The 72,089-nt window shown below is 34.7% G+C and overlaps 2 protein-coding genes and 1 non-coding gene across 3 annotated transcripts in view; 2 read left to right on the top strand and 1 right to left on the bottom strand.

Moving 5' to 3' along the window:
- Positions 1–40,484: 40,484 nt before the first annotated feature.
- Positions 40,485–40,591, top strand: LOC139903396 (small nucleolar RNA R71). The gene has a single exon (XR_011778217.1). It is a non-coding gene; the product is annotated as a small nucleolar RNA R71 (small nucleolar RNA).
- A 17,354-nt stretch (positions 40,592–57,945) lies between these two features.
- On the bottom strand, positions 57,946–59,487 carry LOC139900411 (uncharacterized). The gene is made up of 4 exons (XM_071883183.1): positions 59,087–59,487; positions 58,644–58,861; positions 58,135–58,406; positions 57,946–58,044 (listed from the first exon to the last, which is right to left on the bottom strand). The coding sequence occupies exons 1-4, from the start codon at positions 59,485–59,487 to the stop codon at positions 57,946–57,948; spliced, it is 990 nt and encodes a 329-aa protein (XP_071739284.1).
- Positions 59,488–70,989: 11,502 nt separating this feature from the next.
- The window catches only part of LOC139896843 (4-coumarate--CoA ligase 2-like), a 3,407-nt gene continuing 2,307 nt past the window's right edge, over positions 70,990–72,089 (top strand). The window contains exon 1 of the mRNA XM_071879487.1: positions 70,990–72,084. Coding sequence (XP_071735588.1) covers positions 70,990–72,084 — 1,095 coding nt within the window. The remainder of the gene's footprint in view (positions 72,085–72,089) is intronic.

Here is a 72,089-nt window from a genome sequence, read left to right on the forward strand (position 1 = left end):
CTTGTCTATGAGGTTTAGTTGATAATTTGATAACATAAAGACTTGTTGAACTAGTGCATGCATAATTGAGATTGTAAAGGAATAAAGGCTTTAATCCAATTGTTTACAACCTCTTCATTTAGCTTATTGTTTATGCTCTTAATCTTTAATCATTTAAAGTTTGCATTTTGCTTAGTAATGGTTAAACTAGTAGTTACTTTAGTTAATCACTATAAACTAATCCCTGAAAATTGCTTGCTTTTAACCACTATTTCCCGAGGAACGAATCCTATTTACCTTAGCTAAGTTAGAGTAATTAGATCATTTTTGGTTGGCCCTCCGACACTGATCAAATTTTGGCGCCACTGCCGGGGAAGTGTGCGCTTGATTGCAAGTTCTTATTTTTAATTGCTTTTTTTTTTAAATTAGAAAAAACCTAAAAATTATAAAACTATAAAAATCCAAAAATATTGTTTTCTTTTTATTTTGTTTTTGTCTGTTTTATGCTTGGTGTTCTTGTTTTTGTGAAGTGCAGGTTAGTGTATGCAAACTCGAAAGTCGGGAAATCAGACTCATGAGCCTTATAACCCGAAATCAAGAAATCTGCAAACGCTAATTGGAAAGCTACAAGGATTTTGAAAAGTTCGACAGTGGCTTCAACATCAACACAACCACCACCAGAGTCTCATCCAATAGTTCCACCAAATTCTACTAAATCAGACTCCGAAGTCGAGGAGGGAACTTTTGTCCAACCAACTGTAATGGCTGAAGGTGAAAGTGGAGTAGATTTATACTACCAACCGGGTGAATATGAGGATCATTCACTTATTGTTTTTCCCGCTCAAGCAGGGGGAAATAACCAGAGATTTGAGGTCCGACCTCAACTCATTGCTATTTTTCCTACCTACCGAGGTACGGCTAACCAAGATCCATATGAGCATATAACGGAGTTCAATAAAATGTGTGCTACAAATCAGGTAAACGGCTTCACTGAGGAAGAGGTATGTCTTCGTCTTTTTCCTTATTCATTAAAAGATAAAGCTAAGGGATGTCCTTGCCCGCCCGAAGTATTACTACTTGGGCGGTGATGAAAAAGAAGTTCCTTGAGGAATTCTACCCGATAAGTAAAACTTCGGATATGCGTATGCAAATTAAATCTTTTAGGCAATTCTCAGGTGAACTTTTTCATGAAGCATATGAACGTCTGAAGAAATTACTTAGATCTTGTCCTCACCATGAAATACAGAAATGGGAACTTATCAAAGTTTTTTGATGGCCTTGACTCACAAAATAGACAATTCCTATTAGCGGCTAGTGGTGGTGTGTTTATGACTCGAAGTAGTGAGGATGAGTGGGCATTTTTCGAGCAATTAAGCAAGGGTTCAAAAATCCAAGCTTCGATTGAACGAAAAACTCACAATTCTTCCTAAGTTAACCAAGTGTCCACTTCAGGAGGGTCAACTAGGAATTTAGAAAAGGAACTAGATGAGATAAAGATGTTTCTTCCCATGTTTAACTACCCGAACCAGGGTGGTAGTGTTAATTTTGTGCAGATTCAAGACATGTGCTTAAATTGTGGAGATCCATCCCATTATGTAAATGGTTGCAAAAGGGGGATATCATCAGGATGGAAGAGCAAGTGAACGAGGTTCAAGGGCAGAAGTATGATCCATATTCTAAAGCCTACAACCCAGGGTGGAGGAATCATCCAAACTTCAGTTGGAATAACAACAACACATTAAATGCGCCAAATCAATACCAAAATCAATACCCAAGCAATAGCCAATACCAAAATCAAAACCACAATCAAAACTAGCAAATCCAAAACACTACTCAAAGTAACCCACCTCCGAATCAACCTTCAAGTTCGAAAATTAAGATCGATGCATTCATTACATAAATGAGAAAGGTGGTTGAGTAGCAAAATAAATCCATTGGGACATTGGCAAAAGAGATTGGTAATGTCGCAGAAGACAAAGCAACACGTGCACCGGGCACCATTCCAAGTTACATGGTTTTAAAATCCAAATCACAAAGAAAATGGTAAAGGTCATGGTGTAAACATGGTCGGAACTTTGCAAAGTGGAAAGACTTATAACAACCAAGTCGAGGCAACTGGGAAATTAGAGACTAAGCGCGGTTCATGAAACAACCCAACCCGTACTCCGTACGATAAATTTTTTTTTTTTTGATACACATTTACGCGCCAATTAAATATGTAGACCAAATCACAAGTTCCATTAAACCATACAACCATTACCAATGTTTACAAAAGGGCACAAAGGCCATTAGTTAAGTAAATATAAGTTTGACCGAATACAATGATAGTTTATAAACCAAATAACCCAACGAGCAGTGTTTGGGACTAAACTACCCAAAAGGTGGTCAACTTCCAGAAGCTCCTACAAGCACATCATCAAGGACATCTAGTGTCCGACAATCCCCTTCCCTTTATCCTCGCCTGCAACTAAAAAGATAAACAACGAGAGGGGTAAGCTAACGCTTAGTGAATGCAATAATTATACATGATCATATATAACCTACTTACTTGCATACACTTACACAATACCACATACGAGCTAGCAATTCAACAAACATGCAATCCATCATGCATAGACTACTATCCACGTTCCACATTACGCTAGCAACAATAATAGCATATAGTTCACAATATAATATGCTAAGTACAAATCGCACAACCATGGTTAACCAAGTATACAAGAGAACGGTACATGTAAGTCCGTTGGAGTTCATAACATCCACTAGTGTTACTTATACACCGCATAATCACTAGTCCCCCGGGTGATGTCTTAAACACCGCGACTAACTCACCCTTACAAAAATGTGGCGTCTTAAACACCGCGACGAATCCACACTTCATTCAATACAATGAGTGGTGTCTTGAACACCGCGACACTTCCACTCTCACGACATTGTGGTGTCTTAAACACCGCGACAATCCCACAAGTCAATTACACAAGGAGTAGTGTATTAAGCACCGCGACAATACTACTCGTTACCTAGAATGTGGTGTCTTGAACACCGCGACACTTCCACATTCATACCACACAAATAAATACATTATATACGTTCACGCATAATTATTCCACTCACCTTGACACAAGGATGATTGATTCGCACTTCCAACTTCAAGCCAAGTACCTAATACATTAAGTACCAATTCAATACATAACTAGTGGAATTAACCACATTACACTTACTTGGGCATTTAATAATTCAACTCGCATTAAATGACCCAACCACACCACAACCGCCCTCTTAATGGCCAAGACTCGATTTTAATCACCAACATTAGTGCATTAAAGTCTACTAGCCTCAATTAACATCCACTTAGGGTAATTTACACCCATTTTACCCAAACTAGGTCAACTAGCACATTCTTGACCCAAATGACATCTCTTTCAATTCTAACAAGTGTTTAATGCTTACAATACCATTAACACTTTCAAACTCACAATTACAAGACCAAAACCCTAGGTTATGGCCATTAGGGTTTCATTACAACAACCTAACCCAAATTCACCCATTTTACTCCCAAATGGGTCATACAAGCTTCTATTAACCAAAACCCTAGCCATAATCAATTAAAACTCGAAACTTAGAGTTAGAACTTACCGAGACTATCACCACGTAGCTAGAGTCACAAGGAACAACTTTAACACTTGCTCCAAAGATCAACCCTCAATCCTTCCTCTCCCAATCTCACTTTGAATCCAAATGGGTTTTAGAGTTTTGGGAGAGAAATTGAAAGATAATGAAAAAGGAAAATGAAATAAATGAACTAGTGGACCAGATTTAATGCACCCATCTGATCTATACGTCCATTTACTATTTTGCCCCTCAAAATCCTTTAATTTAAATAAAATCCGGAACCTGACCTGCAGGTCTGCCGCGGCGCGGCACTACTCGTCGCGGCGCGACGATGCACTAGGAAAATCATCCTGTTTAAGTCGATTTCTGATCTGGAGTTGCTTTGTGGGCCGCGGCGCGGACCCACTTGTCGCTGCGCGACATTGGGCTGCAACAGGCCCCTTCGACTAGTTAACACAATTCCGAGGTTTCCACAACTATACAACCCAAACGCTCACTCTAATACACGCCTAAACTCCAACCTTAAGTCTCGCACGACCCTATGCCATCGTGACACGTAAGTAAACACGTTCACGCATGCATTCAACATTTATAAATATACACATTCACACGTAACTAACATATTAGCTAACTTAGCCACATAACGAGCAAGTTATTGACGTACAATTGATTAGGTGCGTACCTTTAAGCGTGTACGGAAAAGCGGGGTGTTACAACTCTCCCCCACTTAGATCGGAGCGCGTCCTCGCGATCCAAGCCGCATGACAAGCCGGAAGATAAGCCAAAACAAACTCTTCGGATTCCCATGTAAACTCGGAACCCTTTCGATGTCGCCATTGCACTTTGAAGGTTCTAACTTCCTTGTTCCGCAACATCTTAACCTTTTCATCAAGGATTACAACCGGTTCTTCCGCATACTCTAACTTGTTATTCAAAGTAATCTCATCCAATGGCACCCAAGTCGAGTCATCCACAAGACACTTGCGAAGATGGGAAACATGGAACGTATTATGGATTCCCGCAAGTTCTTCGGGTAACTCTAATCGATAAGCAACCTCACCAACACGTGCCAATACCTTGAAAGGACCAATAAACCGAGGAGCTAACTTTCCTCGATTTCTAAACCGAATCACACCCTTCCATGGAGAAACCTTAAGCATCACCATATCACCTTCTTGAAACTCAATCGTTCTTCTACCTTTATCGGCATAAGACTTTTGTCTATCTTGTGCCGCTTTAAGTTGAGCCCGAATCATTTCAATTTTACTATTCGTCTCCAAAACCAAATCGGAACTTTCGATTTCTCGTTGACCAACTTCTCCCCAACAAATGGGAGTTCGACATCTACGCCCATAGAGCATCTCGTATGGTGGCATCCCAATACTAGCGTGGTAACTATTATTGTATGAGAATTCCACCAAGGGTAAGTGCTCGTCCCAACTTCCACCAAAATCAATAATACACGCCCTTAACATATCCTCTAGCGTTTGGTTAGTACGCTCGGTTTGACCGTCCGTTTGAGGATGATACGCCGTGCTCATTTTCAATTGAGTACCCATATCTTCATGAAACTTGTTCCAAAACCGAGATGTAAAGCGAGTATCTCGATCCGAAACAATAGATACCGGAACCCCATGTCTTGATATCACCTCCTTTATAAACAACTTAGCTAAAGTCTCCGATTATATCGTTTCCCGAATGGGAAGAAACAAGGCACTCTTCGTCAATCTATCAACAATCACCCAAATCGTATCGTATTGGGTTCGCGCCGTCTTCGGTAACTTGGTAATAAAGTCCATGGTAATGTGCTCCCATTTCCATTTCGGGACTTCCAATGGTTGTAACTTACCGTAAGGCTTTTGGTGTTCGGCTTTGACTTGCAAGCACGTGACGCATTGTTCAACATACTTAACCACATCACGTTTCATGCCGGGCCACCAATAATCTTTCTTCAAATCATAGTACATTTTCGTTGCACCCGGATGGATGGAATACTTGGACTTATGTGCTTCATCAAGTAGCATTCGCCGGTAATCCCCCATCTTGGGTACCCACACCCTTCCTTGAAAGGACAATAAGCCACGCGAGCCCATTGTAATGGACTCCGATTGGCCAACAATTCGTTCCGCATGCTTATTGTGAACATAAGCCTCTATTTGATCTTCACCCATCTTTTCAAGAAAGTCATTAGTGATAATCAAACGTAACGATCCCACCTTTATCGCCGGATGTGTACTCTTTCGACTCAAGGCGTCCGCAACAACGTTCGCCTTACCCGGATGATAAAGTATCACGCAATCATAATCTTTCACTACATCCATCCACCTACGTTGACGATAATTCAAATCTCGTTGAGTAAAGAGATGTTTCAAATTCTTGTGATCCGAATATATCGTACACTTGACACCATACAAGTAATGGCGCCAAATTTTCAACGCATGCACAACCGTCGCCATCTCTAAATCATGAGTCGGGTACCTCGTCTCGTGTTCTTTTAATTGTCGAGAGGCATAAGCGATGACTTTACCTCTTTGCATCAGAACACACCCGAGTCCATTCAACGAAGCATCACAATAAACCACCATGTCTTCAATCCCTTCCTGTAACACCAACACCGGAGCTTGACATAACTTCTCTTTCAACAATTGAAAGGCGACTTCTTGTTCATTTTCCCAATTAAATTTAACATTCTTCCTTGTCAACTTCGTCAAAGGAGAAGCAATCTTGGAAAAGTCTTGAATAAACCGACGATAATAACCGGCCAATCCGAGAAAACTTCGGATTTCCGTAGGCGTAGTCGGTCGACTCCAACTTTTCACCGTTTCGATCTTCCCCGGGTCTACCATAATACCTTCTTGATTCACAATATGACCAAGGAATTGAACTTCCCTTAGCCAAAATTCACATTTGGAGAACTTAGCATACAATTTCTCCCTTCGCAACGTCTTCAACACTTCACGTAAATGGTGTTCATGTTCCTTCATACTCTTGGAATAAACGAGTATGTCATCAATGAACATGATTACCGACTTGTCCAACATAGGTTGGCACACTCGGTTCATTAAATCCATGAATGCCGCCGGTGCATTCGTGAGACCAAAAGGCATAACCACAAACTCATAATGCCCGTAACGCATCCGAAAGGCCGTTTTCTCGATGTCTTCCTCACGTACCCGCACTTGATGATAGCCGGACCGTAAATCGATCTTAGAAAAATACGTAGCACCTTGGAGTTGATTAAATAAATGGTCAATCCGAGGTAATGGATAACGATTCTTGATCGTCACTTTATTCAACTCCCTATAGTCGATGCACATTCGCATGCTTCCATCTTTCTTTTTCACAAACAAAACCGGAGCACCCCACGGCGAGGAGCTCGGTCGAATGAAACCCTTCTCAAGCAACTCTTGGGTTTGATTAAGCAATTCTTGCATCTCCGTCGGCGCTAAACGATAAGGGGTTTTAGCAATGGGAGTAACTCCCGGAACCAACTCGATGCGAAATTCGACTTGTCTTTCCTCCAGAACACCCGGTAATTCATCCGGAAAGACATCTTCAAATTCATTAACCACCGGAATCTTACGAATAGGTGGTGGCTCATCACGAGTATCAACTACGTGAGCAAGATAAAACAAGGCACCGCTCTTGAGAAAACGTCGTGCCCTTGCATACGTGCACAATGGTACGAGTCTCCTCCGTCTATCGCCATGAATAATCAACTCTCCCCCACTTGGGGTCCTAACACGAATGAACTTATCAAGGCATGCAATATCGGCTCTATAACGATCGAGCCAATCCATACCAACAACAATATCGAACTCACCCAAGGTCATCAGAATGAGGTCAATTTTAAAGGTTTCAGTGCCAAACACAACATCACAATTCTTACAAACATCAACCACTAGCGCCGTCTTGCCATCCGCTATTTCGACTTCAACCGGACGACTCAACTTAACTAGCGATTTATTTAACTTAGATACAAATCGAGGCGACACAAAAGACAAATTAGCACCGCTATCAAATAATATCTTGGCCGGTTTAGAGTTAACCAAGAAAGTACCTGAGACAACCTCGTTCGATTGCTTAGCTTCATCATTAGTCATCAAATAATTTCGACCCCGGCCCGTACCCGCCGCCTTCTCTAACCGCTTGACATGATCATTAACCAACTCGGGATACTCGGTCTTCTTGTGTCCTTCTTTCCCACAATTGTAACAAGTGAATTTTGTAGTAGAGGATGGTTTGGTGCAATTACGGGCCATATGCCCCCTTCGCCCACAATTATTACAAGAATAGGGGAAATCCCCCGAAGCACCTTTCTTCACACTCCCCACACTCTCGGAGCCTTTCTTAAACTTCTTGCTAGAAAAATTAGATTGACTAGTAGCTTCAAACTTTTTCTTACCCAAGGTAAGGCTATTCCTCCTCATCACAAGCGCCTCGAAACCCTTGGCCATGTTAAACAATTCGTCAAAGCTTTTCACCACATTCACACTTATCTTCTCTTGATAACTATCATTCAAGATCCGATAAAAATCTTCCTTTAACATCTTATCATTCCCGACATACTCCGGGCAAAATTGAGTCTTAGACAAAAACACGGATTTGAGAGTGTTCAAGTCCATCGTCCCTTACCTCAAGGAACGTAACTCGTCCTTTAGCCTAGTGAGATCAGCCGAAGTTCGGTATTCTTCGAAAAATTCCACCTTAAACTCATCCCAAGAAAAGTCCATGCATTGTTCTTCGCCATAGACTTGAATCTTTGCATCCCACCATAGCTTGGCATCACCTCTTAGCATGCTACAACCATACCTTGTCTTTTTATCGTTAGGGCACTCACATGTACGAAAAGCCCCCTCCATATCGGAGATAAACCGGGCACTCTTAAGTGGGTCCCGTTCACCATCAAAGGTAGGAGGTTGAGCATCCTTGAAGTTCTTAAAGAAAAAGTCTCGCCTCCCCACATTCTCTTCTTGAAGAACAATTTTAATTTGTTCCTTAACCATATCAACGACTTGTTCTTCAATAGTGTCTAGAAACATCTTCTTAATATCAACAAGAAAATCTGCCCTTTGGCGTTGAAAGATGGCCTCAACCTTGGCCGTGAACTCGGGGTCCTCGCTCGTGCCCCCAGTATCGGTGTCGTGTCCATTTCTCATCTTCATTCTATAAAACGAGAAAGATTAAACAACGAAACCAAAGACATGACACATATATACCATACCACCCCATCTCGCTCAACAATCATCATACATCGCTCGTTTGACACGATTTGCACCCGTAGCAAGGGTAGCTAGTCATTGCTACACGAGCAAGTCGCATTAACTTGCTAGTACAACGTCTGTCTCGCTCGATGATTCCATCTACAACACAAATCAATTAGTGCATGGTTAGTTCATATAAACCTACGCACTACAATTCCCGATTCGACCCGAAGTCGTACAAGTCCCGCCTAAAAGCGCATACACATAAAAGTCTAAGTCTAGGCACCTATCTCAAGTCGCCTAAATCCCTTAGACCATGCTCTGATACCACTTGAAACAACCCAACCCGTACTCCGTACGATAAATTTTTTTTTTTTTTTTTATACACATTTACGCGCCAATTAAATATGTAGACCAAATCACAAGTTCCATTAAACCATACAACCATTACCAATGTTTACAAAAGGGCACAAAGGCCATTAGTTAAGTAAATATAAGTTTGACCGAATACAATGATAGTTTATAAACCAAACGACCCAACGAGCATGGTTTGGGACTAAACTACCCAAAAGGTGGTCAACTTCCAGAAGCTCCTACAAGCACATCATCAAGGACATCTAGTGTCCGACAATCCCCTTCCCTTTATCCTCGCCTGCAACTAAAAAGATAAACAACGAGAGGGGTAAGCTAACGCTTAGTGAATGCAATAATTATACATGATCATATATAACCTACTTACTTGCATACACTTACACAATACCACATACGAGCTAGCAATTCAACAAACATGCAATCCATCATGCATAGACTACTATCCACGTTCCACATTACGCTAGCAACAATAATAGCATATAGTTCACAATATAATATGCTAAGTACAAATCGCACAACCATGGTTAACCAAGTATACAAGAGAACGGTACATGTAAGTCCGTTGGAGTTCATAACATCCACTAGTGTTACTTATACACCGCGTAATCACTAGTCCCCCGGGTGATGTCTTAAACACCGCGACTAACTCACCCTTACAACAATGTGGCGTCTTAAACACCACGACGAATCCACACTTCATTCAATACAATGAGTGGTGTCTTGAACACCGCGACACTTCCACTCTCACGACATTGTGGTGTCATAAACACCGCGACAATCCCACAAGTCAATTACACAAGGAGTAGTGTCTTAAGCACCGTGACAATACTACTCGTTACCTAGAATGTGGTGTCTTGAACACCGCGACACTTCCACATTCATACCACACAAATAAATACATTATATACGTTCACGCATAATTATTCCACTCACCTTGACACAAGGATGATTGATTCGCACTTCCAACTTCAAGCCAAGTACCTAATACATTAAGTACCAATTCAATACATAACTAGTGGAATTAACCACATTACACTTACTTGGGCATTTAATAATTCAACTCGCATTAAATGACCCAACCACACCACAACCACCCTCTTAATGGCCAAGACTCGATTTTAATCACCAACATTAGTGCATTAAAGTCTACTAGCCTCAATTAACATCCACTTAGGGTAATTTACACCCATTTTACCCAAACTAGGTCAACTAGCACATTCTTGACACATATGACATCTCTTTCAATTCTAACAAGTGTTTAATGCTTACAATACCATTAACACTTTCAAACTCACAATTACAAGACCAAAACCCTAGGTTATGGCCATTAGGGTTTCATTACAACAACCTAACCCAAATTCACCCATTTTACTCCCAAATGGGTCATACAAGCTTCTATTAACCAAAACCCTAGCCATAATCAATTAAAACTAGAAACTTAGAGTTAGAACTTACCGAGACTATCACCACGTAGCTAGAGTCACAAGGAACAACTTTAACACTTGCTCCAAAGATCAACCCTCAATCCTTCCTCTCCCAATCTCACTTTGAATCCAAATGGGTGTTAGAGTTTTGGGAGAGAAATTGAAAGAAAATGAAAAAGGAAAATGAAATAAATGAACTAGTGGACCAGATTTAATGCACCCATCTGATCTATACGTCCATTTACTATTTTGCCCCTCAAAATCCTTTAATTTAAATAAAATTCGGAACCTGACCTGCAGGTCTGCCGCGGCGCGGCACTACTCGTCGCGGCGCGACGATGCACTAGGAAAATCATCCTGTTTAATCGATTTCTGATCTGGAGTTGCTTTGTGGGCCGCGGCGCGGACCCACTTGTCACGGCGCGACATTGGGCTGCAACAGGCCCCTTCGACTAGTTAACACAATTCCGAGGTTTCCACAACTATACAACCCAAACGCTCACTCTAATACACGCCTAAACTCCAACCTTAAGTCTCGCATGACCCTATGCCATCGTGACACGTAAGTAAACACGTTCACGCATGCATTCAACATTTATAAATATACACATTCACACGTAACTAACATATTAGCTAACTTAGCCACATAACGAGCAAGTTATTGACGTACAATTGATTAGGTGCGTACCTTTAAGCGTGTACGGAAAAGCGGGGTGTTACAGTTCAGGTAAATCTCCTATTGTTTTTGATAAGGATGATAACATTGTTGAAAACGAGGAAAGTGATGTTACAGATGGTAATGGGGTTAGGTTAAATGTTGAAAAATCAGTAGTTGAAAAGTTTGGGGAACCGGACATGGAGACTAATACCATTCCATTCCCCAAGGCTTTGGAGTCCCCGAACCAATTCCCTTATGGAGAAAAAGGGACCAAAAACGGATAATATGTGGGAAACATTTAAACAAGTAAAAAATAAATATTTCACTTATTGATGCAATTAAACAAATTCCTGCATATGCTAAGTTTTTAAAAGATTTGTGTATTCAAAAGCGTAAACTTAACGTATCATTGCACTAAAAGGTAAAATTAACTGAAAAAATGAGTTCCGTCATTTCTGGTTCACTTTCACCTAAGTTTAAGGACCAGGGGACACCTTTAAAAGTTCGGTTATGGTGGGGAATGTTAATATTAAAAAGGCTTTGTTGGACTTTGGGGTTAGTATTAACATACTTCCATCGAGCCTTGTTGAATGGTACGAGTTGGAAACTTTAAAACAAACTGATATTCTCATCCAACTTGTGAACCGGTCAATAAGAACCCCAAGGGGTATGTTAGAAATCGTGATTGTGAAAGTTAAGGATTTTTATTACCCGGTAGATTTTATTGTTATGGACATTGAGACCACCTTTAAGGAGACTCAACCGATGATCATTCTTGGTCGTCAATTTTTGGCCACAATTGATGCCCTTATTAATTGTAGAACTGGGCTTATGGACATTTCTTTTGGTAATAAGAGATCACGGATTAATATTTTTAATTCATTACATATTCGGGATGTCCAGGATTGTTTTTTGTTGGATACTAACCATGAACATGTTCAAAAGTATGCATCGGATGTGAAAGATGTGACAACCCGGAAATTTCTGACCAAATTTAAACTTTAATCTTTATACATTCCCGACACGATAAGCAAAGTTTGTAAGTTGAATCTCAAGAATTTTAAACGGTGTTCATACATTCATTTAACCTCGACCAAATTAAGACGATTCACGAACTATTATTTAATTGGATATGAATATGTATAGGTATATGTATATATAACAGTTTGAGAATATTAATAAAATATTAAACGTATAATACTTTAAATGAACGTATTTGTTTCAATATGATTAGCGATGGAATTAGAAGATAATATCAAATGATTGATTTATCAGATACATTGAATTATGATTACGAGTCCCTATTGAGAGGTCCACTTTGATTTAGAAAACCTTTCCTTTTTAACGGTATCCGAAATTGTTGGTAAAAGTGATTTACAAAAGTGCCATTTACAAGAGTTAGTCAAATGTTAGTAATCATTTCCGTTTAAATTTCAAAAGTGTACTTTACTTTGATTAACTAGTGTCCCTTGATAAATCAACCATTTAGTTTTTCATATTAAAAACATTGTTTGGTAGAATAACTACTAATATTTAAAAAGAGTTAAATTATATAAAACGAACTTTGAAATATAATTGGTTTTGAAAGACTAAATATTATATCATTAGATAAGTATTTCGAACATATATATTATGTACAAATTTACATTTAAAATATAAATATATATATATATATATATATATATATATATATATATATATATATATATATATATATATATATATATATATATATATATATATATATATTAACTTAGTCATAAACGTCCTGATTTAAAATAAAATATTTTGACAAACAACGAGCCACTGATTTATAGAAGAAAATGACCACAACGCTCAATTTTATAAAGTTATATTTTTATAAGGTAATTTATTGATGAATAAATCAAACTATTACTAAAGGTACACGTCGCGTAACGTAAAAGGCTAGTTTTCTAAACGTACGAGAGTGCGCTCGAAAAACCGAAAGTGGTACATGAGTCGTGAGACCACGTCCGTGTCATTTTTGTAAAAATTATATTTTTACCATGAGCATAAATATAATATAATATTTAATTAATTCTAAAGATTAAATATAATATATATTAAATAATATATACTTTACGTATGATATGTAGTAGAAGTTAAAGAAAGGGTGTCGGTAATGGGGATTGGTGGATGTTGAGCCACCTTTATTAGTCATGCAGTCGCATGATTTTACCAAAGAGCCCACATGCGATCGCATGGGGGGATTTGTGAGGAAGGGTGTATAAAGTCGAACGAGCCTGTATTTCTAATTCATTTTTTTTCTTTCTTTATTTCCTTCTAACTCTCGTACTCTCTCTATATCTATATACTTATTTATAATTATTATTATTATTATTATTATTATTATTATTATTATTATTATTATTATTATTATTATTATTATTATTATTAATCATATTACTATTAGTAGGAGTATTAAGTGTTATTATTATTATGTATTATACATAAAATACTACGATGAGGTTCTGCTCGCGTGATTTCAAACTCAGTTTTTCGAATGGGATAGAGCTAAGAAAATTATGGGTTATAGCTATGGAGGTTATGGGTATGGGTCATGGGTATTCTCGTGAGGTCAATTTAGTGTTTGTCATCTCCGTTGCGCCTACGTACCTTTCCTGCAATATTGAATCTCAATATTGATACGTGAGTACTCGTAAATAAATTTTGGCATACTAATAGTGTATCCCTGACTAGTGCTCGAGAATATAGGATTATGCATGCTTGTATTTTTGATATTGCCCTTAGATAGGTTATGTTGAATCTTGAATTAGTTACACCTGTGATTGAGATAAGGTATAAGATATGCATGTCCTTGGAAAGCTAGCGAAAAATTAAGAACTTTTCCTTTTGATGTCGAATGGTTTCGATGAATGGATTAGGAGTTATAATCAATTAATTTTTTTTGTAAAAATGATTATTATTATCGTCGTTATTATCGTCGTTCTAGTTTTATCAAATTATTATTATTATTATTATTATTAATATTATTATTATTATTATTATTATTATTATTAGTAGTATTATTATTATCAATAAAAAGTATTATCATTAAAAATTGTTATTTTTATTATTATTACTATCATTAAAGTTATTATTATCATTAAAATAGTTATTAATAATATCATTATCATAATATTTATTATTATTAGTATTATTATAATTAAACTAATATTAGTAACACTTAATTATTATAATTTACTATTATTATCATTAAAATGAACGCGACATAAAATACGATTTAAAAGCTACTAACAAATCAATTAAGAAATAATGAGTATGGGTATCATGATGAAATTTAAAATATTGTAAGAAATTGATTTAAATAAAATTATCGTTTTTCATTATTTTTATCACTATTATTATTAAAAATATTATTTTTACAAAAGTTATTATTTTTAATAGAAATATCATTGTTAATATAAATTTCACTAATATCATGAATTAGAGTTATCATCTCTCATAATATCATTTTGGTAAATATAAAAATTAATATTTTTATTAATAGGATAATAATAATTATTATTACAAAATAATACAACGTTTACCTACTATTATTATCAGTGTTATTTTATCAAATAAATATGTAATACAAATAATAAAATTACTTTAATAAAACCTATCATAATATCTTTACTAAACGAACTTTATAAGATATGTCAAATATATTTTTATATAAAATTTTATTATATTATTACTCTAATAAATCTTTTAAAAATATTTAAAAATATAAAATGACGATATTTAAAATATATAATAATCATTTATAAATTATGGAAATCATTTTTGAGTCAAATTGACTTTTGCATATTAGTCTCGAGCATTAGGATTGTGGTACACTATAACTTGACTTAAATTATTAGACAACTATTAACCAACATATAAAAATATAATTAATATAGGTTCGTGAATCCGAGGCCAACCTTGCACATGTTCAATGACGTTATATGTATTTTTACTACGAAATACAATAGGTGAGTTTCATTACTCCCTTTTTAAATGCTTTTGCAATATATATTTTTGGGACTGAGAATACATGCGCTTTTATAAATGTTTGACGAAATAGACACAAGTAATTGAAACTACATTCTATGGATGAATTATCGAAATCAAATATGCCCCTTTTTATTAAGTCTGGTAATCTAAGAATTAGGGAGCAGACACCCTAATTGACGCGAATCCTAAAGATAGATCTATTGGGCCTAACAAACCCCATCCAAAGTACCGGATGCTTTAGTACTTCGAAATTTATATCATATCCGAAGGGTATCCCGGAATGATGGGGATATTCTATATGTATCTTGTTAATGTCGATTACCGGGTGTTCAATCCATATGAATGATATTTTTGTCTCTATGCATGGGACATATGTTTATGAGTAATGGAAATGAAAATCTTGTGGTCTATTAAAACGATGGAAATGAATGATTATGATAAACTAATGAACTCACCAACCTTTTGGTTGACACTTTAAAGCATATTTATTCTCAGGTGTTAAAGAAATCTTCCGCGGTGCATTAGCTCATTTTAAAGACATTACTTGAAGTCTTTCATGGCATAATTTTGAAGAACGTTGCATTCGAGTCATTGAGTTCATCAAAGATTATTATTAAGTCAGTTTATAGTTGGATAGTGGATATTATGAAAGGGTATGCATGCCTGTCAATTTTCGATGTAAAGAAAGTTTGTCTTTTAAAAACGAATGCAATGTTTGTAAAATGTATCATATAGAGGTCAATTACCTCGCTATGTAATCAACTATTGTGAATCGTTTATAATGTATATGAACGGGTCCTTTCAGTTGGTATCAGAGCGATGGTCTTAGTGAACCAGGTTTGCATTAGCGTGTCTAACTGATAAGTCGTTAGGATGCATTAGTGAGTCTGGACTTCGACCGTGTCTGCATGTCAAAAGTTTTGCTTATCATTTCTAGTCGGAAATCATCTGCTTATCATCCTTAGGAAATTACCTGCTTATCATTATTAGTCTAGACACGTCTTGCTACATTAATTGCATGAGTATTGTATAGACAAAAATTCATATCTTAGCGTATCTGCTAATTCATATCTTATCGTATCTGTTACTTTAAACTTTGCCTGACATATCCCGCAAATTCCTCCGTAATCTACGAAATCTTTTGATCTATATATATATATATATATATATATATATATATATATATATATATATATATATATATATATATATATATCCTATGTAAATAGAATACCACCCGATAGCTGGAAAATCATTTTATATCGGAAAAATCCTTTATCCAATCGTACGAAATGGAATTTGTCATCAATACAAGTCACTCGGATTCCGAAATGGAATCTCACTCAAGCTCCGAAAGTAGTGTGACCGGAATGGATCAACCAATCAGTCATCACCTATTCTGGATGAATTGGGGATGGGTTCGTAGCCTCCTTAATCAATGGAAACAAGAAGAAGGCGATCCTTTCCATCCACCACATTGCCCTCTTGGCGAAGAACCTGAAGCACTTACCGGTGAACCTGTTCGAGACACCATTTTCTCTCTCATTTCTAGGGTATCTCGTCACAATTATATACTACATCAAATTCTAGATTTTATTTATCCGCTCGTCCGAACCGACAATCACCCCGGTGTAATAGAAGAAGTCAGCGAGCTTCGCGCTCGGGTAGTGACTTTGGAGAATATGGTGCAAAGGTTACAAATACCAGCAGCAGCACCAGCAGCATAACCATTACCATCATCATCAACGCCAACAGTACCATTACCACCTCCAACCACAACCGTGTCATAAACCTCAATTTCACAATCTGTCCCACGAGCATCAATGTCATACACACCATAGATACCAAGGAGTACCAACAACAATAACTGACGAAGTATTAATTCATAACTTCATTGGAGAAACATTCCGCGGCGATTATGTAATCTCTAAAGTCTTAGAGATTATCTAATCTAGCCCTAACCATAAATCAGTTAAGCGAACCAAAATGATAGAAGGAAGAGTAGAAACCCTGACAAAAATTGTGTGTGATTAACAAGCTAAACTTGTTTTACCAACAGCATCAATAGTACCGTCAGCGTCACCAGCATCGTCAGTACAGTCAACATCAGAATCAACAACACCTATAACATCACAAACTTCGCCAGTTCAAAAATCACTGTGGACGTCATTACGAATCAATAACGCGTATATTGTATCAACAAGTTATGAAGAATTAACTTATTCCATCTGAAGAAATTATATGTATATTATATATATATATTTTTTGAAATAAAAATAAATCTTTCCGTGCTAAGCTATTGTGTGTGAATCTTAACTACTCGGTTAATTCATATTACAAATATGCAATAATGTACATCCCTCGCCCGCGACTTAACCATCGTTAACTACAATCTCTGTCTCAATTCAACAAAATTCCAATTCCTAATAAATCAAGTATATATTTGATTTTACACTTCATCATTGATGTAACCGAAACTTGTCAGATAACATCATTCGTACTTTGCGAAGTTCACAAGAATTTAACAAAAACCAACACCACATCTCAATAAATAACGAAGTATTGATTCATAATTTCAATATTATTGAAGAAATACTTATTTAATCTCTAAAGCCTTCAATGGATTAATCAATACTGGTTTCAACCATAAATCGAATGAGTTTAATATTGACTCATTGAAATCTATATTACATCTGAAGAGAATATATACATATATATTTTCATAAAGACTGTAATAAAATTCTTATGTATAAAATATTAATTGTGAAATTTTTTTTAACGGGTAGGTAATACCCGAGATATATATATATATATATATATATATATATATATATATATATATATATATATATATATATATATATATATATATATATATATATATATATATATATATATTCACAATTGATATGTTACATTCTTCAAATCAGATTAAGCAAATTATCAACTATACTTCCTACTTTCACAATAATATACATTCTTTCATAGAAATCAAAACAACCTACTCATTCAAACCCAATTACATATTTTGATTTTGAAACCTCAGAATTCAATTCCAGATATAACCGGTACCATCACTTTTTGATTCCTACATCTTTCGAAGCTATACTTTGACTTCAAAACTGTGTTAGAACATCAAATGTATATTAACGATTACAATCTGTGTTCAAACCCTTCGAAAATTTCTGAAGACACTTCAATTAATGAGCAATCGAGATGATGATCCAACCACATATTACCCACAGTTATGTACTTAAAAAGATCTCAAAACCAAAGTCATAATTCAACACATATATATGTCAGATCCTTTGGCATTTATTAGCAAAAATAACTATGCAATTCCTTTTTCAAAGTAGCAAATTCTATCACAGCTCCAGCAAGACAACTTCGATTTTTCATTCGAAGTAGCCTTATTATAATCTTGATAAAATGTTGCCCTTTCACCATTATTACCGGAGAACCTTTCATATCTCACCACATTAGCTGTAAACTTATCAGCAACCGTAATGATCTGAGATTTTCTATAAAAAAAAAAATCATTATATTTATCAAAACCTCATCATTTACTCGTTCGCATCTTGTAACGAGAATTGCCATACGAATCATCGGGAATTAGCAATCAGTATTTTGAAATCTCGCAGCATGTCCACGACAACAGTTATATGTGTATATATAACGTCTATCTCTTGGAATTACATACTTGGATGTGAAGTTTCTGAAAAACACCCTAAACTGCGGAATAGTTCTTGAAATTGATGATGAAGTAGCAAAAACTATAAAACGACCTTAACAGTAAAAAGTTTGATAATAAAGAGTAGTGTGTTGGTAGAGCTCAGACTAAGAAAAGAGTTGGAACTGGAAAACGGGTTGAGCAAAGTATGAAGGAGGTTGTGGATAATTCACAAAGACTGAACCTGACTTCAAAGGGTCCAATTGATTCAGTACCTGCTGAAGTCATTAACGAATACCTTGCTTCTGACTCTAAACCCCTGCAAACAATATCCTTCATTAACCTCTGATATTAGAAATTCTAAGATATCATCGTATCTTTCATTATAAATATCCTCCATATTTCTGAAAATATTTTCATAATTATTCTTATCTGAGATTATTTACCTCTTCGCGCTATCTGTATTACATCATAAAAGAAACTATTTTAGTTTCTAAATTCTGAAACATTCGAGTTTTAAATAGGAATATTTTTGAAGTAGTGTTGGGAACTGAAGCATGAATTAGTATAATATAATGACACTTGATCAACGTGATTATATTACAGTAAGTCATGCTGAGTTTCTAAATGGAACGTGATGATTCACAGATCATAACATCATCATGTGCCATGTTATACGACTCTTGTATTCTATTTAACCTCTAAAATATTAAGAAAATATTTCTTGATGATTCCGCTTTTTCCAAGGTATTCTAGTAATTCGACAAGTCAAGATAGTGCCATCACAATTTCTTTCCCAGAACATTAACAATGTTCATTTCGAAATTCATATCTGTGAATTATGGACCATTACAAGCGGTGCTTAATCGCAAGAAGAAGAAACGAAAGGACAAGACTCCGAAATAGAAATTGGGGTATAAATTGCAGCAAATAAAAGAGAGCATTAACTGTGAATGACAATGATTAAAGAAGACAGAAGCATAGACTTTGAAATATAAGGGAAGATATAAAGCCTAACGACAAACCGGAAATTATAAACCATATATATCGATGCATATAGCAATATAAAGACACGGGAGAACTAGAAACACTATAAACCCAAGAGTATAGTAGAAGTAAATAGATTCTTCCAGCGGTAGATGAAAAAAAAGAAGAATGACCGATATGAAAGTTAGAAGTATATCGAGAATCAGAACTGGATGGAGCATATTGATGAATACTTTAAAATATGAGTTGAGGGAGAAAGAATAGAAGGTGATGAAACATGACTAGGAACTTAGAAATTAATAGATTTAACTCACACAATGGCAGAATAAGTGAATCAAACTCTCTAGTGAATAGGTTAAGCTTTTTGGGATTAATTTAGTCAAACCACAACTAAATCAAGTATGATTAGGTCAACACCTAGAGCTATTATTCACTACATAGGTGATTTGGGCTGCGAGAAAATCGGAGGAACTCATCAGATCTGAGTGTGTGTAACAAATGAGAGGCTTAACCTAAAATGAAAAACATAAGACTTTATATACCCATGCTGTTGACTCACCCATACGATTCATCCATCACACGTACGAGTTGGCTTCATCAGCCATACGGGAGATCACTCACTCGTGTCTTCTCATTTAGGTTGTAATTATGACTTAGTTCAGCATCAACCGTGCGTATGAGCCTGTTAGCCGTACTAGTGAGGCTTCACTCGTACGTCTGACTAAGTCTAACATAGTCAAACATCCAAATCTCGTTCCTGCAGTTCCTGTAACCACATACAAACACGGATAGGATGATAACGAGCAATCATGGTGGCCAATAAACTATTGTACCTGCAATGGACGTGGGTAGATGTTTAGGGACTTGCATTAAATGTATCAACAGAAGGTGTGAGTTGTAAGGAAACGAAGGAGGTGAATTTATAAAAAAATCTCCGGCAGAACAATTAAAATGGACGATCGCATTTAAAGCGGATCCTAATTCCCTTGGTTACTGGAGAATCAAATCTTATTACGAAGATTTTCTTCAAATCCCTTAAAATCTGGAAATCAATCATATCTACGTCAAATAATAAGATGAATCTACACTTACTCATTTCACTCTTCTATGTTAGCTTCATTCGTACTTTTCATATAAATGGATTGTTTATCCAAATTATTCGTTGATGATAAAACTATAATTTTCAGCCCGTATGCATCATGAAAACATACTTATTATCATTCACGACCTTTCCACTCAAATTTCGGGACAAAATTTCTTTAACGGGTAGGTACTATGACAACCCGGAAATTTCCGACCAAATTTAAACTTTAATCTTTATACTTTCCCGACACAATAATCAAAGTTTGTAAGTTGAATCTCAAGAATTTTAAATGGTGTTCATACATTCATTTAACCTCGACTAAATTAAGACAATTCACGAACTATTATTTAATTGGATATGAATATGTATAGGTATATGTATATATAACAGTTTGAGAATATTAACAAAATAATAAACGTATAATACTTTAAATGAACGTATTTGTTTCAATATGATTAGCGAGGGAATTAGAAGATAATATCAAATGACTGATTTATCAGATATATTGAATTATGATTATGAGTCCCTATTGAGAGGTCCACTTTGATTTAGAAAACCTTTCCTTTTTAACGGTATCCGAAATTGTTGGTAAAAGTGATTTACAAAAGTGTCATTTACAAGAGTTAGTCAAATGTTAGTAATCATTTCCGTTTAAATTTCAAAAGTGTACTTTACTTTGATTAACTAGTGTCCCTTGATAAATCAACCATTTACTTTTTCATATTAAAAACATTGTTTGGTAGAATAACTACTAATATTTAAAAAGAGATAAATTATATAAAACGAACTTTGAAATATAATTGGTTTTGAAACACTAAATATTATATCATTAGATAAGTATTTCGAACATATATATTATGTACAAATTTACATTTTAAAAATATATATATATATATATATATATATATATATATATATATATATATATATATATATATATATATATATTAACTTAGTCATAAACGTCCTGATTTAAAATAAAATATTTTGACAAACAACGAGCCACTGATTTATAGAAGCAAATGACCACAATGCTCAATTTTATAAAGTTACATTTTTATAAGGTAATTTATTGATGAATAAATCAAACTATTACTAAAGGTACACGTCGCGTAACGTAAAAGGCTAGTTTTCTAATCGTACGAGAGTGCACTCGAAAAACCGAAAGTGGTACATGAGTCGTGAGACCACGTCCTTGTCATTTTTGTAAAAATTATATTTTTACCATGAGCATAAATATAATATAATATTTAATTAATTCTAAAGATTAAATATAATATATATTAAATAATATATACATTACGTATGATATGTAATAGAAGTAAAAGAAAGGGTGTCGACAATGGGGATTGGTGGATGTTGAGCCTCCTTTATTAGTCATGCAGTCTCATGATTTTACCAAAGAGCCCCCATGCGATCGCATGGGGGGATTTGTGAGGAAGGGTGCATAAAGTCGAACGAGCCTGTCTTTCTAATTCATTTTTTTTTCTTTCTTTCTTTCCTTCTAACTCTCGTACTCTCTCTATATCTATATACTTATTTATTATTATTATTATTATTATTATTATTATTATTATTATTATTATTATTATTATTATTATTATTATTATTATTATTATTATTATTAATCATATTACTATTAGTAGGAGTATTAAGTGTTATTATTATTATTATGTATTATACATAAAATACTACGATGAGGTTCTGCTCGCGTGATTTCAAACTCAGTTTTTCAAATGGGATAGAGCTAAGAAAATTATGGGTTATAGCTATGGAGGTTATGGGTATGGGTCATGGGTATACTCGTGAGGTCAATTTAGTGTTTGTCATCTCCGTTGCGTCTACATACCTTTCTTGCAATATTGAATCTCAATATTGATACGTGAGTACTCGTAAATAAATTTTGGCATACTAATAGTGTATCCCTGACTAGTGCTCGAGAATATAGGATTATGCATGCTTGTATTTTTGATATTGCCCTTAGATAGGTTATGTTGAATCTTGAATTAGTTACACATGTGATTGAGATAAGGTATAAGATATGCATGTCCTTGGAAAGCTAGCGAAAAATTGAGAACTTTTCCTTTAGATGTCGAATGGTTTCGATGAACGGATTAGGAGTTATAATCAATTGAATTTTTTTGTAAAATTGATTATTATTATTATCGTCGTTATTATCGTCGTTCTAGTTTTATTAGATTATTATTATTATTATTATTATTATTATTATTATTATTATTATTATTATTATTATTATTATCAATAAAAAGTATTATCATTAAAAATTGTTATTTTTATTATTATTACTATCGTTAAAGTTATTATTATCATTAAAATAGTTATTAATAATATCATTATCATAATATTTATTATTATTAGTATTATTATAATTAAACTAATATTAGTAACACTAAATTATTATAATTTACTATTATTATCATTAAAATGAACGCGACATAAAATACGGTTTAAAAGCTACTAACAAATCAATTAGGAAATAATGAGTATGGGTATCATGATGAAATTTAAAATATTGAAAGAAATTGATTTAAATAAAATTATCGTTTTTCATTATTTTTATCACTATTATTATTAAAAATATTATTTTTACAAAAGTTATTATTTTGAATAGAAATATCATTGTTAATATAAATTTCACTAATATCATGAATTAGAGTTATCATCTCTCATAATATCATTTTGGTAAATATAAAAATTAATATTTTTATTAATAAGATAATAATAATTATTATTACAAAATAATACAACTTTTACCTACTATTATTATCAGTGTTATTTTATCAAATAAATATGTAATACAAATAATAAAATTACTTTAATAAAACCTATAATAATATCTTTACTAAACGAACTTTATAAGATATGTCAAAGTATATTTTTATATAAAATTTTATTATATTATTACTCTAATAAATCTTTTAAAAATATTTAAATATATAAAATGACGATATTTAAAATATATAATAATCATTTATAAATTATGGAAATCATTTTTGAGTCAAATTGACTTTTGCATATTAGTCTCGAGCATTAGGATTGTGGTACACTATAACTTGACTTAAATTATTAGACAACTATTGACCAACATATAAAAATATAATTAATATAGGTCCGTGAATCCGAGGCCAACCTTGCACATGTTCAATGACGTTATATGTATTTTTACTACGAAATACAATAGGTGAGTTTCATTACTCCCTTTTTAAATGCTTTTGTAATATATATTTTTGGGACTGAGAATACATGGGCTTTTATAAATGTTTGACGAAATAGACACAAGTAATTGAAACTACATTCTATGGTTGAATTATCGAAATCGAATATGCCCTTTTTTATTAAGTCTGGTAATCTAAGAATTAGGGAACAGACACCTTAATTGACGCGAATCCTAAAGATAGATCTATTGGGCCTAACAAACCCCATCCAAAGTATCGGATGCTTTAGTACTTCGAAATTTATATCATATCCGAAGGGTGTCCCGGAATGATGGGGATATTCTATATGCATCTTGTTAATGTCGATTACCGGGTGTTCAATCCATATGAATGATATTTTTGTCTCTATGCATGGGACGTATGTTTATGAGTAATGGAAATGAAAATCTTGTGGTCTATTAAAATGATGGAAATGAATGATTATGATAAACTAATGAACTCACCAACCTTTTGGTTGACACTTTAAAGCATGTTTATTCTCAGATGTTAAAGAAATCTTCTGCTGTGCATTAGCTCATTTTAAAGACATTACTTGAAGTCTTTCATGGCATAATTTTGAAGAACGTTGCATTCGAGTCATTGAGTTCATCAAAGATTATTATTAAGTCAGTTTATAGTTGGATAGTGGATATTATGAAATGGTATGCATGCCTGTCAATTTTCGATGTAAAGAAAGTTTGTCTTTTAAAAACGAATGCAATGTTTGTAAAATGTATCATATAGAGGTCAATTACCTCGCTATGTAATCACCTATTGTGAATCGTTTATAATGTATATGAACGAGTCCTTTCAGAAGAGACAGAGGAGGTAAGGAATTCTAGTGAAGAGGGTATGACGAGTGAATTCATGGAATCTTAAATAAGAACTAATGTAGAAATTTTGATGAGTCAATAAGTGTCGATACAAAATCTTGAGCACGAGATGAAAAATTTGTGTCAAGTTCTTGAAACCAAGTTGAGTTCACCTATTAGCACCACTTGTTCATTACCGATGAAAGAAACCATGATAGCAGTATCCACATTTGTTGGGGTAGATGAAAAAGTTTCTAAATGTGAAGAGGATGAACATATGGTAATCCCGAAGACAATTAGGCCCTACCGACCACCGTCAATGATAAAATTAAATGAACATGTATCTAGTGATAACAAAATGGATAGTTTTTGTGTTCCGAATGAGTTTGTTGGTGCACTTGAGGAGTCTAGAGAGTTCAATGGGAATGTAGTCAAAGTAATTGGGGGAACTGTAGAAAAACTTGTTGAAAGGTTTGGACATCAAAGTGAATAAGAATGTGAAGATGAATTCTCAAGTTAATTATGAGGTGTCTTCAAATTTAGAGGATCTTGAAGGGCCTAAGTGTGGGGGAGACGAGGAAAATCCACCACGTATTTTTGTAAGATCGCATGATAAGTTAGAGGAAGATAAGGATGACCCGGTGCTTGATCGTTCTATGAGGAAATTACATAGACGGGTCCATGATGCTAGAAGTAGAGGAGATGAAAGTTTGAGCAACCGTCTTGTGTGTAACTTGTCTCCTAAAGAAAAAGGGAAATTGTTTGAGTTAATGCATGTGGCTAAGGAGAATGATGTGTGATTGGATTCTAAGTTGAGGAAAGTTAGAGATAGTGAAGGTTCTCACAAAGTGAGAGAAGGAGGAACCTTCTACAATCCTAAGATTAGCTGAAGTGGAGAAAGAGTCGTGTGCACGACTCGAAAATAAAAACTGCACGAACTATGTGTAGAGTTTGTAAGTCGTCTTTATCTTATTCTCTTACTTTGTTTCTATATGATTATTATTTATTTTTAGTTAAATGAACTTTGTGGGTATGTTCACTGCAAGCCCTCACGAGACAAAACTCTTCCACCCTAGGGAATCAGATGGTTTAAAGGCTTGTTGCACGTGCTAAGTGAAATCGTGTTTCCTACGAAAGTGGCTAGTTAGGATTTTACGCTTTTCTCTTTGTTTTCTTTTTATAAGTTGTAATGAAAGGATGAATGTAATCGAATGGAACTCGTGATGATGAATCAAAGTGGTGTGCAATGCTTACTATTGAATGGTGAACGTGCGAGTATCTCGGTAATATGTTAAATTTTTTCTTTTCTTTTCACATAAGTATTGCAATATTCTTAAACATACGTACGAGGGCGTAGCATGATGTAAGTGTGGGGGAGAGGGGAAATTAAAATTTTGTGGGATACATGACTTGGGTTTGAAGCTTAAAATGAGTAAAACGTTATGATTATTACGATTGAACAAAAATTTTTAATCATAATTTCATAACAACCCAAGTGTGACATTGTTGAAAGAATGAGTGAAGTGGCATGTGTGTTAATGGGTATTAAGAAAAATTTGATTGTTATCTAAAGCACTTAAAGTAAACAAAAATTTTCAAGTTTTAAAGTTAAAAAGTAAAGTCTTCTTAGTTGTGTTTCACCAAGGTGTTTTATACCTGTCGGATGTTTCAAGTCCATCCAAACAAGGAAGTAAAGTCTTCCGACTCATGTTTCAAAAGCACTTTTGGTGCAGCTTTTTACCCATGATTTGACGAATTAAAAAGTACAAAATGTCAATTCGTGTTCATTCACATCTTGTTTCGATACCGGGAACAAATGCTAGTGCTTGAACTTGTTCTGTGTCGCTATCCAAAACCAGGATTAGCTGTGGATGACACTAGCTTAACCCGTAGTTTACTGCAAAATAGTCAGTTTAAGGGCTAGATAAATATTCCTAAATGCGATCCTTGTTGGGGCGTATAATACCGCTAAACTAGAGCTCGATGAAGCTAAATCCATAAAACAGCCAGTTTAGGGGCTGGATAAATATTCCTACAGTGAGCCTTGTTGGGGCGTATAATACCGCTAAACTAGAGCTCGATGGAGCCAAATCCATAAAATAGTCAGTTTAGGGGCTGGATAAATATTCCTACACGTGAGCCTTGTTGGGGCGTATAATACCGCTAAAATAGAGTTAGATGGGGCTAAATCCACAAAAATTATTTCTCATTATAAATCACGTGGGACTTAAATTCCACGACCCTCCTTGGATTGTCCACCCTGCTCCGAGAGTCACCAGAGGAGTTTTTAGGACATGAGATGAGTGCCGCTATCCTAAAACACCGGGAGAACGAAAGGGGTGTCTTTGTGCACTCTAGCACACCAACCTTTAAAACAAATATGGAATTGACGGTACATGGTTCTTTTATCATAATTTTTGGTTCGTATGGAAGATGGCTCCAACTTGACTCATGATTTATTTGAAGATCACAAAGTTCGAGGTTCTATTACACTTTTGCTACGAAGTATTCGTTCGAGACAAGATGTTATTATAATCATGATTCAATTTGGGAAGTTAGAGTTAGAGTTGGTCAATTTCAAGTGGGAGCCATGTCGGTGGTTTTATGTTTCATATTGAGTTTAAGGCTTCACATTTCTATTTATGCTTTTGAAGATTTATCATTTGGTAGAGATTTGAGTTGAAGATTGTTTGAGGATAAACAATGGCAAGTGTGGGGGAGTTGATCGGGTCATAAACGCCGATCATGATTGATGTTAAGAGACGAATTTTATGTGTATATTTGAGGTTTAAAAAGCTATTTCATGAAGCTTTTTAACGGGTAACGATTCGAGATGAAACCACGAAAAATGGAGATTAAATGAGAAAAAGTAGAAAAAAGAAGGCCCATCTGCAATTTGCACCTGAGATCAGTCCAAAATCACAATCAGGTGGGAAACTGGCACCTTTATGCGCCCACTTTTTGCGGTCTAGCCGTAAATTGCGGTCGGGAGGCGCAATATGCGGCTGGACGTATTTTTGGATAGAATTTTGAGCCGAATTTGAGGGATTTGCTACTTGGGAAACACCCTACTTCATTCCAATATATATTAAACCCTAGGCTACGAATTTATTATCATTCCCATCAGTTTTAAGAGCTAAAAACACCACAATCATCATCATAATCATTCCAAAATCAAGGATTCAAGACAAACTATTCAAGATTCTTCATCATGAGTGACTAATCTCTTTTACTTTATTCCTTGCATGAACAATTATTGTATGCTTAGTTCTTCATGTATTTATGTAATTCTTGATTTTGGAATCCTTATGTCTTTTGGTTTATGACTTCATTGAATCTTTTGAATTATCAATTAATGCAAGTTTAAGTTTATCGATTGTTGCAAGACAAGTGATTGTTATTTGACATATTGTGCTTAATCCAACCAAGTTGCAATTTAGTATAGGGATAAAGACAACGTTTGTTGGTAACATTGTTTGTGCCCAAGATAATCATATATCATAAAACTGAAGAAATCATGTCTATGAGGTTTATTTGATAATTAGATAACATAAAGACTTATTGAGCTAGTGCATGCATAATTGGGATTGTAAAGGAATAAAGGCTTTAATCCAATTGTTTACAACCTCTTCATTTAGCTTATTGTTTATGCTCATAATCTTTAATCATTTAAAGTTTGCGTTTTGCTTAGTAATTGTTAAACTAGTCGTTACTTTAGTTAATCTTAGTTAATCATTACAAACTAATCCCTGAAGAATGCTTGCTTTTAACCACTATTTCCCAAGAAACAAATCCTATTTACCCTAGCTAAGTTAGAGTAATTAGATCATTTTTGGTTGGCCCTTCGGCACCAATCACGTCTCAACATGCTTCACGTTTGGCTTTCTGCAATGCAAAAGTTCATAGCATGTCTTCCCGTGCCTTATAGCTACTAATACTATGTACATTGTATAACACGCATTTGCTACAGCTTCAATCCAAAACATCACTGGCAATCCACAATCTGATAACATAGTTCTTGCTTCTTCAATTACAGTTTTATTTCTCCAATAGCCACTTCATTTATCTGAGGAGTGTATGGTGAGCTGAACTGATGTTGAATTCCTTTTCATTACAAAATTATTCCAGCTTCTGATTCTTAAACTCTATCCCATTTTCTGATCTGATTTTTCATACTTTCAGCTTGTACAACGTCTCTAATTTGGAAATCAAAAGTTTAATTAGCTCAAACGTATCAGATTTCTCTTTTAACATGACCACCCAAGACAACCGCGAATAATCATCAGTAACCACCAAGCAATAGGAATCCCCGTTTATACTTTGATGTCTAATTGGACCAAAAGATCCATATGCAACAATTCAAGAAGAATATTGATGGAGTGATGTTTCTTCATCTTGTTCGATTTTATTTGTTTGCTTTCTCTTTTTACATGGAACACAAACATCTCGAACATGAAATCTCTGAACACTTACACCTTTGACAAGGCCATTATGTACCAGATGGTTCATCTTGCGATAAATCAAATGACCCATTCTCTTGTGCCAAGTAGTTGATTCTTTTTCAGTGGCCTTTGATACAAAGGCTTGATGACTTGAAGAGGCATTGACAGATGCTTTATCCTTGTCCATAATATAGAGATTCTGGCTCTGTTGAGCAGTTATAATGATCATGTCTTCCGGAATAAAACCTCCTTTATCACCTACAAATGCTATTGGTCCTCCCTTGATGGATTTAACATCTGTAAGCAAAGACGAATTTCCAGTCATGTTCCAGGACGCCCCTCTATCAACAATCCAGGTGTTGGTGAGTGGATTATAGACGACATGCACAACAAGTATAAATGATTAGTTTAAAGGGGTAAGCCATACTGGCATTGGGTTTCCCATCAACATCATAATGAATCTCACCACTAGTCTCCCCTAGATTTCCAAATATATGTCTTATGTAAAGGTTGTTAGAAATAAACAGTCGTTTGATTAACAGTTTTGGTACTTGACAATCGGGGTGAAGACATTTTAACAGGAGAATTGGATTGACTCTTAGATGAACGTTTTGACGATCCTGAACTTGAAGCATCAAAATTCATATCCACTTTCCTGCGAGGTGTTTTAAGATTTTCATAGGATTCATCAGAATGTGTAACAGCAAGAGCCCTGGAGTTAGACTATGTATTCGAACGTCAAGTCACTTCTTCCACTGGTAAGACAACTTTAGTAGGGTTTTTTGTTGATGATTTAGGAACGGATTCTGATAACCTACTTTTCTTGGTTTAGCACAAGTTTTCACAAAATTTCCCAACTCATCTAACTTTGTTTATGTCAAAACCAAACTTAGAGTCTTTATTTACCGTAAAATTCTTAGCACTTGTCCTCTTCATATAATCCTTTGTTCTTCCCACGGCACTAGCCATATTCCACATAATGTCCATCTTTTACATCTCGTCCTTGTCCAACCTGATCATAGTCCTCAACTGTAAGATGGCAGTTTCTAAGATTACCAGAAATAAAGGCATTATATGAATTGACTATGAAGGCCACCATAGCCATATCTTCCTCTACGACTTCTAAGGTCCTTTGTTGAAAATTCTTTATTTTTAACATTGTTGTGTTAGTTTCAGCAGCAACTGAATAGTGAATTATACTCACACTTCCAGATGAGTGGCTTGACTTATTCACATACTGTGGGTCAACACAACTCTTAAATTTAAGATAAAAACCATTTTCAATGGAGCATGATTTGATGTCTTAGTATAAGTACTAGCCTTGCATATGGAGGGATCCTGACTGTATTCCTGACGATCAGCTTTAGTCATGTAGTGAAGTTCCTTCTCTCAAAAATTAGAGACAAACTGATTCGAGGTATATCTTTCCAGTGTGTTGTTAGTTCTCAAAATTTCAATATAAGAGTTGAAACGCTCTAGAAGTGCTTCAGCCAAACACTCTACAATCTCATACTGCTCTAATAGTATTTCATGTGCTTCCAGATCGGACAGAATATAGCGGTAACTCGCAATTAGATCATGAAGAGCCTCCTTTTTCATGGCAGTAAATCTATCGAACTCGGCTCTCAACGTCTTACCTTTCTTAATCCTATAGCCAGCATTACCCTCATTACTAGCTTCCATAGTTTCCAAATCTTCCATGAAGTCTTGTTACTCTTGAACTGATGACAAATATCCTTTTCTAGTGCTTGAGTAAGATTTGTATTAGTCTTGCATTCTAAGTCGAAAGACTCCCTTTTTTTCACTGTCATGGCACTAGCTGCTTTTGCCTGCCCATTTTCTCCTAATGGTGCTACATATTCCATCTCAATGAATTCCCACATTCGAGGGTCAACACCAAGGATCCAAATTTTGAAGCTAGCTTTCCAAGTGGCATAATCATCCATGTTCATCAGCTTAAGAACTTTGTTCGTGTTCCCAGATTTCATTTCAGCGAGTAAAAGATTTTGCATCTTAGAAGTCGAGATAGCTATGGTGCATTCAGTCTAAAAATAATCAGTTGTTCCTGACATTTCTAACCATACGAATGTAACACAGATGAAATATTCGTACGGATAGACACAGATGAATGATTCGTACGAATGGAGTACACGGATAGGTGATACGTACAGATGGGATATGTGGATGGTGTATATGTATGGATATGTCTTACGCTTGGGCTATACGTACATGTAAGTAACTTGAGGGGGGTGAATAGTTACTTGATACGTTTTTAACACTTTTTCGATTGATCACCAAATTCAATTAACTATGATCAACCAACTCAACTCAAACTTGATGTGTGTGGTGTGTATGTTCAAAATGATGAATAAAATAATGTAAAGAACATAGACACAAGGATTTATAGTGGTTCGGGTGGATGTTAACTAATCTACCTTAATCCACTCCCCGATTACACTAATCGTGATTTCTTGCTTCACTAAGCACTTTTCTCCAAATCCGGTGGAGATCTGATTTACAAGTCTTCAATTTCTTTGGTAGACAACAAACCTAATCTTTCTATCCCTTTGAAATATCAACTCCAACCTAGATCAACTTGTCTTCACCTTGGACAAGTATTAATCTCCAAATAAGATTAATCAACTTCCTAAGTCCCTTTAAGGAAGTAGATCACTAAGCTAGCTTATGCTTCTACTAATTGAAGTTACAAGACTTATACAATTTGTAACGATGATCCTAAGACAATACTAGGACATACATTATATTAAGTAAACTCACAAGATAAATGATTTTGATTAGTAAGTTTACACCAACCAAATTCTATATCTATAAGATCATAGAATCTTCTCTTGTTTGATCACATTTGAGTAGTAATTAGAGCCCTTGTGATCTCTGGAAATAAGCTTTTGAAATATGCAAGAGGTTCAAGTTCAAATGCTCTTCAATGCTTGCCATTTATAGTGAGATTCAAAAAAGAGACGTTGTCACACGGTTGCCAGCACGGTCGACCGTGGTTCGACCGCGCGTGCTCCAGTCCAAAATATGTATCCGTTGTATAGCCGTTTAACTCAAATTTGAACACCACATTTTGGAACCTTTACTCCATCTAGCACCTGCAAAAGAAACCCAACATCCTATACAAGTACTATATGCATTAAGTGTGTGGAATTTGGTCTTATTGAGTGAAAGTGGCATAACACTCCAAGAATGGTAAACCCAACATTCTTGGAGAAGAAGTGTCTTGATTGATATTTTAAGAAATCTCAGTTTGGTCAAGACTTAGTTAGCCACATTAATGCATTTGTTTCAATCCTAAAGACTAGTCAATATGTCATTAACTTCCTAGTTTTAACTAATCACAAGTCATATTTATTTTAAGATTAAGTAGAGATTAATTGAATGGTGTCTTTCTAAAATAATCATTTAGTGTGTAAAGACATCAATGTTAAGTCATACTTGGATAAGTAATCACAACTTGTTACTTAGACAAGACCAAATAGACAATTGACCATTATTCTTTTGTGAACCATTTTACACTTAATTTATTGGAGTAAACTAGTTACTTAAATTCTAGTATTCTAACTAGTAGCACATAGCAAGCATGTTAATCAAGTTGGCAAATTAATGAGTATTAAACATATTAGCAAGTAGCAATTAATACTCACACATAGCAAGACATAGTTATTCTAAAATTAATCATATAGATATTTGCACAACATTATAGTTTAAGCTTTTAGTAAGCTTACTTGCAATATAACATATTGTATGATTAATTTGTAAGCTCACATTAATGTTCAACACATGCACAAGGGAAGAGCAATCACTAGTTAGGACTTTGTGACCATCCTAAATGTATCTAAGTGTATTTTAGGATTACAAGTCTTTACACTTGAAAGTATTGTTCTTCATTTAGCCTTAATTAATCACTAAGTCAAATTTAATTGTAATTAATATTCTAGTGACATTAGCTTAAGTGTGTTGGTACTTTGTGATAATACTAAAGATATCTAGATAAGTTTTATGATAACAAGTTGTTGATTAACACTTATGTGTTATGCCTAATCATGGTTAATTTGTCATTAAGATGTAATTAAGTGTAATTAACCAAGATTAGTGTTTTTATGACCAAAACTCAATTGAGTATGGAAAGGACATCTATTCTAAGCGTATTGAAAAAGGTTTCATAAACTATAGATTTTGGGAACTAGTCAAACTAAATTTGGTCAAAAATGGTGATAAAGAAAACTGCTTTCGCACTACGGTTGACCGTAGTGGCGACCGTGCAACTTGTTTTCACAAAACTGCGTTGTAATTCAGTATGGGTTTCTACAGATGGGTATGCGGTCGACCGTACCTTGACCGTGTACTTTGCTGACCTTTATTTTCATTCTTTAAGCTTTGTTTGACATGGTCATTTGCAAGATCAAGTATGAATTAGTGACCTTGCGTGTTTTATGTTAAGATGTCGATCATCACTTATGCATATGTATGTGTCATCATCAAAACATATTCTTTGGTTAAGCATCATACTTAACTTTGTCGTTTAGTCTATTATCCAACATTCAACCAACATTCTGCCCCTTTTTGATGATGACAAACATACAAGTGATGATGGACATTTTGCTATAAATACGCAAGTGTTAACAATCACTTGTATCCATATTTCTCCCCATTTTTGTCGAAGCAAAAAGGTTAGCTCCCCCTAGAACTATGCTCGCCCTTAGAGTAAAGCTCCCCCTTAAATTGTGCATGATGGAAAATATTTATTAAAACATAACAAGCACACATTTTATTCATAGTAAACACGAAACATAGTTATGCATACATGAAAATATGCATGGAAAATACAACAAGTTATTTACCCTAAGATGCTTGAAAGCAACACTTAATGGAATTACGTATGGGTGATGATACATTTGTTTCCTGAATAGGATGTGAAGGTCAATACATTGAGATGTTTGAACAGGAGTGTCAAACGACGACCATAGGGATAAGGTTGCATAAGATCTTGTTTGAGATCTTGCATCCTTGAAGCCATTATAAAGGCAAGATTGACTGGTATAGACTTCGTTAGGCACCACATGAGTCCAAGTTCAGTCATGGACATTTGATCGTCAGCTTCTTTTCTAAAGAAGATGTTGTGAGTTATGATCATTTTACATGTCCCATATTCCGCTCAAATGTTGCTGTCAAAGACACCTTTTTAACAGAGAGTACTTAGCTTGAGTTCAGGATCAATGAAGAGTGAGCTTGATGCTCTTCTTGGAATATACTTGGGAAGGACTTGTATATGATTCTTAGTATCATAAAACTCAGCTCCTTTTGTTGGCACTCTAAGGATGTAGCCAAATCGCTTGAGTGTCAGCACATGCTCTTGGTCAAACAGAGTGAATTTTACCTTTCGGTCAGAGGTAAATTCAAACTTTGAATAGCATTGTTTGACAAGTAAATTCAAACTGTGACGCAGTTATCACTTCTGTCAACAATTACACCAGTTATCACTGTATGTAATCCACCCCTGTTTTGATTAGATATGAATATTAATTTACCCACTTGATCAGTTTGAATAATCAATTACCCAACCCGAATAATTAATTAAATGATTATAATAGATTCCGTATGAATGTCACTAAATAGGATAACCATAATCATTATTAATTATTAAGTTAATTAACTTGAAGATAGGTTCGATAGACTCCAATGAGTTGCCACTCGATTAAACAATACCCTCATCTATTAATAGTCAATAGTCCAATTTCCACAAGTGTCGGTCTTTTGCCCAAACCTTAATTATGGTACAAAATTCAATAACCCCGTCTTAATATTTAGCCCAACATCACGATTACTTCGGCTCAAATAAGCATAATAATAACTTAGTTACGAGACATTAATTTAAAAAGGAAGAACATAGCTTACAGTGATTATTTATCGCGTAGCGTTACACGGACAGAGTTCCGACTTTAAAACCCGTAAAACATTTCTTACAATAACCAAATTATTATTAATCTTAACTTAAACTTAATATTATAAATAATAAACATAAATATAGTTTACAGAAAAAAAAAAAAAGGAAGAGTGTGTAGGTATTTTCATCGAGCAGAAGCCTGGTATTTATAGGCATATTTCCTGATTCTGATGCCCATGCGAGTGCATGGGGTTTCAGTGCAAATCTCATGCACTCGCATGGGTTTTATGCCTATTTTCCATGCGATCACATGGCCGTCAGATCCAGCTCACATATTTTTTGTTTTCTTGCTTGTCGACATATTATTATATATATATAATAAATATAATTTATATTAATTATATATATATTATATTATATTCTTGTGCATAGTTGACTTGTAATTTTTGCTTCGTTGTCTCGTACATTTACACCCGGTTTATGTCTCGGTTCTGATTTCTCGAACGTCTTTTCGTATGCTTTAATATCTTGTACTTTACGTTCCGCAATTTGCACTCTTGTAATTTTTAGACGTTTCTTATCAATAAATGGAACCACTTGGATTGTATCCTGTTTGAGCTTTTTGGTCATTTGCGTCTTCAAATAGTCATTTTCTTCTTTTGTCTTCGCACTTATTTATTTAAACCATTACAACATAAAAATAGAACAATAGTAACTAAAAACTTTACATATTGGAAGGATATTGATACTAAATATATGTTCATTTGGAGCACTATCAAATATCCCCACACTTGAACGTTGCTTGTCTTCAAGCAATACAGAACTTGAAATAAAATCACACTTCACTCGAATCACTTTTTTTATTCTCACACTTTATACATCTGTGATTTTAATACGGCGGTATACACAATGATAGTAACGATGTGGTTTACAGTCCCACATGACAATGAAAATGTAGATCCTTTAAGGAAATTGGATCTTTATGAAAACATTTGAACTTTTGAAAATTCATTCTAGCTTTTACCCTAGATAAGTTTTCCGGAATAACCCTTCACCGATGTTTGCAAAATATTTTTGTGGGTTTGTGGGTTTCAGATTTTAAAATTTTAGCTCAAAACTTATGGTTTTGTGTCACCCACTTGCTAACCTTGTATTAGGAAAGCAACATGTCCAGTATACTTGTCCCGTATATTACCTTTCGATAAACTACCGTCCGGTTATAAAGGAAAGCATTGAACAAGCAACTGTTAAGGCAATGTCTAATGACATGCAGATGTTCATGGTCTAAAACGTGTCAGATGCAATTACTATCCTTTGTAGGAGCAATAGCATAGATCACCCTATAATTTTTCGGTCTGGCACAAGGTCCTGTCTTCGACCATGCTATGTAACCACCGTTCTTACTGTTGACACCCGATTTGGTTCAGGTGACCTAATGAATTCTAGGTGAATTCCTAGGATTTTACATTCAATGGTAATGAACGCATTGAAAATAGATTTTCAGAAAACAAATCGGTTTTATTTTGATCAAAATATTTTCTCGTTCAAGCTCGAGTTTAGATATCATTAAATTCCATGAGTTTGAATTCTCAATCTTTAAAGTCAATCTAAAGGTTTGAGTAACATCAGACTTAAAAGCTGATTTTTAATCTTTAAGGAGATTATTCTTTCTGGGGGTCTGATTCATTAGTCTTATCAAGCTAATTTGCACGGCGCCCTCCCCATTTTACGAGACAGATCCTCTCATGGTTAGGATAAGTCTGACCACTTGGCGACCCTATTTGATGCTGAGGTCCTTGGATTTCCTGCTGATTTTAGAGATGACTTTTCTAGATTTTTCGTCAACCTACAGCTGGTCTGGACGACAACTTCCTGACCTAAATCAAGAAGCGCGTGTCTTTTTCGGAAGACTTTACTTCCTTTTAATGATGGAATTGATTCATCGTGTAGATTCATCTATTCTTTCAAAGGTATTATAATAAATCGGGTAAAACTGATTAGTTTAGTCCAAAGCAAAAGTACCTGCAATAATCTTGTACAAACATATGTGATATGTGTTTTAAATAACTTGGTAAATTCTTCCCACACTTAGCTTTTATTTATTCTTTGCTTTGCCTTTTTATTCTCTTCTATTCTATTTTAAATGAAATCAAGCATTTTGGGTTGTTTCTCCATTTATGTTCTCTCCGAGGTAACAATAATTTCGGCATTAATACCTACTTTTATCGCTCATAAATATATATAAACATGATTTTGAATTCATTTAGTTTAAAATTTTTCAAATTTTCACAAAATTTGGCAATTAAACTAAGTGTAAACCCGAGAGAATTTATAACCCTTCCTCACACTTGAGATCATGCAATGCCCTCATTTGCATGAAATCAGACTATAATTATAAATTCATGAGGGTGATTAGTGTAGAAAAGTGATTAAAATACCGAGTTTGCAAACATATTATTTTATATCACATTTGATATTTTGCGTCTTGTCGTCAAAATTAGTAGCTTTTGCTGAACTTAATGTCAGTCTTTGAAAGTGCGCTGTTTTACCCTGTTTTGTACATAAGATAAACTATAAACATACATAATATTTTTATTATATTTTTTTTATAAAACCTTTATTTATTAAAACAATTTAAACGAATAATTTTTATTTTTTTAAAAAAAAAATTTGTTTCCTTTTACTTTAGGTAGTTTCGGTATATTTACCTAGTCCGTCCCTCGATAAAATTTAAAATCTGTCGTTTTTAAAGTGATTGTTTTAAAAGCAAAGATTTTTGGGTTTTTTTTTAATTTTTTTGGTATACTTTAGATCAATAAAATTAAAAATAATGATAACAAAATTTTTCGCCCCGCCCTCGGGTAAAGCAATTTCGGTTCTACGACCTAGTCTTTAACTTACGACGAATTTTAGAAATCATTTTTTAAACATGATGAAATAAAGTAAATTATGTTTTTAAATTCACACAAAACTTAAATTTAAAAATGCATATTAATTTCATACCAAACCTACAAAACAAAAATTCAGAATGGGGGAAGAAAACTAGTTCTTTAGTGTCTGTAGCGGAAAAGACCAATCGGATTCCATTCTCGGAACTAAACGAGAACAGAACAACTAACTTTAGACAGCGTTTTCTTTTTAGAACATTTGAATCTCCCCACACTTTGGTAACTGTGGTGTCGAAATTGTGGTTAACTTCATTGTCAATTTCTCTTGGACCATAATCAACTTGCATATATGTGACTTTTGCTTTAAGACATTGGTCGAATTCCTGTGTAATATCCACAAATTCAACTAATTTAGCCTTTTCTTTAGGCGATAGATTGGATACTAACCGGTTACATAACTTAAAGTTCCCCTTGGTTCTAGCATCGCGAGTCCGTTTAATAAGTTTCTTCATTGAACTATTAATAACCGGGTCATTTAATTTCGTATCAACAACGGGGTTCTTTGTTATCAGGTCATCATTAGGTGTTACTTCATTTTACCCACACTTAGGCGTTTTATTATTGTTAAGCACTACCGTTGAAGTTGGTAAAACTATGTGGTTCTTACCAATCATTTTTGTTGGTTCAACGGTTTTGGTTGGTGGAGATTTAGACTTTCGACTCACAAAGGTGATCAATTTTTCATCATTACTAAGTGTCATTCTACCCTCTCTTACATCAAATAACGCCCCGGTGGACGCTAAGAATGGTCGACCTAAAATTAGAGGAACGTTTGAGTCCTCTTCTATGTCAATGACAATAAATTCGACTAGAAAGGTTAAATTACCTAATTGAACGGTAGATTGTCAGCAATTCTAACTGGGTGCTTAATGGTTTGATCAAAGAGTCTAACACTCATTTTCGTTGGACTTAACTCACCTACTCCTAGTCTCTTATATAATGAAAGAGGCATAACACTCACACTTGCACCTGAATCTGCTAGTGCATCATACATGACACAATCACTAAGTAGACAAGGAACAATAAATTCACCCGGATCACCTACCCTGGGTGAAGGTTTTGGTGGAACTGTCTTCACCGGGTTTATCTTTACGGTTTTTGTTTCTTGCACTTTCTTATTCTTCTTCTTCTTTTCAGAGGTATCACAAACTTTATTACCTATTACTTGCTCATACTCAACTCCTTTTCTTGGAAACGGGATGGGTGGTCTGTATGGTGCCACCACTGGCTTTACATACTCGGGTGGTGGTGATGGTGTTGTAACTTCTTCATTGTTACTCACATCGAAAACCTTTCCATCTTCTGATGATGGTTTTTCAGAATTCTTTGATACCATATTAATATTCTCATTCCAAGGATTTACTTCAGTATTACTCGGTAGCTTTCCTTGTTCCCTCGCACTCATCATGCTACAAGAGTACCTACGTGTTTTTCTAGATTCAAAATAGAATCTTGTTGAGTTCTTAATAACTGATCAAACCTCTCATTTGTTTGAGTTTGAGATGTAATAAATTGTGTTTGAGATTCAACTAGCTTTTGTACCATTTCTTCCAGATTTGAGTTTTTCTCTTCGATTTGTTGTGGTGGTTTATACAAACCAGGCCTTTGTTGATTGAAAGTGTTGTTTTGAGTTGGTTGGTTATTTGGACCTTGTTGGTTATACGAGTTATTGTTGGGTCCATTTGGATTGTAAAGAATGTTTTGATTTCGATTAAAGTTTGGCCTTGGCGGTTGATAATTATTTTGATAATTATTTCCCGGCCTTTGGTTCATGTAGGAAACATTCTCACGTTGTTCCTTCGTTTGCTCAATGTGACAATCTTTCGTTAAGTGTGGTCCACCGCATTTCTCACAACTGATTCGTATTGCGTGAATATCTTTAGTCATCTTTTCCATTCGTCTTTCATAAGCATCTATTTTTGCGGAAACAGAATCAAAGTCATGGCTAGAATCGGCTCTAGCCGCTTTAGATGAACAAAAGATATCTTTTTCTTGATGCCACTCATGTGAGTGGGGGGCTGTGTTATCAATGATTTTATGAGCTTCGGTTGCGATTTTCTTCATAATGGAACCACCAGCTGTTATGTCGATGTCTTTTCGTATAGCAACGTCGACACCTTGATAGAATATTTGTACTATTTGATAAGTGTCTAAGCCGTGTTGAGGACATCCTCTCAACAACTTTCCGAATCTTGTCCATGCCTCATATAATGTTTCATTTGGCTTTTGCGCGAACGTAACAATTTCTCCTTGAAGTCTCACGGCTTTAGATGCTGGAAAGAATCTTTTAAGAAATTTCTCAACTAAAACATCCCATGTGTGAATCGCCCTTTCAGGTAACGATTCTAACCAATCTTTGGCTTCTCCCTTTAAAGTCCAGGGAAATAACATGAGATAGATCTGTTCATCCTCAACTTCTCTGATTTTAAATAGAGTACAGATCCTATTAAAGGTTCGAAGATGTTCGTTTGGATCTTCTTTTGGCATACCACTATATTGGCATTGATTAGTTACCATGTGTAGGATTTGTCCTTTGATTTCATAATCTGACGCATTAATGTCTGGCTTAATAATGGCGTGACATTGGCTCGTGCGTGTGGCTCTCATTCGGTCTTCCATACTTAGAGGTTCAGTTACTTCTATAATTGAATTTGTTAAATATGAATTACTGGAGGATTCTGATTTAACGGTTTGTGGTTCAGGAGAAATAATTAGTTGTTCAAGATCTTGGAATTGTCCTTGAATATCCTCCGGGTTTTCAATTTTGAAGTCGGGTTCAAAAAATGGATTATTGGAAATTTGAATTGGAGTACTTGTTCGACTAGATGATGATTCTAAAGAAAAATCAACGTTGACAATATTGGCTAGATGTCTTGATCGAGTTACAGGAGGTGAATGTATGAAAGGTGGTGAACATTTTGCTCGGTGCATTCACTGAATATCCTATTAGTTATAAATATAAAAATTATTAAAGTTATCAAATCAATAGACTTTTCTGATTTTGCCCACATTTCGAATAGCCAATAGATGCAGCAGGTAGCCAGGACCCTTTAAATCGGAAGCCCACAACTCGCCACTAACAAATCCAACTATTACTACGAACCAGAAAATTTGGATGTCTATTAATTTAATCGCTTAAAATAATTTTTCGTCGAAATTTTAAAGAAAATAAAGAAAACTCTATGTCCTAAAAACTAGAGCGTCGAGAAATAAGAAAGAAAAAGAGTGCGTCGAAAAACGTCGAAAAATAAAAAGTCAAAAAATAATAATAATAATAATAATAATAATAATAATAATAATAATAATAATAATAATAATAATAATAATAATAATAATAATAATAATAAGAAAGTAAAGCGTCGAAACTTAAAAGTCTAAAAACTAAATATTAAAAGTTGCGTCTAAAGGATTAAAGCTTAAAAGGAATTCTATATCCAAAACGGCAATAACTTAATAGGCACTAAAATCTTAAAACGGCATCGCAAAATTCTAAAGCGTCTAAATTCTAAATCTAAAGAAAAAGCACTTAGGGGATTTTATGGCAAAGCCTAAAAATCTAGAAATATAAAATAACTACGGTAAAATACTAAGTTTAAAACTAATTACGAACGATAAATATACAAATTACGAATAATTTTATACAAATATTAAAAAGAAATATTTTCAAAAGATAAAATTTAAGATTTTATATAAAATATTATTTTTATATTATTCTATATAATTAATACAAATAAATAAACTTAAATTTACAAATAATAATAAAACTATATATTTAATTAAAACCCTAATTTGATTAAATAATATTAATTATAATTAAACCCTACGCGTATTAAATGTCCGAGGTAACTGACCCTGTCACAATCACTCATGCGGTCGCATGAGTTTTAGGTGATGGGCTCATGCGATCGCATGGCCCAGCAAACCATATAGGATCCGGGCTTTGATCAGGCTTCGGCCCAATATTAATTTTTATTATTTTTTTTATGATTTTAATTTTCTAAATATTACAAAATATTTATATAAACTTATATTTTTAAAATCTAAAAATAAAAATACTTATTAATTTTATATATAAAGTCTTAAAAATATATTTTTTTTCTTTTTATTATATTTTTTAAAACTTATTATAAATACAAAATATTTTTTTTATAAAATAAGAAATTATACAAAAATATAGTTATAATGAAATATAGCGTTTTTACCGAGTCCCCAGCAGCGGCGCCAAAAACTTGATGTTAAGCGAGGTATACGAAATACTATTAATTTTATTACGAAATACGATGAAATATGATACAAGTTACACAAGTTTTATTTTATTTATTTACAAATGGGATATACCTAAACTCTGCTACAACACTATAGGCAGTGTACCTAATCGTAGAGTAGTGTAGTTTTTAGTAAGTCCGGTTCGTTCCACAGGGAGACGGCTTATTGCGTATACTATATTTTTAAACAATTATATTTGTATAAATATGTGTGTATATATATATATATATATATATATATATTAGTAATATAGTAGTATTATTATTATTATAAAAGGGGGGTTTTACCGTTTAATGACCGGTTTGTCGATTTTAAATAAAGCGTAAAGATAAATGACGATAATTAAAATGCGTAAATTAAATAACAATATTTAAAACGACAATAAATAAATGACAGTAAATAAAAGTACGATGGGATATAAAATAACACAATTATGCTTATTTAAACTTCCGTAATCATGATGTTTGACGTTTTGATTTTAATTTATTACTCTGGGTTAATTGTCCTTTGTACTGGATTGTTTGATACATCTATCTGATTTTTGTCCATAATAGTCCATCGGTCAAAATTATAAAGTGCGAGTGTCCTCGTCAAATTACCCTTATACCCGAAGTCAAATATTTCAACTAATTAAGGATTTAAACTGTGACGCAGTTATCACTTCTGTCAACAATTACACCAGTTATCACTGTATGTAATCCACCCCTTTTTTGATTAGATATGAATATTAATTTACCCACTTGATCAGTTTGAATAATCAATTACCCAACCCGAATAATTAATTAAATGATTATAATAGATTCCGTATGAATGTCACTAAATAGGACAACCATAATCATTATTAATTATTAAGTTAATTAACTTGAAGATAGGTTCGACAGACTCCAATGAGTTGCCACTCGATTAGATAATACCCCCATCTATTAATAGTCAATAGTCCAATTTCCACAAGTGTCGGTCTTTTGCCCAAACCTTAATTATGGTACAAAATCCAATAACCCCGTCTTAATATTTAGCCCAACATCACGATTACTTCGGCTCAAATAAGCATAATAATAACTTAGTTACGAGACATTAATTTAAAAAGAAAGAACATATCTTACAGTGATTATTTATCGCGTAGCGTTACACGGACAGAGTTCTGACTTTAAAACCCGTAAAACATTTCCTACAACAACCCAATTATTATTAATCTTAACTTAAACTTAATATTATAAATAATAAATATAAATATAGTTTACAGAAAGAAAAAAAAAAGAGTGTGTAGGTATTTTCGTCGAGCAGAAGCCTGGTATTTATAGGCATATTTCCTGATTCTGATGCCCATGCGAGTGCATGGGGTTTCAGTGCAAATCTCATGCATGAGCCCACGCATAGGTTTTATGCCTATTTCCCATGTGATCGCATGGCCGTCAGATCCAGCTCACATATTTTTTGTTTTCTTGCTCGTCGACATATTATTATATATATAATATATATATATATATATATATATATATATATATATATATATATATATATATATAATTTATATTAATTATATATATATATATATATATATATATATATATATATATATATATATATATTATATTATATTCTTGTGCATAGTTGACTTGTAATTTTCACTCTGTTGTCTCATACATTTACGCCCGATTTATGTCTCGGTTCCGATTTCTCGAACGTCTTTTCGTATGCTTTAATATCTTGTACTTTACGTTCCGCAACTTGTACTCTTGTAATTTTTAGACGTTTCTTATCAATAAATGGAACCACTTGGATTGTATCTTGTTTGAGCTTTTTGGTCATTTGCGTCTTCAAATAGTCGTTTTCTTCTTTTGTCTTCGCAATTATTTATTTAAACCATTACAACATAAAAATAGAATAATAGTAACTAAAAACTTTACATATTGGAAGGATATTGATACTAAATATATGTTCATTTGGAGCACTATCAGTCTGCAACATATTTTTAAGTTGTTAACATCTTATTTTTCTTTGGCGAAGTTGTTTTAAACAAATTAAGACATTACAATATTCAAATGCATAATGTCTACATTCAACCAAAGAGTAACAATATAATAGTCTTACACATTCCACAACGTAGTCAAGCTATTTCAAGGATTTCTAGGTTGACGCGCTTGGGTTGTCATTCTCCGTATCACTTGTCCCGCATGTCAACTTCTTTATTACCCCCTTCATCGTCTTCACAATCTTTGACTCCTTCTCAAGGTTCCTGATTTGTTCCTTGTATATTTTGTCCATCTTTGCCATCATCCTTAACTCTTGAATTTGTTCATCAGCCTCTTCATCTTCACTGTCAGGAATCATAGTGTTTTCTTTACTGGTTCTTGCTTCATCGGTCGTTCATTTTCGTTTGCGGGTGGTTACTTCTGAAATCTTTGGTCCTTTGAATATGGCAAGAGTAGGTTGACGAAATTTATCACTTGTGGCACCCAGATATTCAAACACTTTATTGAGATGCAATCCGTAGGGCAATGCACGAGTGGTTTCTGTGATAATTCCATTCATCCTTGATGCCATGAGATAAGCCATATTTACTTTGATGTCATTTTCTAAACGCCACATTATAGCGACTTGAGTGACATGGACATTTGAGTGATTACCGGATTTGCAGTAGATGTTGTAAATGATGATTTTGTTCCAGATGTCATACTCATGACGAAGGTTGTCACACCCCCAAATAGGGCATGGGGTATTTGAAGGTTTTTTTCGTATGCCCGAGAGACATATTTAATTAATGTGGCTAATATGCTATGATCCAAGTCGGTTCATACCCAATAACAAGCTTAACAACACCTTATATGTATTTATCTTGACGATTGGATCGTTAAGTAAATACGCGACACTTAAATTTTAGAAAATTGGGTTTCTAAAATGTTATCACTTGAGTCAAGTTATTTGGTTAATTTATATCTTAAGGAATTAATTACTTATGGGTTTAAATAATTACCTTGTGTCATATTTTGTATATGATTTATAAAATGTACATGCAACTTAACAAAACAAGAGGCTTCTACCAAGTTTTATAAAATTAACCAATTTATATACAAAGAGCATGGGGGTGGCGGTTTTGAGGGTACCAAGGAAGACCACCACATGCTTGTTTTGTGACTTTTAATAAGCACACTTGCTTAGTTACATGCCTTACACTTTAACCAATTCTTTGACTCAAAAAAATTGCAAGTTCTTTAAACTCTCTTCTCTCTCCCAAAGCAGCCTGCTGGCCGTGGCATTCAAAGGGGAAAGAAAGGGTGTTTTGCTTGACAATCTAAGTGATTTAGTGTCTAAAATCCTAACTCATTCAAAGGTGGTGTTGTTTCAAAAGGGGCTTGTGGGTATTACCAACTTGAGGCTTCAAGTTAGAGGCTCTAAATCCCTCATCTTCATCATCATTTCAGCTGTCCAATTCAGCATTTTATTCTTCATTAAGGAGGTATTAAACTCTTCCTTTCTTGTTAATTAGTAAGCATTATTTCACAACTTGATCCAAGATGGGATTTAGCTTTAATTGGTTTAATGATAACAAGTAAAATTGGTAATTTCACGCTTCCGTTTTATAATGATTCTTAAATGGTTTTAAGAGTCTCAAACTTGTTAAATCTCAACAATGGTATCTAGAGCTGAGGTTGTTGAAATATGCTTCGTAATGTTGTTTTAAACCCACTATATTTGCAATCTATGAACATGCATGAATGTAGATTGCAAAAATCAATGGGTTTGGGTGGGTTTATGTGTAAGGCCGAATTGTTTGGGTTCCAAAAGTGGGTTTTGGGCTCTTTCATTTGGTCATATTTGGTTGCATGTTCATGTTCACAATCATAGCCTTGACCTTGTGTTGAATGCATGTTATGGTTGTATGTTTGGTTAATTTGTAATATTCATTTGGTATGTAATATTAATTCATTCAATTAGATGTAATATTTATTTTGGCTATGTAATTTGTTTTACATTTGGTATGTAAAATATAATAGGTTGTATTTTCATTTTCTAGATAAAAATGTATTAGGATACATATTTTGTAAAATGAAGATACAAGATGATGAAGACTTGAAGAACACAAGGAACATATGGATGCAAGGTTAAGTGGGAGATTTGAAATCTCCTACTTTGTATTATTACCCCTTAACCCGGTGACATTTGTTTTCGGCTAAACAAATGTCCACCAAAATGGCTAGATTGTGAACATACTTGTTTTGCATGTGTGGTTGTTTGTTTGTTTATTGTATTGTATGTTTGGTTGATACAATTAATCACAAGATAACAACAAGCAAAACGACAATTTAATTGGTTAAATTAGACGTATGAATAACATGCATGACGACAATTTAATTGGTTAAATTAAAAGCAACTAAAGACCTTAATAAATGGTTATTAAGAACAAGAAAAGGATCACATATATGTAAAATGGTTTATATCAAGTAATTGGCAAATTACAAGACTTGAAAATGGATTTCAAATGAACCATACACTAAATGCATGTTGGTGTATGGCATAAATGTTTTCTTAAACTAGAATTAACGAAAACTTAAAATCCCTTAATCGACAAGGTAAACAAGTTTAACGCCATCCTTTTGTGGGACACTTAAACATAGTAAGGAACTCATAATGGGATAAAGGTCACCTAACCGTTATGAGCTAACTAATATGGTTAAGGTAAAATTCGCATGCTTGTGGGATAAAGGTCACCTAACCACTTGTATGTTAATTTTACATGTTTTACAAGTAGGACTACTTGATTTGGGAATCATGAACTTAGGGTCACCGAAGCATGAGGAACAAATAGGCATTGATGGGATAAATATGCCATGCAAAAGGATTGCATGATCCCATAATTTAGAAGTTGCAAAAGGATTGCAATTGTCATATAATGACTACCTAGCTAAATTAAATGACGGGATAAAGGTCACCTAACCGAAATTTGGTTTATCGTTGGATTCTAAAATTTAATATATATATATCAATTGGATTTAAAGGGTATTGATTGTTAAATTTAAAATCGATACTTAAATGAACTTTGTTAAATTTTGTAGATGGCCGCCAATAACAACAACATGCAAAACACACCTATTAACTTGAACAACCTATCGTTAAGGTCTCTCCTCGAGAAAGACAAACTCAACCATATGAACTTTATGGATTGGTTCCGCAATCTTAGGATTGTCCTCAAACTTGAGGATAAGGCGTATGTGTTGGAAGACCCTATTCCCGATCAACCCGATGAGGATGATACGGAAGGCATGGCTTATTGGATAAGTATTGCGTCAATTCGGTGCAAGTCGCTTGCCTAATGCTTGGGACTATGATACCCGAACTCCAAAAGGATTTCAAGCATCATACTGCATACGACATGATTACGCAATTGAAGGAGATGTTCCTTCAACAAGCACGTGTCGAGCGCTTCGAAACGGTTCGAGCGTTACATGCATGTCGTATGGATGACACCCAATCCGTATCCTCTTATGTCCTCAAAATGAAAAGCCTTATTGATCGTGCAAACCGTCTTAATCTCAACATATCTAATGAGCTAGCCACTGATCTTATCCTAAACTCCCTGTCAAAGAGGTTTGACCAATTTGTAATTAATTACAATATGAATGGGATGGATAAGACCATTGGTGAACTTCATGGCATGTTAAGGACGGCCGAAACTAGCATGGGTAAGAGGGCTTCACCCGTGCTAATGATCAATGATGGTGGGTCCAAAGGTAACAACACCTCTAAGCCAAAGGCAGCTAAGAGGAAAGGACCCGCCCATCAAGGCAAGGGAAAGGGGAGGATGGTTACCCCAACCAAAAACAAGAACAAGAAGCAAAAGGTTGCCGGACAAGCAAACCCCAAGGAAGACCCGTGCTTCGGTTGCGGTGAAATGGGTCACTGGAAACGCAATTGCCCGGTCTACCTTAAGGAGTTGAAGGAAAAGAGGGATGCGGGGCAAACCTCAGGTAACATATATATGGTATATATAGAGCTTAGTATTACTTCTTCTAATACATGGGTATTAGACACTGGATGTGGAACTCACATTTGCAATTCTTTTCAGGGGTTCAAAAGAAGTAGCAAGCAAGCGGGAACATCAAGTCTCTTTATGGGTAATGGAGCCAAAGTGCAAGTGAAGGCTCAAGGAGACTTTGTATTAAAGCTTCCAAGTGGTTTGGAACTTATTTTGAACAATGTTTTGTATGCACCGGATTTATGTCGAAACATTATTTCAGTTTCCCGTTTAAAACAATGTGGTTTTTATCTCAATTTTGTTAATGATGATATCCACGTTTATTTAGATAATGTATTCTATTTTAAGGCTTCGCCTTCAAATAGAATTTATGAATTGGTTCATGATGACACATCATCTAGTAGCTCAATATACCATACTAGCACCAAGAAACTCAAAAGGGATTTGAGTGATTCCTACTTATGGCATTGTCACCTTGGTCACATAAACAAGAACCGAATGCATACACTTCAAAAGAATGGACTCTTGAAATCAAATGAGATGGACTCGTTTGATGTATGTGAATCTTGTTTACAAGGCAAAATGACTAAAGCACCTTTCAAAGGGACCTATGAAAGGGCTAAGGACTTATTGGGATTAATACATTCGGATGTATGTGGACCCTTTAAGCCCATAGCTAGGAATGGTGAAAGATACTTCGTTACTTTCATTGATGACTTCAGTCGTTTTGGATATGTCTACTTGTTAAGACATAAGGACGAAACTTTTGAAGCATTCAAAGAATATCAAAGCGAAGTACAAAATCAACTCAATAAGACAATCAAGGTACTTCGTACCGATAGAGGAGGTGAATACCTAAGCGATGCTTTCCAAGATCATCTTAGAAGTTGTGGGATTATCTCACAACTCACTCCTCCTGGAACACCCCAACTGAATGGAGTTTTCGAAAGGAGGAACCGAACCCTAATGGATATGGTTCGATCTATGATGGCTAGAAGCTCGTTACCTCTATCATTTTGGGGTTATTGTCTATGCTCAGTGGCTCGTATTTTAAATATGGCCCCAACCAATAAAGTGGAACGAACACCTCATGAGATGTGGTTTGGAAAACCTCCATCTCTATCATACTTAAAGGTATGGGGATGTGAAGCTTACCCTAAGCGTTACGTCCCTAATAAGTTGAATGCTCGATCCACGAAGTGTATCTTCATAGGATATCCCAAGGATGATATGGGATACTATTTCTATGATCCTTCCGAGCAGAATGTATTTGTTGCTCGGAAGGCTGAATTCCTTGAAACTAAGTTCCTAATGGAAGGCAAAAGTGAAAGGAAGATAGATCTTGAAGAGGTTCAAGATCAAGTAGATGATACATAATTGGCTGACACTAGCACTCAACATGAAAATGTTGAGAGTGATCAGATGGATGATCAAAATACACAAGACATTCGCAGATCTGGTAGGATTAGTAATCCTCCTGAGAGATATGGGTTTCTCTTGGATGGTTGCTATGTGGTTGATTTGGATGAACCAATAAACTACCAAGATGCTTTATCAAGGATTGATAAAGATAAATGGCAGGAAGCCATGAACGCTGAGATGCAATCCATGTATGACAACCAAGTTTGGGAACTTGTTGCGCAACCTCCTGGCTCTAGGCTAGTTGATTGTAAATGGCTGTTCAAAATGAAAACCGACATACATGGAAACTTGGATACATATAAAGCTAGACTTGTAGCAAATGGTTTCACTCAAACTCAAGGGGTTGACTATGATGAAACTTTTTCGCCTGTGGCGATGCTAAAGTCTATTAGGATATTACTTGCCATTGCTGCTCATTATGATTATGAAATATGGCAGATGGATGTCAAGACCGCTTTCCTAAACGGACATCTTAAGGAAGATGTCTATATGGTTCAGCCTGAGGGTTTTGTTGATCCAAAATATCCTAAAAAGATATGCAAGTTAAAGAAGTCAATCTACGGATTGAAACAAGCATCTAGAATGTGGAATCATCATTTTAATGAGGAGGCCAAGAAATTTGGCTTCATTAAAAATGGTGATGAAGCTTGTGTATACAAGAAAGCTAGTGGGAGCACTATCATGTTCCTTGTACTATATGTGGATGATATATTGTTATTTGGAAATGATATTCCGGCAATGCAAGGTGTTAAAACTTGGTTAAGCAAATGCTTCTCCATTAAGGATCTTGGAGAAGCACAATACGTTTTGGGGATTGGGATCTACAGGGATAGATCCAAGAAACTGATAGGTTTAAATCAAAGTGCATACATTGAAAAGATCTTGAAAAGGTTCAAGATGGAGAACTCTAAGAAAGGTTTGGTACCTATTCAAAAGGGAACACTTCTCAGTTCATCTCAGTGCCCCACCACGAAAGATGAACAGGAGAGAATGAAGAAAGTCCCATATGCTTCTGCCATTGGGTCAATCATGTATGCAATGATATGCACTAGACCGGATGTGTCATGCGCTCTTAGCTTGACAAGTAGATACCAGAATAACCCAGGAAACAGTCATTGGATTGCTGTTAAAAGTATATTGAAATACCTTGGGAGGACTAAGGATATGTTTCTAATATATGGGTCTGGTGAGGAGGAACTCGCTGTAAAGGGTTACGTAGACGCGAGTTTCCAAACTGATCGAGATGATTCTCGATCACAATCCGGTTATGTCTTCACATTAAATGGAGGTGCGGTCTCTTGGAAGAGTTCAAAATAGGATGTTGTTGCATTATCCACTACAGAGTCAGAGTACATTGCCGCCTCATTGGCAGCTCAGGAAGCTGCATGGATGAAGAAATTCATCGACGACTTAGGAGTGGTCCCTACCATTCAAGACCCTCTTGAGATCTTTTGTGACAACGAAGGTGCGATTGCTCAAATCAAGGAACCTCGTGCTCACCAAAAGACCCGTCACATTGAGTGGAGATTCAACTACATAAGGGATGAAGTTGAAAAAGGAAAGATATGTATTCGCAAAGTTCACACAGATCTTAATATAGCGGATCCTCTCACGAAGCTCTTACATGGATCAAAACATACAGGACATGTTTGTGCATTAGGGCTTCGATATTCTAGTGATTGGTCATGATCTGTTTTAAGTATTGTAACGGAACGAAATTGTTCAAACTCATTAATATAATTATGGTATTAATTTATTTTGAGTCATGTTCCTATTTTGCATATTTTATCCATGAATAAGTAATTATTCTAAAATTCCGTAGTCGATCACATTCGTGGGAACAAGTGTGAGGTTTAGACTATTATGAACTTAGATTGGTATACATTCACGGGATGAATGTGGGGCAAGGTTGCAACCAAGGTTTATAGATATTTGTAGGATACAAATATTGGAAGACCCGCTCTCAAGATTTACTAAATGGAGCCTTTGTGGTTGATCACATGTAATCTTGAGTAAAGGCGAATATCATTGTATCCTCTGACCTGAGATACGTATTGGGTTCGGATATTTATCAGGTATTGTGCCTTGATTCTTTCCTTCGCTATTCTGAAATATGGTAGTTCATAAGGAAGAACTCAGGTATAATGCAAGGTATGTATTTAGGACATATGTAGTCAAGATGGAATTTGTCCCTCTTATTCGTTGAGAGTCAGATGTTTAAGGCCTGATAAAGTTAAATCTAGAAGAGAGTGATCACTCTGTGTCTCTTGAAGAGATTGAAGGTTTTTTTCGTATGCCCGAGAGACATATTTAATTAATGTGGCTAATATGCTATGATCCAAGTCGGGTCATACCCAATAACAAGCTTAACAACACCTTATATGTATTTATCTTGACGATTGGATCGTTAAGTAAATACGCGACACTTAAATTTTAGAAAATTGGGTTTCTAAAATGTTATCACTTGAGTCAAGTTATTTGGTTAATTTATATCTTAAGGAATTAATTACTTATGGGTTTAAATAATTACCTTGTGTCATATTTTGTATATGATTTATAAAATGTACATGCAACTTAACAAAACAAGAGGCTTCTACCAAGTTTTATAAAATTAACCAATTTATATACAAAGAGCATGGGGGTGGCGGTTTTGAGGGTACCAAGGAAGACCACCACATGCTTGTTTTGTGACTTTTAATAAGCACATTTGCTTAGTTACATGCCTCACACTTTAACCAATTCTTTGACTCAAAAAAATTGCAAGTTCTTTAAACTCTCTTCTCTCTCCCAAAGCAGCCTGCTGGCCGTGGCATTCAAAGGGGAAAGAAAGGGTGTTTTGCTTGACAATCTAAGTGATTTAGTGTCTAAAATCCTAACTCATTCAAAGGTGGTGTTGTTTCAAAAGGGGCTTGTGGGTATTATCAACTTGAGGCTTCAAGTTAGAGGCTCTAAATCCATCATCTTCATCATCATTTCAGCTGTCCAATTCAGCATTTTATTCTTCATTAAGGAGGTATTAAACTCTTCCTTTCTTGTTAATTAGTAAGCATTATTTCACAACTTGATCCAAGATGGGATTTAGCTTTAATTGGTTTAATGATAACAAGTAAAATTGGTAATTTCACGCTTCCGTTTTATAATGATTCTTAAATGGTTTTAAGAGTCTCAACCTTGTTAAATCTCAACAGTATTTGTGACTAATTATATCAAATCACAGTTGTATAAACGAGAACGACTCTATATGAGACGTTTTGAATAAAACATTTATTAATAAAACAGCGGAAGCATTAAAAGTTTTTACATCAAATCCAAACCGAAATAGTATTAGTTTTAACATGCAAAGTAAATGTAATGAAATGAAGACTCCATGCAGCAGCATTCAATTCATCATGTAGCATTCATAGCAATCACCTTATTCGTCACCTGAGACAAAACATGCTTAAAGTGTCAACCAAAAAGATTGAGTGAAATTCATAGGTTTATATAATATGCATTAGACCACAAGATTTAGTTTAAAGCTTATTGATACCAATTATATCAATCTAAAAAGAGTTGCTGTAGTTTGTAATATCGCTACTAGACAAAAGTTTACCCCGCGACACCTTGAACAGTCAGTGTCAGTTGAATCATTAATATGTAACCAAAGACCATCAGTCAAATAGTTAGAGACGTCACTCTCAGTAGCGCTACTCACAATAACTAAGTTTGCATCTTATACCTCAGCAATTAATGATATTACGGTGGGGATTTGCATGACAAAGCACGACAACACAATAACATTTTAGTACTTGTGTCTAAATGTAAAACAGTTATAAAGCAAGCATGTGTCTCACCCCAAAAGTTATAAACAGTTAAGTAAACAGTAAAAGTGGGGCTATGAAAATCACCTTAAATAGCAGTTGAAGTATTCCACGTAAGAAGGAAAGTAAAGCAAGTAAGTGATCTGGATATCAACTTAGAGGTATAACGTTTGATTAGTTAATGTCTAACTTGACATAAAGTGTGTTTATTAATATAGCAACTATATTGACAGTGACGGTTTTCGAGAAAAGTTCCTATTTCTCAAAAGTTCCAATTTTTGGAGACCTACAATTTATGGAAAGCTTCCACTTATAGTAAGCTTCTAGTTTAAGAATGTTCGGGTTATAATTCTTAACAAAGATGTTGTACAATCATGCCCAAACTTCGTTGCTAACATGCAAGTCACTCGAATGATCTATTGTTACCGAGCGGCCCAGGATCTCTTGACCAGAATCTAAGTCTTGGCATTCGAGATCCACAAGCGTCCCATAATGGTAACAAGGATCACCCTAGGCCACAAGTAGTGGTGATGTTTGTAGTCTTTGTACGCTATTATAACCTTCACGTTATGTGCGTATATACATATATATATTCATTAATTCGATTTTAATTATAATTCCTATATATTAATTCATAAAAATACTTTTATAATTTTTAGTAACATATATTACTAATTATAACATGTTATTTATTTTAATTTTAATTGCATATAATTTATAACATTATTTACATGTTTCGGTAAAAAAAATAATAAACCGAAGTAAATAGTAAAAAGTAAAAAGTAAAAAGTAAAAAGTAAGAAAAGAATACTTACTAGTAGTAATTCTTCAAAGAGAGAATGAGAAAAATTTTGGTGTGAGTTTGAATGAGAAATGAGGGGTATTTATACTTGAAAAAAATTAGGTAAAAAGAATAAAATAATTAAAAGAAAAAAATATTTTAATTCTTAATGGGATTTTAATAATTAAAAGTATTAAATGTTAGGTCATGAGTCATCTACAAAATAAAATAATAAAAGTAGTAGTCCATTATAATTTTAAAATAAAAAATAATTTTTTTAAATTTTTTTTTAATTAATAAATACGGATTTTTGTAAAATATTAAATAATTTTAGTATTTTACATTTTTAATACATAATTATGATTTATTTTGGTATTATATATATGTTAATTAAAAATTATGATTTTAATTTAATTATGATTATTACTTATGGTTTTTATTAGGTTTACTAATGTTTTTACATTTTTTAATTGTATTTATTATATTAAAAGTAATATAAAGTTTAGATAAATTAAATTATGTCAAATTATATAAATTAATATTATATAATTTATTTAAGCGTACGTTGTTGACAAAAAATTTCTATTCGGTCAATGTTTAATTGTATATAACAACCCTTAAATAATTAATACATATAGTCAGGCAGAAAACCCTAGGGTCAATTCAGTAAATTTAGAAGTCAAAAAGTGAGGGTTGTTATAGTACCTCCCCGTTAATAAAAACTTCGTCCCGAAGTTTTAGGTAGACTTCTCGGATGCATCAGCGGTTGAGAAGAGATGAGGATATTTCTGTTTCATTTTGTCTTCACGTTCCCAGGTATACTCGGGGCCACGTCGTGAATTCCAACGGATCTTAACAATAGGTATGGTGCTTTGTTTCAAGCATTTAGCAGATCGGTCCATGACTTCTACGGGTTCCTCTATGAAGTGCATTTTATCATCAATGTGAATGTCATCCAAAGGAATAACGAGAGTGTCATCAGCGAGACACTTTTTAAGATTCGAGACATGAAATACGTCGTGTACGCTGCTAAGTTCAGCAGGTAATTCTAATTGATAAGCCACGGGTCCGATTCTTTCAGTAATCTTGAAGGGTCCAACAAAACGCGGACTTAGTTTGCTTCGTTTACCAAAACGAACGACGCCTTTCCAAGGGGATACTTTCAACATGACTTTGTCACCAACTTGGAATTTCAAATCTTTCCAACCTTTATTAACATAGCTCTTCTGTCGGCTGCGGGCAGTTTCTATTCGTTTCTTAATCTGAACTATCTTTTAGGTTGTCTCGTGTATGATTTCAGGACTGGTTAACTGTCTATCCTCTAATTCATCCCATCACAGTGGGGATCTACATTTTCGTCCGTATAAGGCCTGAAAAGGTGCAGCCTTAATACTTGAGTTGTAACTATTATTGTAAGAGAATTCAACCAAAGGTAAATTTCTATCACAGCCTTTGCCGAAGTCGATAACACAAGCGCGAAGCATATCTTCCAACGTTTGAATGGTTCTTTCACTTTGACCATCGGTTTGCGGATGATAAGCAGTACTCATGTCGAGTTGAGTTCTAAGAGTAGTTTGTAAGGATTTCCAGAATCTGGAAGTGAATCGACTGTCACGATCAGAAATGATAGAAATAGGAACTCCATGACGTGAGACAATCTCCTTAAGAGAAAGTTGCGACAATTTCTCCATTTTTTCAGTTTCTTTGATCGGTGAGAAATGAGCAGATTTAGTAAGATTATCTACTATGACCCATATAGTATCATTGCCACTAGAAGTCTTGGGCAATTTAGTAATAAAGTCCATAGCGATACATTCCCACTTCCACTGCGGAATATCCGGTTGTTGCAGTAAACCAGACTGCTTTTGATGCTCGGCCTTAACTTTTAAACAAGTAAGACACTTGCTCACATACTCAGCAATATCAGATTTTAGATTAGGCCACCAATAACATTCTTTCACATCGTGATACATCTTACTGGAGCCTGGGTGAATAGAATATCTAGTCTTATGTGCTTCATCCAAGACTAGCTTTCGCAGATTTCCGAATTGAGGAACCCAGATACGGTTGTTGTAGTACCGTGTTCCATTCTCCTTGATTTGTAATTGGTTTTCAAATCCTGAAGGTCCTTCATGTTTGATATTTTCTTGCTTTATAGCTTCTAGTTGTGCTTCCCGAATTTTAGCTGTCAGATTTATTTGAATGATCATATTCAAAGCTCGCACTCGGATAGGCTTGACTCGATCCTTTCAACTGAGTGCATCAGCAACAACATTTGCCTTACCAGAATGGTACTTGTGTTCACAGTTGTAGTCATTTAGTAATTCAACCCAACATCTTTGTCTCATGTTCAGTTGTTTTTGATCAAAGATGTGCTGAAGACTCTTATGATCGGTAATATGGTGAATTTGATTCCATAAAGATAGTGTCGCCATATCTTTAATGTGAATACTACAGCTCCTAGTTCCAAGTCGTGGGTAGTATAGTTCTTCTCATGCTTCTTTAATTGTCTAGATGCATATGCAATGACTTTCTGGCGTTGCATTAACACACACCCAAAACCTTGGTTTGAAGCATCACAATAGACTACGAAGTCTTCAGTTCTGTCGGGTAGTGATAAGATTGGAACGGTAGTCAACTTTTCTTTCAGGGTCTGAAACGCAGATTCCTATTCAATACACCACTCAAACTTCTTATCCTTATGAGTCAACTTGGTAAGTGGTTTGGCAAGAATGGAGAAATCTTTGATAAATCTCCGATAGTAACCGGCAAGTCCTAGGAACTGACGAATGTGTTTCGCATTCTTAGGTGTTTCCCAGTTCTGAATAGCCTAGATCTTCGCGGGGTCGACATGTATTCCATCACTGTCAATTACATATCCCAAAAACTGAACAGTCTTTAACCAAAATTCACACTTGGAGAACTTAGCATACAACTGTTCCTTCTTTAGTAATTCCAGAATTTGTCGGAGGTGTTGTTCGTGTTTTTTCTCACTCTTAGAGTAGATGAGAATATCGTCGATGAAAACAATCACAAACTTATTGAGATAAGGCTTGCATACACGGTTCATGAGATCCATGAACATAGTAGGAGCATTAGTTAACCCAAAGGGCATTACCAAAAATTCATAATGTCCATAACGAGTCCGAAAGTCAGTCTTGGAAACATCGGATTCCTTAACTTTAAGTTGATGATATCCAGATCTCAGGTCAATCTTGGAATAGTTGCTTGATCCTTGTAACTGATCAAACAAGTCATCGATTCTAGGGAGAGGATAACGATTCTTGACGGTCAACTTGTTTAGTTCGCGATAGTCAATACACATCCTCATTGAACCATCTTTCTTTTTGACGAACAATATAGGTGCTCCCTACGGTGATGAGCTAAGACGAATGAATCCTATCTCCAGAAGCTCTTGTAGTTGCATAGATAGCTCTTTCATTTCTGATGGAGCTAGCTGGTATGGTGCCTTTGCAATAGGTGCAGCACCGGGGATCAAATCAATTTGAAACTCAACTTGTCTTTGTGGTGGAAGACCAGGGAGTTCATCAGGAAAAACTTCAGGAAAGTCTTTAGCAACATGAACGTCTTTAATACGCCGTTCATCTGGCTTGACTTCCTTTATGTAAGCCAAAATAGCTTGACATCCTTTCAAAAGGTACTTTCGGGTTTTGATGCATGAGATAAGATTAAGTTTGGAACCACTCTTATCTCCTTGGATAACAAGAATTTCACCAGTTTCGAGAGGAATATTAATTGTCTTATTAAAACACTGGATACCCACTTTCATCGGGGATAACCAATCCATCCCTAAGACTACATCAAAGCTTCCTAGTTCAACATGCAATAAGTCAACCTTGAAGGTTTTATTGGCTAGAGTCAGATTACATTCCTTGTAGATCCGGTCAACTTTTATAAATTTCCCGTTGGCCATTTCTACAAGACACTTAGTGTCTAAGTTTTGAGGTTTCTCGTCAAATAAGACACATAATTCAGTAGACACATAACTTCTATCAGCACCAGTATCGAATAAAATAGAAGCATAGCAGTTGTTGATAAGAAATGTACCAGTAATGACGTCATCGTCGTCCCTAGCTTCTTCAACAGTCATGACGAATGCTCTTCCCTTAGCATTACCAGTTGTTGCAGTATTGTTCTTAGGGCAGTTGGTTTTGTAATGCCCCTTTTTCCCATAACCGAAACAAGTAGGCACGGTTTGATTTGTATTTGTAGTAGGCAGACCAACCTTGCAATTCTTGGCCGAGTGACCAATCTTCTTACATTTTCTGCACACAACAGTGCAAAACCCATAATGATGCCTATCACAGCGATTACATAGCGGCTTTGTTCCAATATATCCACTTTTTGTAGTATCACCAACCTTCTTGTTTGAATTCTGACCTGTACCTTGAGTAGGCTCGAACTTTCTTTTGTTATCAGTAGCCTTCACTTCGGTCTATTTTTTCGTGGCATTTCTTCTTGCAGCCATAACCAGATTTTGAGTCATCAACATCGTAGCCTCAATATTTTCTTTACCAGCAGCTATAACATTCCCCTGAATATGAGGAGGAAGACCGATGATATACTTTTCAATCTTCTTGCTTTCAGGAGTAACCATACTAGGGCATAGAGCAGCTAGCTCCAGAAATCGGTTGCTATATTCTTCAACTTCAAGATTTTTCATTCTTAACTCCCAGAATTCGACTTCAAATTTCTGGACTTGATTCCTGGGACAATACTTACCAGCCAGCATGGTTTTTAATGTTTCCCATGGTATGGCTAGGGCAGCAGTCCATCCAAATGTACCAGCATATGCAGTCCACCAAGTTAAAGCTCCACCAGATAGATTTCCAGTAGCATACTTGACCTTGTCAGCTTCACCGCAGTTACACAAACGAAACACAGATTCCATCTTTTCGAACCATCAGTTTAGTTCAATTGGTCCTTCGGTTCCTTTATAGTTTGGTGGCTTACAATTCATAAATTCTTTATGTGAGCATGAATTCGGAGAGTTTCGGTTTCCGTTGTTGTTGTTTTGATTATTGTTGCTGCCTTGAGCGGCAACAAGGAGTTCTTGAAATTGCTCATTTGTGAGAGTAACGTTAGGAGAGTTGATGTTGTTACTTGGTTGTTGTTCTCCAGCCATTGTTCTTCAATACATAATTATAGTATTAGTTGAAGAGTTGTGGTGCAATAATTATAATCTGTAATTATCATCAATAATAATCACATAATCACACACATATGGCAAGATAAGTCAACAAATATAAAAACAACCACTTAACTTGTTATTAACAATGAATGGATAAATCATCCTTATTACACAAAGAAGGAAATGAGAAGTACGGTAGACAATGCCTTTACATAAATGAAATAGACATAATGGACGAAACGAAAATCCTGAGGATTATCAGTTCTTCTTTGAAATGGAGGGTTTGTGTTGATCCTTTTTCCCATTCGGGTATTAATGCTTGTGGTGGCCTACTCCTCCACATATATTGCAAGTAGGAATGGTTGCATTAGCTTTGGTTGCAGAAGTTTGAGTTGTGGGAATCGTAACTCTAAAATTTTTGGCTATGTGACCCACTTTCTTACATTTGGAGCACATATCGTTACATTTCACAAGGTGATATTTCTCACACATTTGGAAACAAGGAAGGGTTCCTTTATAGCGTTTGTCGAGTTCACCCTTAGAGTCTTTTTACTCTATCTCTTCCTACTTTCTTTTAACATCTCCTTTCCTCCAAGGTTTGTTAATTAGCTGGTTTGCCATACAAATGGCTTCTTGTATGGTCCTTGGGTTTAATACGGCGACCCCCTTCGGAGTCCATCCGGTAACCCATTGATGTAGTGTTGGATCCCTAGATACTCGGGAGTAGTCATGTGAGGATTCATGAAAGCAAATTCTTGGAATCGTTTGGTGTAGTTTATGAGATTAGCATCTACTATTTCCATGTTCCCAAACTCAGGTCTTTCAATAACCTTGTATGTAGGGAGCTGGTAGTTCATGAAATTCTGATATGAATAAATAGTCAGAAGATTTCGCGGTGCGCTGTTGTTGCCATTGCTTTGTGCCGCAGCCAGCAGTTGTTGGAATTGGGGAGATGTCAAGGTGACGTTTGGAATTGCGTTGCTTGATTCACCGTGAAACATGTTTCTTCGAAACACCGTAAGGCAAGAAGTAAAAGTATGGATAACAGATAGCAAGATAATAAGGAATAGGCAATTAAAACTAAAGCAGGAAAGGCTATAGTCCTAAAGATTGCTAAGGCACACTAGCTAACACATAAGGCACACATAAAATGCAATCCTAGTTCTCTATAACAACCTGCTCTGATACCACTCTGTCACACCCCCAAATAGGGCCTAGGGTATTTGTGACTAATTATATCAAATCACAATTGTATAAACGAGAACGACTCTATATGAGACGTTTTGAATAAAACATTTATTAATAAAACAGCGGAAGCATTAAAAGTTTTTACATCAAATCCAAACCGAAATAGTATTAGTTTTAACATGTAAAGTAAATGTAATGAAAATAAGACTCCATGCAGCAGCATTCAATTCATCATGTAGCATTCATAGCAATCACCTTATTCGTCACCTGAGACAAAACATGCTTAAAGTGTCAACCAAAAAGGTTGAGTGAAATTCATAGGTTTATATAATATACATTAGACCACAAGATTTAGTTTAAAGCTAATTGATACCAATTATATCAATCTAAAAAGAGTTGCTGTAGTTTGTAATATCGCTACTAGACAAAAGTTTACCCCGCGACACCTTGAACAGTCAGTGTCAGTTGAATCATTATTATGTAACCAAAGACCATCAGTCAAATAGTTAGAGACATCACTCTCAGTAGCGCTACTCACAATAACTAAGTTTGCATCTTATACCTCAGTAATTAACGATATTACGGTGGGGATTTGCATGACAAAGCACGACAGCACAATAACATTTTAGTACTTGTGTCTAAACGTAAAACAGTTATAAAGCAAGCATGTGTCTCACCCCAAAAGTTATAAACAGTTAAGTAAACAGTAAAAGTGGGGCTATGAAAATCACCTTAAATAGCAGTTGAAGTATTCCACGTAAGAAGGAAAGTAAAGCAAGTAAGTGATCTGGATATCAATCTAGAGGTATAACGTTTGATTAGTTAATGTCTAACTTGACATAAAGTGTTTATTAATATAGCAACTATATTGACAGTGACGATTTTCGAGAAAAGTTCCTATTTCTCAAAAGTTTCTATTTTTGAAAACCTACTATTTATGGAAAGCTTTCACTTATAGTAAGCTTCTAGTTTAAGAATGTTCGGGTTATAATTCTTAACAAAGATGTTGTACAATCTTGCCCAAACTTCGTCGCTAACATGCAAGTCACTCGAATGATCTGTTGTTACCGAGCGGCCCAGGATCTCTTGACCAGAATCTAAGTCTTGGCATTCGAGATCCACAAGCGTCCCATAATGGTAACAAGGATCACCCTAGGCCACAAGTAGCGGTGATGTTTGTAGTCTTTGTACGCTATTATAACCTTCACGTTATGTGCATATATACATATATATTCATTAATTCGATTTTAATTATAATTCCTATATATTAATTCATAAAAATACTTTTATAATTTTTAGTAACATATATTACTAATTATAACATGTTATTTATTTTAATTTTAATTGCATATAATTTATAATATTATTTACATGTTTCGGTAAAAAAAATAATAAACCGAAGTAAATAGTAAAAAGTAAAAAGTAAGAAAAGAATACTTACTAGTAGTAATTCTTCAAAGAGAGAATGAGAAAAATTTTGGTGTGAGTTTGAATGAGAAATGAGGGGTATTTATACTTGAAAAAAATTAGGTAAAAAGAATAAAATAATTAAAAGAAAAAAATATTTTAATTCTTAATGGGATTTTAATAATTAAAAGTATTAAATGTTAGGTCATGAGTCATCTACAAAATAAAATAATAAAAGTAGTAGTCTATTATAATTTTAAAATATAATATATATTTTTTTTTTAAAAAAAATTTAATTAATAAATATGAATTTTTGTAAAATATTAAATAATTTTAGTATTTTACATTTTTAATACATAATTATGATTTATTTTGGTATTATATATATGTTAATTAGAAATTATGATTTTAATTTAATTATGATTATTACTTATGGTTTTTATTAGGTTTACTAATGTTTTTACATTTTTTTAATTGTATTTATTATATTAAAAGTAATATAAAGTTTAGATAAATTAAATTATGTCAAATTATATAAATTAATATTATATAATTTATTTAATCGTACGTTGTTGACAAAAAATTTCTATTCGGTCAATGTTTAATTGTATATAACAACCCTTAAATAATTAATACATATAGTCAGGCAGAAAACCCTAGGGTCAATTCAGTAAATTTAGAAGTCGAAAAGTGAGGGTTGTTATAAAGGTGTTTTACTTGCACACCAGATTTCTTAATTTCAGCTCTAGGAGCATCATCCTTGCATAGCGTATCAATTAGAGGGGTTTTGTCTGAAATGAAGTCAGGAAGATTTGATAGATCATGTTGCCTTTTATAGAATTTTTCATCATCGGTGGGAACGTCTAGCATAATCTCGAAATCCTTGAGTGGATAACGGTAATTAATGCCCAAAAGATTGAAGAATACCTCATCATTTACGAAGTTGAAGTTTGCGTAGAATTCTCGAATGAGTGTAGGATAAATAGGACCGTTCAGAGCAAGAAAGGATTTCCATTTGAGTTTCTCAAATTACCTTACAAGTCTAGGCATTTGAGTGTGAGCAACTCTTCTTCCTTAAGCAATTTTTCCGTCTGAAAGAAATTCAATGTTGTACGCAACTCTTTCTTCATGATCCGATGGTGGATCGTATGATTCTTTTCTTTTTGCGACAACATTCTTGCCCTTTCCTTTTGCCACTTCCTACACAATGATACTTTTAATTAGTTCAAAGTATATATGTGTTTCAATTGTAAGCTACAATTTTTGCAAACTTTAATTATCATCAATACTTAGATGTTTTGATGTTAATGTTCTTCACATTTTCACTCTTCATTAGTGTCAATGAGTTTGCAACTAGATTATGATATCACAAAGTTCATATGTGTTCTAGACTTTTAAGATCATCATCAACACATGTTTTGACATCTAACATTATCACACTCAATTTGCAACAATGTCATTTATATCATATGAACAATGAATCTATGAAAATCTAACCTAGATGTATAATGAACCCTAGAATCATCCAAAGTTAGATTAGTGCATAGATAGGCATCATTACAATCGTTTCTTAGTTGTTCTCAAGAACAATTTTGATTGTTTGCATTAATTTGAGTTTTGGTACATTCTAGTTAGGGTTTCTTCAAAACACTAGTTCATCATACAAACACAATTGAATGATAGGGAAGCAAGGATTAATCATACCGAAAGTAGGAATTGAGATGGAAGGAATGCGTGTTCTTCTGTGTACGGTCGATCTCCTCAGCCGTGCAGAGAGTTTTTGTTATTGAAGTGAGTTTGAGTGGAATGAAAAGTGAGGGTTATATTTAATTTAAAATAGAATCAGACCACGCACGGTCGAAGCACGATCGACAGTGGTGTTAGCCGTGTGAGGAATTTCCGGACTTCTGAAACATGATTTTACGGTCGAGTCTACGGTCAGCCGTGATGCAGCCGTGGATCTCATAATGATGAATTTCTTCACTTCTTCTTCTCTTGAGCGCGTTTTGACGATTCTTAGGTTCTATAGAATACTTGAGGACAAGTTTTCTTTTCCTAACATTGAATGATCACATCCTCCCGATGTTTCATCATCAATGACACGTAATATACTATATATATATATATATATATATATATATATATATATATATATATATATATATATATATATTCGATTATACACATAGTATACACAAAATGCATCAACTTGTATTTAGCATGCAATTCATAGTTTCATTCAAACACACAATCCTAATACAAGTAGACTTCCTTCAACAATCCTTTTTAAATCATTTTCAAAAACAATTTTGCATTTGTATGAAAAACCTTTTATTAATTCAAAGTCTTTTTAAAAGGTTATTCTCATTAGCATTTTGATCATTGGTTTTGATTGATTTTAAGATTACCCAATCCTTGACTAAACCTTCCATTGAATTGCTAGTTTGGTCCATTTTTCCCATGTTCTCAATTCTCCTCATAATAGACAATGGACTTTGATTACATGATTTGTATTTGCTAGAGTCGTGATACACATTCATTTCAAGTTTATCTTTTGATGAATCATAAATAGTCATCTTTTCAAGCTTTCTTTTCAAAGTGTTGTTTTCATCAATTAAAACTTTGTTAAGTTATCTAACTTTGTGTAATTCTTTTTCTAAAAGTTTTACTTTGTCACGACTACTATCATAAACAAATTTAATAGTCTTGTAATCATCTAACAATTTTTCATAATTAGAAGGATAGAATACATGTACCTCATTGCAATCCATGCTTGAGACATTATCTTCTTTGAAGGGAGATTCAACCTCTTCTTCACTTTGACCATCTTGATTTAGATCATTCCAAGAACCCATGAGGCAAAAATCTTTATTTCCATCCAAACCCTTTTCTAGAAAATCACCAAGCTTGCTTCTTTCACCAATTCTTTCAAGTATCCCATAGTTTGAGTTGATCCGAAAATCGTTGACTCAAGTTTTTGCACAAAACGGATTTTGACACTTCCAAAAATATTTATAGAGCAATGATTTGAGCAACCGCTCTGATACCAATTGTAAGTAACTAGAGGGGGTGAATAGTTACTTGATACGTTTTTAACACTTTTTCGATTAATCACCAAATTCGATTAACTATGATCAAACAACTCAACTCAAACTTGATGTGTGTGGTGTGTATGTTCTAAATGATGAATAAAAGAATGTAAAGAACATAGACACAAGGATTTATAGTGGTTCGGGTGGATGTTAACTAGTCCACCTTAATCCACTCCCCGATTACACTAATCAGGATTTCTTGCTTCACTAAGCACTTTTCTCCAAACCCGGTGGAGATCCGATTTACAAGTCTTCAACTTCTTTGGTAGACAACAAACCTAATCTTTCTATCCTTTTGAAAGATCAACTCCTACCTTGATCAACTTGTCTTCACCTTGGACAAGTATTAATCTCCAAATAAGATTAATCAACTTCCTAAGTCCCTTTAAGGAAGTAGATCACTAAGCTAGCCTATGCTTCTAGTAATTGAAGTTATAAGACTTGTACAATTTGTAATGATGATCCTAAGACAATACTAGGACATACATAACATTAAGTAAACTCACGAGATAAATGATTTTGATTAGTAAGTTTACAACAACCAAATTCTATATCTATAAGATCATAGAATCTTCCCTTGCTTGGTCACATTTGAGTAGTAATTAGAGCCCTTGTGATATCTGGAAATAAGCTTTTGAAATATGCAAGAGGGTCAACTTCAAATGCTCTTCAATGCTTGCCTTTTATAGTGAGATTCAAAAAATAGCCATTGTCACACGGTTGCCAGCACGGTCGACCATGGTTCAACCGCGCGTGCTCTGGTCCAAAATATGTATCCGTTGTATAGCCGTTTGACTCAGATTTGAACACCACATTTTGGAACCTTTACTCCATCTAGCACCTGTAAAAGAAACCCAACATTCTATATAAGTACTATATGCATTAAGTGTGTGGGATTTGGTCTTATTTAGTGAAAGTGACATAACACTCCAAAAATGGTAAACCCAACATTCTTGGAGAAGTGTCTTGATTGATATTTTGGGAAATCTCATTTTGGTCAAGACTTAGTTAGCCACATTAATGCATTTGGTTCAATCCTAAAGACTAATCAATATGTCATTAACTTCCTAGTTTTAATTAATCACAAGTCATATTCATTTTATGATTAAGTAGAGATTAATTGAATGATGTCTTTCTAAAATAATCATTAAGTGTGTAAACACATCAATGTTAAGTCATACTTGGATAAGTTATCACAACTTGTTACTTAGACAAGACCAAATAGACAATTGACCATTATTCCTTTGTGAACTATTTTACACTTAATTTGTTGGAGTAAACTAGTTACTTGAATCCTAGTATTCTAACTAGTAGCACATAGAAATCATGTTAATCAAGTTGGTAAATTAATGAGTATTAAACATATTAGCAAGTAGCAAGTAATACTCACACATAGCAAGAGATAGTTATTATAAAATCAATCATATAGATATTTGCACAACATTATAGTTTAAGTTTTTAGCAAGTTTACTTGTAATATAACATATTGCATGATTAATGTGTAAGCACACATTAATGTCCAACACATGCACAAGGGAAGAGCAATCTCTAGTTGGGACTTGGTGACCATCCAAAATGTATCTAAATGTATTTTAGGATTACAAGTCTTTACACTTGAAAGCATTGTTCTTCATTTAGCCTTAATTAATCACTAAGTCAAATTTAATTGTAATTAATATTCTAGTGACATTAGCTTAAGTGTGTTGGTACTTGATGATAATACTAAAGATATCTAGATAAGTTTTATGATCACAAGTTGTTGATTAACACTTATGTGTTATGCCTAATCATGGTTAATTTGTCATTAAGATGTAATTAAGCGTAATTAACCAAGATTAGTGTTTTTATGACCAAAACTCAATTGAGTATGGAAAGGACATCTATTCTAAGCGTATTGAAAAAGGTTTCATGAATTATAGATGTCGGGAACTAGTCAAACTAAATTTGGTCAAAAATGGTGACAGAGAAAACTGCGGTCGCACTGCGGTTGACCGTGGTGGCGACCGTACAACTTGTTTTCACAAAACTGCGTTGTAATTCAGTCTGGGCTTCTACGGCTGGGTATGCGGTCGACCGTACCTTGACCGTGTACTTTGCTGACCTTTATTTTCATTCTTTAAGTTTTTTTGACTTGGTCATTTGCAAGATCAAGTATGGATTAGAGACCTTGCGTGTTTTATGTTAAGATGTCGATCATCACTTATGCATATGTATGTGTCATCATTAAAACATATTCTTTAGTTAAGCATCATACTTAACTTTGTCGTTTAGTCCATTAACCAACATTCAACCAACATTCTCTCCCTTTTTGATGATGACAAACATACAAGTGATGAGGGACATTTTGCTATAAATACGCAAGTGTTAACAATCACTTGTATCCATATTTCTCCCCCTTTTGTCGAAGCAAAAAGGTTAGCTCCCCCAAGAACTATGCTTGCCCTTAGAGCAAAGATCCCCCTTAAATTGTGCATGATGAAAAATATTTATTAAAACATAACAAGCACACATTTTATTCATAGTAAACAGGAAACATAGCTATGTATACATGAAAATATGCATGGAAAATACAACAAGTTATTTAGCCTAAGATGCTTGAAAGCAACACTTAATGGAATTACGCATGGGTGATGATACATTTGTTTCCTGAAGAGGATGTGAAGGTTAATACGTTGAGATGTTTGAATAGGAGTGTCAAATGACGACCATAGGGATAAGGTTGCATAAGATCTTGTTTGAGATCTTGCAACCTTGAAGCCATTATAAAGGCAAGATTGACTGGTATTGAATTGGTTAGGCACCACATGAGTCCAAGTTCAGTCATGGACATTTGATCGTCACCTTCTTTTCTGAAGAAGATGTTGTAACTTATGATCGTTTTACTTGTCCCATATTCCGCACGTATGTCGCTGTCAAAGACACCTTTTTGACAGAGAGTACTTAGCTTGTGTTCAGGATCAATGAAGAGTGAGGTTAATGCTCTTCTTGGAATGAACTTGGGAAGGAGTTGTATATGATTCTCAGTATCATAAAACTCTGCTCCTTTTGTTGGCACTCTAATGATGTAGCCAAATCGCTTGAGTGTCATCACATGCTCTTGGTCAAACAGAGTGAATTTTACCTTTCGGTCAGAGGTAAATTCAAACTTTGAATAGAATTGTTTGACAAGTGAAGGAAATGTGTAGGTTTTGAGTGAGAGAAATGATTCCTATCCAATTTTGTCAAACTCTCTTTGAAGAGCAGGATAATCATATAACACTTCATGTTCTTCCTGGATGTGTCTTGAATCATCACATGGAAGTTTGTTGAGAATTTTTGACATTTTGAGATTTGAGTGATGTTTGGAGTTTGAAAAGACAAAGGGTTTTGAAGAACTCATTGCTTTGAGGTGCAAGATGTTCTTTGTGATTTCTCAATTTAAGGAATCTTGAGTGAAGGCTTTCCATCTATTTTGAGTAATTGTTTTGTTCAAGAAATTTAAAGTTGAAGTTAAATTTGATTGCATTTGGATATTGTTTGTAAGATAGTGGTATTGATTTGCTATTAGTGTGCATTTAATGAAGCTTGAATTAATTACAGTCAATCTGCGGTCAAGATCACAATCAGCCACGACTACGACCGCATTTTATCTGCAACATATTTTCCAGTTGTTAACATCTTATTTTTCTTTGGTCAAGTTGTTTTAAACAAATTAAGACATTACAATATTCAAATGCATCATGTCTACATTCAACCATAGAGTCACAACATAATAGTCTTACACATTCCACAACGTAGTCAAGCTACTTCAAGGATTTCTAGGTTGACGTGCTTGAGTTGTCATTCTCCGTATCACTTGTCCCGCATGTCAACTTCTTTATTACCCCCTTCATCGACTTTTACACTTGAAGTTCGATAAAAACTGGATGCTAGACGTTCTGGAACAAGTAGGATCGGCTAGGATTAGTGTAGGGTCTGCAACCTTAACAATGAATCCGAAACCCACTATATAGTGTCTGTAATCCTATCCGTACGGATGTGATCTTCATCCGTACCAGTGTTGTAAATCTCCTTATTTCTCCCCGAGATCTCCCCGAGATCTCGTTTTTGGAAAGCAACCGAGACGAGATGTCTATCTCCCCAGATTTCTCAGTCAACGAGGTCAAACTTGGTCAAAGCCACAATTTTTCGAATTTTCTCGGTCATTTCTTGGATTTTCTCACAAAATCTAGTAATTTCTCGGGTTTTCTCACTCATTTTTTTTTAGATTTTTTTGTAAAATCTCGTAAAAGTATATATAAATATACACATGTTTATAGATATATTTATATTTATATTAGAAAAACTGAAAAGTCAACATAAGTTAATGTCCAAACGAGATTTCTCCGAAATCCGAGTTCTCCAACCTTGATCCGTACGGATGTAGCTGCATCCATTCGTGTGAGATGTATCCATACGGTTGGATGTCATATCTCTATGGATTGATTCAAACAATAATACTTTATGTTCAAGAACACACATTTAAATATATGATGAAACAATAAACATAACGAGCAATAACCTACATCACATACTCAATGCTCAATGTCGTCTGAATACAATCACACAATCGACGAATGAGCTAGGTATTTATATTTATGCAATAATGTAAACTTAAAAATGAATGTTAAGAGTAGGGATGACAATGGATACCCGATCCAGTGGATATCCATCCGATCCACCCGATTATTCGTGGATATGAACGATCTAAATGGATATGGATATGGATGTGGTTGAAAAAATTTCATCCATGGATGAACCCGCTTTCACCCGAAATAACTAAATATATAAGTTTATCACTCAAATTAGTATCAATTATGTAGTGATATTTCATTAATTATATTCATATTCATCTTTCTTTATATTTTCTCTAAAAATATAACTTTCTTCTTATATTTTGTTTTGTTTAAATAATCAAATGTATTTATCGAACTTTGGTGGTTCAAATGTGATTCTATGTAACTAAAAGTAAGCAACTTACATGTCGATATCTTTACATGTTTAATAGGTTATATATTGAATATTTGTTATATAGATTAGTAAAATGTGACTTTCGGTCGCATAAACTATTAAAAATATTACTTTTGATCGTATATAGTGAACCACCACTTATAATTGTTAAAAATAAAATAAATTTAAACGGATATGGATAATTATCCATTAACCCGCTTCACCCGACGGATATGGATATGGATGGATGAAAAGTAAAAAAAAAATGGATATGGATATGGATACGGCCTCACCCGATCCATATCCGATTCATTGCCATCCCTAGTTAAGAGTGGACATTTATAATCCTGAATGCATTTCAACACCGCAACACCCAAACTATGTGTTAACAATGCAACATTAATAAAATTGAATGCAATTTCAATTTTGTACACTTAAAAAATTGTAAGTCCACAAGCTAACTCACTAATCACCCTCTTGGACCTCCTTTTCTACTTTCACAATATTTTACAACACATTCAAGAAATCTTCCTGTTCAGAAAAAAACATATTACAAGCATCAATCAACCCAACCAAGCACAACAAAAAAACACGGACAAAATCCATCATGTTGTCCGTAGAATCTCAAAAACCCGAAACACCTCCGCCTATCGTCTCTTCGCCGTCTTCAATCACACCAAATACTTGCATTAATAACACTGATTCTAGTAGAAATGCTGTTATCTTCAGATCAAAGTTACCAGACTTACCTTACATCCCAAACCACATACCACTTCACACCTATTGTTTCGAGAATCTTTCGCGATTCGCTCACAAACCATGTCTTGTTGTGGGTCCCACCGGTACGACTTACACTTTCTCTCAAACCCATCTTCTTTGTCGCAAAATCGCGGTTGGATTATTATCTCTAGGTATCTCCAAAGGTGATGTCATCATGCTCCTCCTTCAAAACTGCGCCGAATTCGCGTTAACTTTCATGGCCTCTTCCATGATTGGTGCTGTCACCACTGCAGCTAATCCGTTATGCACAGCTGGCGAAATTCTTAAACAGTTTAACTCTTCGAACTCGAAATTGATCATCACACAGGCCCAGTACGTTGACAAGATTCGTCAACACGCTAAAAAGAGTCCACTTATAATCACAATCGACGAACCACCACCACCACCAAACAACGACAATCATTGTCATCATTTCTCCATTCTTAGCCAAGCAAACGAACATAATCTTCCCTCTGTCGAAATTAATCCTAATGACGCAGTTGCATTGCCGTTTTCTTCTGGAACAACAGGGCTGCCAAAAGGCGTAATCTTAACGCACAAAAGCTTGATCACAAACGTGGCGCAACAAGTAGACGGGGATAATCCGAATTTGTATTTAAAACAGGATGACGTCGTTTTATGTGTCCTCCCATTGTTTCATATATATTCACTTAATTCTGTATTATTGTGTTCCCTGAGAGCAGGGGCTGCAGTTGTGCTCATGCCGAAATTTGAGATAACTTCGCTACTCGAGCATATACAAAAGTACAGAGTCACGGTTGCAGCCGTGGTGCCACCGTTGGTGTTGGCTTTGGCTAAGAATCCGATGGTCGGAAGCTATGATTTGAGCTCGATTAGGGTTGTGTTGTCAGGTGCAGCGCCTTTAGGGAAGGAGCTGGAAGATGGTCTCAGAGCTAGAGTCCCACAGGCAATTTTCGGTCAGGTAAT

Source organism: Rutidosis leptorrhynchoides, chromosome 3 (assembly GCF_046630445.1).
Source record: "Rutidosis leptorrhynchoides isolate AG116_Rl617_1_P2 chromosome 3, CSIRO_AGI_Rlap_v1, whole genome shotgun sequence".
In the NCBI taxonomy this organism is placed as follows: domain Eukaryota; kingdom Viridiplantae; phylum Streptophyta; class Magnoliopsida; order Asterales; family Asteraceae; genus Rutidosis; species Rutidosis leptorrhynchoides.

What these genes read in the sequence shown, in the direction of transcription:
- LOC139900411 (XM_071883183.1), bottom strand. Translation starts at nt 59,487, where the DNA reads ATGGAATCTGTGTTTCGTTTGTGTAACTGCGGTGAAGCTGACAAGGTC. An exon ending in GAAAATATTGAGGCTACGAT is followed by an intron (nt 58,862 to 59,086) that starts GTTGATGACTCA and finishes TGTTGTGTGCAG; the next exon opens with AAAATGTAAGAAGATTGGTC. An exon ending in CGACGATGACGTCATTACTG is followed by an intron (nt 58,407 to 58,643) that starts GTACATTTCTTA and finishes ATGTTGAACTAG; the next exon opens with GAAGCTTTGATGTAGTCTTA.